Raw genomic sequence first — 51,483 nt, 5'->3', positions numbered from 1 at the left:
ATTTTAATCACTTAATCTCTACTTCAGCAAATTAATATGTTGCTTAATTAATGAAAGTCACATGTTTTAATCACCTAGGTCAGTTTCCACCCAAAAGTATCATCCCTAATTATCTTCTGCAGAGAATCTGCAGAGAATTTAGACATGATAGAATCTCCAGCTAACTAAGGCGTTTGTCTCCCTTTCCATTGTTCCACAGGTAGTTCACTGTTTTATTTATTTGTTTGTTTATTAAATTTAAATTAAACCCACCTCTCTTAAGCAGCTTATAACTGAGAAAAAGCAATGACAAAACATTAAACAATAAAAATAAATAAATATTAATTTAAAAACTGAGTTAAAATTTTAAAAATTGGCAAGGAAGGGAGTAAGGTACACAGTGGCTGGATGAGTAGAGTCTTATCTCAGTCCATTAACACCTCAGTATGAGATGCCTCCATCAGGGCCTCAGGCCAATTGGTTTTCAGGCCAAAAGAGTGGCTGTGGATTTTTACCCCCAGGCGCACCAAGTTGTAAAGGACAGGAGCCATTTCTTATTCTATTATTTAATATGAAGATTTTTTTCAATCATCAACAATCATTAAACTTGACTGTAATTATTATTTAAAAATATTGATAATAATAATACTCTTAAACAATACATGCCCACACCAGTGGGAAAATGGATATATGATGATGGTGATATGTATGAATATCTGAGTTAAAATGCCTGAGTTAACATGAATTATGTTTGTTGACTGTGGAGGAGATGTACGAAAGTTTATTTGTGACCGACTGATTATAGCATGTAAAGAAAGATGTTGTACTTGTTTTAAATTAAAATTTAAAAAAAAAATTTTAATTAAAAAAAACAATCATTAAACTTGACCAAATTATGGAGCCCTTTGTTTATAAAGATTGTCTCAAAGTCCGTCTTTCATATCACATCCATACAATGAAGGTCTAATAGTTCAAACACATACTAAAATCTTACTTGTAGGCGAAGGGGGATAAATGTAATGTGATTCTTAATAAAACATATGACTCCAAATCTTAATAGAAGGTTCACTTTGAGGATCAAAATCAATTATCAGGGAGCCAAAGGCAAATGAGATAGGTAATACCAAAAAAGGTCAATTGTTTGTCAAAAATTTCATTGGGCCAGTCATTAGTCTTAGAATGCAAACCAACTTGTATTTTACTTAATTCTTGGGACCAAATCCAATAAGGTATGTTTTTTTTATTTGTTTGTTAATTTGTTTCTACTCATCCTCAAGATGGTGTAATGGAATAATGCCATATTCTGGAAATACCAGGTTCGCCTGGTGCACCAGTTGCGACCCTACCTGAATCGGGAGGCCCTCACAACAGTCACTCGCGCCCTCGTGACCTCTAGGCTGGAATACTGCAATATGCTCTACATGGGGCTGCCCTTGAAGAGCATCCGGCGACTTCAGCTAGTCCAGAATGCGGCCGCGCGAGTGATTGTGGGTGCACCTCGGTTCACCCACATAACACCTATCCTCCGCGAGCTGCGCTGGCTACCTGTTGATCTCCGTGTGCGCTTCAAGGTGCTTCTTACCACCTATAAAGCCCTTCATGGTAGTGGATCTGGGTACTTGAGAGACCACCTCCTGCCAATTACCTCCTCGAGACCGATTAGATCTCATAGATTAGGCCTCCTCCGAGTGCCATCTGCCAGCCAGTGCCGGCTGGCCACTACGCGGAGGAGAGCCTTTTCAGTAGCAGCTCCGACCCTCTGGAACGATCTCCCCGTGGAGATTCGTACCCTCACCACCCTTCAGACCTTCCGCGCAGCCCTCAAGAGCTGGCTATCCCGCCAGGCCTGGGGGTAAAGATTTGATCCGCCCCCACCCGAATGTTGAATGAATGTTGTTTATTTTTTAATTATGTGTTATGTTATATGTTACTATTTGTATCCCCTCCCTATAAGTTGTTAGCCGCCCTGAGTCCCCTCAGGGAAAAGGGCGGCCTATAAATAAACTTATTCCAAACTTATTCCAAATACAACCATTAAATTTTGTGAGCAATACCTGGTGTAATGCTGAAGCAATGGCAATTATTTACCTCATAAAGATGGGAATTAGACTACGTGTCAAAATAGTGGCAATCCGTGTGACGGATAAACAATTTCACAAAAGGCTTTGTGGGAAGAGAATTATTTACTTTTGCTTTACAGTGACAAAAGCAAGACAAAACATTAGAAAGCACATGTTATTTTCTTTTCTGCCTTCTCTCTCAAGTGGGCACGATTCGGTTTTTATCTTTATTCTCTACATATCTGTAGGTTTTTCTTGTCCCCTAGAGATACAATGGTTGCCTTGTTTCCCATTCAATGACCTGACACAGAGATTAGCACGCCTGAGTGGCTGTTCTGATGTATTCCATTGTGTTTATTCCCTCTAAGCGGTGAAGCCAGACAAGAGATAGCCAGCAGGATTGGCCTTGAAAAGCAGTGGGGAACAGTCGCTCTTTTGCTCCATCATACATAGTGCATAGACATACATACATATGCATGTGCCAAAATAGAAGATCTGAAGGTAATTGGACATTTTTAAATGGTAGCAGCTTTTCTAGAAAGGGAGTTATTGAATATATCCACCATGCAGAAAAAGAGAATAAATGTAGCCCTATCTGTATGCAACATAACACTAATAATGTCCTACTATAGTAACGTGATAAATGTGTTCGAATAGTTCTTAGAAGTGAGAGATCAAATGATATCTAGAGATACTTTAGTATTCTCTACTCTCTAGCAAGATTATTTGAAGCAAGACTGTATTTATATTTCCATTCTTGCTTTTAAAATTAGCACTTGCTTACATACTCTAATTTTCCATTACATTTTTTACATCCTTTGTAAACCTGTAGTTAGTGATTGCCTTTTTTTACTGCCTTTCCAAATTCTTTCCGAGTTCTGTGAATTAAAGAGTAGAATAAAATGCTGGGGTTCTCTAGAAAGCTATAAAATATATAGTAAGGAAAGCCTTATTGTAATAGTTGCTGATAAAGGATTTACAGATGACAGAGTCTTGTATCCTGGTGTCCTATCTTTATCATTCATTTGTTTGCAAATTAATATGGGCACCCTGCTTAACCACATAACTTCGTGTAAAAACAAAAAGAAAATCAGTAAAATATACTAGCAAAAAATCTCCTTGTTACTATTGAGTAGTCCTACTCAATAGTAGTAGCTATGAGAGGGATCTTGGAGTCCTAGTGGACAAATCACTTAAATATGAGCTAGCAGAGTGCTGCAGTTCAGTGGTGAGTTCCGGATCCCATTCCAACCGGTACAGTTGGAATGGGCCCAGCGGCATCTACATGGATGTGTGCAGTGTGCATACACACATGCGCAGCACACACATTGTCTTAGCGCCTCTGCGAAGTTCCAGATGCTCCGCGGAGCATCGTGCAGGTGCTGTACGTGCCATGCACATACGCGGAAGTGCGGAAGCCTTAAAAGACAGGTAAGGAGCTTGGGCGGGTGGGTGGGCTCTCCGGAGCACCGTACCGGAACTGTATCCAGTGCTACGGGCTGGCTCTGGTACTCCGGCACTGGTGCGTACCGCCTGCAACCCACCACTGCTGTAGTTGCTAAAAATGCCAATGCAGTTCTAGGCCGAATGGGACAACGTGCCACAACAACTGTCCACAGACAACACTCCATGCCTAATTTGCCATGGAGAAACTCATTGCAGGACAATTCAACAAGTACAAAAATCAAATTAATTTCAACAGAACCATGTAAATAATAATAAAACAAAGACAATCCAGAAATGCAAGAGTTACAATAAATATGACAAAATATGACAATAAAAGTAGCTGAATGAAATGATAAATACAATGATGAATTGTCCCATGGTGAGTTGTCCAGTGGCAATTGGCTGTGGTGAGTTGGCGAGTTGGCCGTGGTACATTATCCTAGAACTGTCCTAGGCTGCATTAAAAGGGGGATAGAATAAAGATTATGTGATGTGTTAGTACCACTTTATAATTATATACCACATTATAAAGTGGTATTTGCACTTGCATCAAGGTTTGGTTGCCAATAGTTTACACTCTAGAGACAGTGCATAGAGTAGTAACAAAGATGATTAGGGCACTATAGGATAAAACATATGAAGAATATCTGCAAGAATTGGGTATGTCTAGTTTAATGAAAAAAAGGTATAGGGTCATGATAGCAGTGTTCCAATATTTTAGGAGATGCCCCAAAGGGATCAACCTATTATCCAAAGCACCTGAAGGAAAAACAAGAAGCAATGCACAGAAACTAATCACAGAGAAAATGAACCTAGAAATAAGTAAAAAATTCCTGACAGAACAACTAATCAATGGAATGGCTTGCATTCAGAAGTTTTGGGTTCTCTATCACTGGAAGTTTTTAAGAAGGGGCTGTACAATCATTTGTCTGATATGGTACAGGGTTTCCTGCTTGAGGAGGGGTTGGACTAGAATTCCCATGTCCATTCCAACTCTATTATTCTGTTATCAATGTCAAAAATGCAAAGAACCCAAAACTTACTTTTTAAATAGTGCTTCCAGCCCTCATATAATTATATATAATGGCCTATATAATAGCCAAATATCTATGATGAAAAGAAGCAAGCAACAAAATGTCATTTTTCCTGATAGACCTAAAACAGAGGTTTCCAACCCCCAGTCCATGGCCCAGCACTGGTTCGCAGCATGCTAAAAGCTAGGCCACACAAACAAGCAAAGCCTCATCTGCGGGATGCAGGCAGCACATGAAACCATGCCCTCTCCAGTCTGGGGAAAAAATGCTCTCCACCAAACCGGTCCCTGGTGCCCAAAAGGTTGTGGATCACTGACCTAGAATAAAATCTTTGGATAAAAGAGTGGACTACAAAGATGCATACTGAATCACATGTAAGGATGTGAGACATCCCAATATTTAAACCGCATTCCTGAAGTAACAGAAAAAAGTGGCTTATGACTGTTTTTTACACTTACACAACTGTGGCAGCATCCCCATAGTCATACGATCACCATTCGGATGCTTAGCAACTGGTTCATATTTATGACAATTGCAATCTCCCAGCTCATGTGATCATCTTTTGTGACTTTCTGACAAGTAAAGTCAATGAGGAATCCAGATTCCCTTAATAACCATCTTACTAAGTTAACAAGTGCAGTGGTTCCCTATTTTGTTGTGGGAAGAAAGATCATAAAATGAGGCAAAACTCATTTAACGACTGGCTTGCTTAGCAATGGAAATTTTAGGCTCAATTGTAAGTAGAGGACTACCTACATGGTACATGTCTGACAAATTACTAGTTTTCTTGGCAAAGAGCTTTACAATGTGAATCTTTAATAAATGGGAAAGAACATACTTATTTCACAGAGAGGATAAATAAAAAGGAAAATATGTGTTTTACATCAATATAGCTATCAAATTTTCATGAGCGTGTTGGATAATCACTGCTTTTGGGGAAACCAGTTAGATTTCTGCTTCCTTTTGATCACAATACACTATTTTAAAAAGAATGTATTATTTTATTTGGCTAAATAAGGTTCTGTCATTGTAGCAGAAAAAGTTGGCAATTAACAGAACCAGGACATTAATCAGTATAGTAAGATTTTAAATTTTGTTTAGTTTTTTTTATGGAGGGGAAGATTATTTCCAGATAAACCATGCTATAATTGATAAGTTAATGGACTTTTAAACAGGTGAATATTTAATTTCAAGAACAGTCCATTCAAACGGTGATCATCAGAGAGCAGATATGATTAGAAAATGGAGTATAACTAAATAGCTGTTTATGTTCCTTACTGTAGCCATCAAGTGAACATAAGAACATATAACCTTTCTAAGCTAAGATTGGCAAATTAGTGAACCTCAGATTATATATCAGGCAGTAGGAATGTTTCTCTCATCCCTGTTTCAAATCTCCTCTTCACAGCTGTTTGATCAACAGCTGTATGACAAGCAGAAAACACGAGGGCCCTAGGATGGGGAAAGGGAATTTGAGCCTAACACAATCTAAGGATTCATCATAAGTGAGGCTCTTTCATAGGCAATTTAAGAATGTATAAGGCTCAGTGTGTTCTTCCAATTCATTATTAATCATGCCCAATTAGGAAAGGCAGCCATGAAAGAAATGTATTGTAGTTCTTCAATCATTTAGTAGCCTGCACATCTTTAGTCTACTTTCCCTAAAAACACCTGTTTCATTAAAAAACAATTTTTTTTACAGTTATAAAGATCTGCTAGAACAGACTGTACTCAATAAAACATGCTAGATGCTGTTAAGCTCAAGCATATTAGCTAATCTTCGGCAATGTTAAAAAGCTTTCTTTACCAGGTTCCTCCCATCTTCAGCTGCCAATTCTAGCAGACAGCTGTTAGGAAGAGAAGAAGCAGGAACATTTTGTAAGTTTCAGTGAGAGAACCAAAGCTTTTGGCTTATCTCTTTCAGTTGCTTCCAACCCAAAGCTATTCTTTAACAACAAGTTGTGGGAACGACAGCAGGTGTTTGCTTGTTTCTTACTTCCCTCAATCTCTTATTTTTTCCTCTCACATCCTTTGAACCATTGTTTCTCACCATGAAACACCAACATTAAAAAAAAAAAAACCAAACAAAAAACAAATTCTATCAACTTTACCCACATTTGGATTCTTTCACTATTCAAACAAGAACCATGAATGAAATGACACTGATAGATTTTACCCTTAGATATAATAGCAAAGCCGTTTTGGAAAAAAGGCAACTACAAGTTTAGGATGAAAGTTCAACAAATATGAATTTTTTTAAAAAGGCCTCTAAGTAGTTTACTGTCTTTTCTTTTAACCCTCTTTGTGAAACTTGGGTTTTCATCACTCACTGGGGATGCTCAGATGAGTTACTGAATTGAAATTTGCCAGTTCAAAGACTTAACAGATCTTATTTCAAGCACTGGTTAAATATGCCACCGTGCAAGTTCATATACTTCATAATAAACTTTATTCATATATTTTATTATAATAAACATTAAAACATGTTTATTTCAATATTATTTTTCTTTGTTGAAAGAAATAGGAAACCTCAGCATTAATAAGGAATAACTGGTTGTTTCATGTTCTTGAAAAGATTACAATAACACTGTTTTAACACTAAAGAGTCTCAGAAACCGGAACTTTCTAGGTTTATATATCATGGGTAAGACAAAATGTGGTTTGCTTGGTTTTGGTTTAGTATGTGTAAATCCAGCTATTGTGGTTTTAAAATTGTGGTTTATAAAGCAAAGGAAACCAGCCAAGTCTTTATAAAACCACAACTTTTTATGACCAAAATGACCTGCGATGATAGATAAGAAATATTCTGAAATATATGAAGTAACAAATATTCCTATTACTTATGACAAGCGGTCCCATCATTGCTCTTTCAGTGTTAATGTATTCAAGTTAAATTTGGTTCTTGACAGCCATTTCCAGCTATTTCCCCATCACTTTCTATACATTAGTCTTAACAGCTGCAACCGAGGTATTTTCATTTATACCTAATTCTTGATTGTCGTCTGCTTCCTAGGATACTTATAAATATTGTTAGGTAGATCTCAGAAAATTAACAAGTCCTTCACTTAGGTAGTTTTTCCTGAAAGAGTCAGCAATAAAATCTGTAAGTATCAAAAATTGCACATCTTTATTTTCAACATTTGTTTAATGTTCTCTACTAACCTAAATGTTCTCTACTTCTAGTTTTATCAGAACTCTGCAGTATGTATGTATGCATGTATCAGAGGTGGGTTGCTCCCAGTTTGGTCCATATCGGGCGAACCGGTAGTAACAGCAGCGGGAGGCTCTGCCCACTCACCCAGATGCTTCTGCACATGCGCAGAAGCATCATGCGCGCAGGGGAGCACATGCGGGAGTGTGCCCAAACTGGTAGTAAAAAAATTGCCAACCCACCACTGGTATGTATGTATGTATTTGGAGAATGTATGTAGACATCCACTCACTCTCAATGATTCTGGGCAGCTTACAAAAAATAAAAACTCAATATACAAACATTAAAAGCAAAAAAAAACCCGCAACCACTCTCTCCTGGCAACAGCAATCAATTGAAGAAGTCATTTGATGAGCTCCATCCCACTCAGGATTTCCCAGACCCATTGGCAAAACCAGGTCTTTAGGGCTTTGTGAAAAGTGAGGCCCAGTTTATTTTCCACAGGAATGATGTTCCAAAGGGAGTGACCCACCATTTGTCCCAAGCCAGGGTTTTAAAGGTGACAACCAACATCTTGAATTGTACCGAGAAGCAAATTGGCAGCCAATGCAGTTCCTGCAGGAGAGGTAACACATATGTACTTCTGGGTCTGAACAAAACCATATGGGCCAATGCATTTTGAACCAATTGGAGCTTCTAGATGCTTTTCAAGAGTAGCTCATGTTGCAATAATCAATATAGAGGTGACTAGAGTGTCTGTGATTACGAGCAAGGATTGTTGGTCCAGGAAATGATATATGATACACAACTTGCAGTTGCAGAAAGGCCCACCTGGCCATGACTGCCACCTGTCCCTCAGGTAGTAGTGTGTCCTGACCTAGGCTTCCTCAGCAGCACAAAGCCGAGTCCTTGTTCCAATAAACCCCTTTAATTTAATTTACAGTGAATTCCTCTCCAATAAAGTCCCGGCCAACAGTCTTTCAAGATAGTTCACAATTACCGATCTTTATCAGGCTTGGAGAGTGGCCAGGCCGATATCTTTCAGACACAATACTTGGCAAGAATGCAGGAATGAATTAATTTTCTCCCAAAAACAACCCTCCTTTTTAGCTCCTCTTTTATTCCCCTTGGGAAGGGCCATTCACTGTCCACCTGTAGCCTTACTCCCAAGTTGACCTTTGTTCCTTAGCTGTTCCCTTCATCTGGCAACTCTGCACATGCACACACTGGGAACAGGCTCCAGCTGCTGATAACTGCCAGATAGCCCTGGCCCCATCTCTGCCTCCGACTCAGAACACTTGTCAAAGATTTCCCCAGACTCCAGGACTGGCCCATGTTCCTCCCCAATCTCCTCACTCTCTGAATCTGCTGCCAGCTCCGCTGGCTGCTGATGGGCCAAATCATGAGTCCAGAACTTCCAGATTACACGGTAGGGCCTGTCTGGAGCAGTGTATGAGATTTGGATAACTTTTACTGCTTTGTAAAAGCATTCCTTTGACCGTTCTTTTAACAAATTAAATACTTTGAACCAGCTTTATTTTTATTCTTTCCAAAACAATGGAATAGTGGGGAAAAAATAGGTTAAAGGAAGAGAGAACATTGTCACCAGAATGATTATCTGAAAACTGAGCAGAAAATCAGTGGCAGAAAATTTTTAAAACAGACCAAATTAGGATGAGAACGACAGAGAAATAATTAGTCCTTATGGGAGGAGTCAAAGGGTAGCAGGTCAAAGTGTTGTCAACTTCTCCATTCTGAGCCTCCTCCCTTTCCTATGTCATGTGATCCAGAATATAGGTTAACATGAACTGATGAAAAAGATTTCCTATACCTTGCTGAACTTTTCAAAATGACCAAGATGTATTGTAGAACAAAAGGATTGCTGCTCCCTCTGGTGGCCAATATCTTTAACTTTAATTCCTTTGTGCTTGCCTGCTGGAAGCTGTCCATTTAATCAATGCTATCAGGAACTTGATCGGATATTAAGAAATGTTTCATTTATGTATAATTAAAGTGTTGTTAGTCTGAATCGGAATGACTAATTTGAACATTGAGACACAATTGTTAAAAATGGCAACATATTCATGTCTCTGTCCAAACAAAAAAGGGCCACAGTTCCAAGTACAGAATGCTTCAGTAGCTTCTTGGCCCGATACGAATTTAGCCAAGTTCTTTCCCTTTAAAAGATTTGAGCAAATACCTTTGTAAGTAGTCTAAAGCAGTGGTCCCCAACCTTTTTATCGCCGCGGACCAGTCAGACGAGCCTCCCTCGGCCTTCCGGACCGGCGGGTGGGAAGGCGGCCATCCTGGGCGCGCGTTCCGCAGGGCGGGGGGGGGGCCTTCCTTCACGCCAAGGCCGACAGCCCGCAAGGCCGCCCCGCCTCCTCCTCCTCGGCTGCCGGGGGAAGGGAGGGGGAACCGATCCCGCGATCCGCTCGCTCGGGCAGCCCTTTTTCCTCGCTGCAGTTCGGCGGGGGGAAAAGATGGCGCCGTGTCCTACTTCGGGCGGGCAGGCGGCTGGCGCGGCGGAGGCCGGCTGCTTCCGAGGGGGTGGGCCTCCGCGCCGCGCTCCATGAAGGAAAGAGGGGGAGAAGGCGGGCTGCGGCCGAAGGGCCCCCGAGAGCCCCGCCGGCCTGACGCAAAAAGCGCTTCGGCGGAGCGGCGGGGGGGGAGGGGCGGGAGGCAGGTGACACTCCAGGAGGGGGGGCAGAGCTGCGCCGCGAGTCTTACGTAAAGCCCCCCGTCCCCGCCTCGGCGGAGGAAAACATCTCCCACCTGGGTGGGGCTGCGCGCGAAGCGCCTCTCGGAACGGCGAAGCTCCCCAAGTTCCCCCGAAATGGCCGCGCTGCGCCCCTCCCCCCCGCAACCTTAGTTTCTCCTTGGGAGGAAAATGCAGCGCCGCCGCCCCCTCCTGCCCCCCCCTCGTCATTCCACGGGGCAGGCGGGCCGGGCGAGTCTGCGGACAAAGTTTCGCCTCCCAGGCAGCCTCCGCCAGCAGCATCCCAAGTTCGGGCCGAGGCCGCTGCCGCCGCCCCCTCCCTCCCCGGGCGAGCAGAGCAAGAGGGCGGGGGGGAGATCGGGCCTCCCCTCGCCCCCCCAGCCCCGCACATCTGGGGCAGCGGGGGGGGCAGAGAAAGGGCGCGTTCATGAGGACTACAAAGTTGCAAATATGGCCCCCGGCCGATGCAGCGATCATGGCCCCCGGCCGCTGCGCGGCCCGGTGCCAGGTACTCCACGGCCCGGCACCGGTCCGCGGACCGGGGGTTGGGGACCACTGGTCTAAAGCCTTCTGCAGATCCTGGAAATGTGAAGGTCTAAAAAAGATTTGGGGGGATGTGAAGAAATTCCGTGAAAAATCCAGATGATATAAGGGCCATCCAGGTAATAGGCTGGGAAAACTGAAGCCTGGCAAAGGGACTTGAGAGCAAACAAGAATGTTCCCTTTTGCAGGTGGGCTCCTATCAGAGGGGAAGGCAGACTCATTTTGTGTTTCAAGTGTTTTCTCTTCACCATGGTGGCTAAAATCCTGGCAAGAGCAAAAAGGCCCACCCACAGCAACTGACTGGAAATGTTGCATTAATTTAGAGAACTACAGTCAGCAGTGAAGATATACTTTATTGTGTGAACTGGAATCTGGGCTGTGTAAATTTGTTTTCATGTGTATGCTAATAGGCGATACTGGACTTAGTAGCAGCTGACTGAGATCACCCTCTTCAAGGAAGCATTTTCATTCCTTTTCTCTCTCTCTTCTTTTTCACCTTTTACGTTCTGAGTTCCTAATTCTGAGTGCAACAATGGGGCTCATTCTGGGAAAATCATCTAGCTTTTAGCACACAGTTTCCATGAAGGGCAGACTAAGTGCCGTTACCTCTGGCATGTTACATCAGGGCAATTTTTCAGAAATAAAAAGCCTAGCACCAACATAACAAGTTAGCTTTACAGAGTTGTTCTTGGAAGAGTATGGCAGGTTTATGGGAAGGCTTATGAATCTCATGGAAATTTGATAATTAGATATCCTCCCTCAACAGATGGAAGGTTCGGGCCTGAATTTCAGGTTTATATCAGGGCATATGAACACCACTTATAAGCAAATATTGATCCATTTTCATATCTGAATGCAAAATCCATGAAAACGATATAGTTTTGTACAGGTAGTCCTCAGCTTACAATCACAATTGAGTTCAACATTTCCATTGCTAAGCAAGGTAGTTGTTAAGTGAGTTTTGCCTCATTTTACGACCTTTTTTGCCACACTTAAGTAAATCACTCATAAATAGTACATGTCAGTTGTCAAGCATCTGCATCTCAACTGTGTCACCATAGAAATGAAAACCAATCATAGGTCACTTTTCTTCCAGTGCATTTGTAACTTTGAATGGTTGTTAAATGAATGTTTGTAAGTCAAGGATTACTGTAGAAGTTTGCATGATTGAGACCATGTTCAAATGACATCATCACACGTATATGCTTCTTGATCTTTGGTACTGTGGTGGTATTACTAATTGAATGAGGGATCCTTTTTAGGGAAAATAGACATTCAATTTGGAGTCAGTTGGGGGGGGCATCTGAGATCAATATCTATTTGGGCCTATATAGAGTGATTCTAGTTACTTGTGCCTGACAAGTATCTACTGTACATAAATTTATGTAACAGTGTTGAATAATGAATTCTGCTTATTTTATTTTGTATGCTTCCTACTGAAGACTCTTTCTGGAATTAATATTAGCAGAATATTGGTTGTATTAATTAGGAAACCTTAGTGCACTATATAATGATATAATGTCATGAGAAATTCTACCTGGGAATTAAATTACATCTCAATGAATTTCACTAGAATTCAAATATTTTCTTTATTTGAAATACAAAACATTTACAACATGCAAGTAGTTAGCTATCCTCTCTAAATCGTTTATTATCCTCATATAGTGAGAATAAACCAATGTACCAATAGGCTAACTTTTTTATAACATGTCTATGTTAGAGATAATTGTATCAGTAATGTTAGGTAGATTATTTAGTTCATCTCCTTAAATAATGTCTTTCATGTTATTCAACTCTTATCCTAAGCCATTTTTAGCAAATGAACTTAGAGGAACAGAAGACTCAAGGACCATACATTGAAACTTCAATGCAGTTAACAATTCTAATGTAGACTGAAGATTTTAAATTTGCAAAACCATCAATTGTCCTGTCATGCAACATACCATAGGTGATGCAAAGAATTAAAAGGAAGTTGTTTTGAAAATCTAAGTTACAATTCTTAATAAAGTTCATATTGGATCAAAATTAAAGAAAAAGCCCGCTTGGTATTAAAAAAAAATGTACATTTTGAGGTACATGCTAGGTACAGTTTATTTAATTTACACAGCCATATCAGCACCAAAACCTGTGATACAATACTTACAGGAATGAAACTACCATAAACAACCATGAGAAAATATCCTGCTTCATTTGAATATCCTGCCAAGAAACTAAATTTGAACTGTCCAAACTGAATCGGGATTAGAACAATATGTTACTGTTGAGAAACTGGCATAGGCTATTGCAACTGAAAACACTAAGAACCATTACTTAAATACCCATTTCCTTTTGTACATATCTCCTCTTATGTTGCAGAGGTCTTTTCATTTTATGTCTGGAGGGTTTATTTTAAACACAGAACTGTGTTGGGACAATTCCAAAACTCTTAGTACTGTGTTTCCCCAAAAATAAGACATGCCCTGCTAATAAACCCAATCGGGCTTTTCAGAGCATGTGCCATAATAAGCCCTCCCCTGAAAATAATCCCACCCCAACTATTTAAGCGCATGCGCAACCGGTCCCCACCATTACCACTGTACCACCTACCGGTACAGCTTGCGGGCCAAAAAGAGGGCCCACAGTGGCAGGCGAAGCAAAGTGCAAACAGTGGCAGGCGAAGCAAAGTGCTTCCACCTCCTGCCCTTCCCTCCTGTGGAAAAAGAGCCCGCTGCAAAAAGAACGGCAGGCCAGCAATGTGATCACCCCCTTCTGCCTGTTCCTTCTTGCGCAAAAAAACACTGCCCACCCCACCCCAATGGTAAAGGCAGCCTGCCTGGTTCCTTTCCCCACTGCCCCTTTAGCGAGGGGTGGCAGGTGGGGGGGGGGGAAGCGAGGCGCGCCTCTTACCTTTCCAGGTCTGTTGCGTTCCTTGCCCTTTTGTCCAATGAAACCCCTTGTAAAAAAAACCTCATGAGTTCAACTCGCGAGGGTTTTTTTACAAGGGGCTTCACTGGATGAAAGGGCGAGGAATGCAATGGACCTGGAAAGGTAAGAGGCGTGCCTCATGGCCCAACACCACCCACTTCGCCCCAATGGTAAAGGTAGCCTGCCTGGTTCCCTTCCCCACCTTCCCTTTAGTGAGGGGTAGCAGGGGGGGGGGGGGAAGAAGCGAGACGCACGTCCTAGCACTACCAGACATTGACAGCTCTGCTGCATTCCTCACCCTTTCGTCCATTGAAGCCCTTGTAAAAAAAATCTCGCGAGTTGAACTCATTAGGTTTTTTTTACAAGGGGATTCACTGGATGAAAGGGTGAGGAATGCAATGGACCTGAAAGGTAAGAAGCGCGCTTGCTTCTCCCCCACCCACCTGCCATCCTTCGCTAAAGGGACGGCGGGGAAGGGAACCAGGTAGACTGCCTTTACCACTGGGGTGAGGTGGGCTGTGTTGGACCGCAAGGCGCGCCTCTTACCTTTCCAGGTCCATCGCGTTCCTCGCTATTGTGCCCAAGGAAGCCCCTGGTTAAAAAAATCCTTCTCGCGACTTCAAGTAGTTTGATTGAACTCGCGAGAAGGGTTTTTTTTAACCAGAGGCTTCCCTGCACACAATGGCGAGGAACGCGACAGAGCTAGAAAGGTAAAAGGCCCGCCTCGCTAATAAGCCCTCCCCCTATAATAAGCCCAAGGCCATCTTTCATGGGGCAAAAGAAAATAAGACCCTGTCTTATTTTCAGGGAAACACGGTAGCTTGGCTGATTAAAAAAAAAGCCCAGACTCAAAAAATTATTTTAGAAACCACAAATGAAAAGTTATTGGGAAAAAACTTAATTTTTCTATCATTAAGCTTCATCATAATACAAATACTTTAATTTGTAAAAAAGTTAGTCATAAAAATCTACAGAAAACCTTTATCTCCAAGTGCTTGTGAACTTACTGTATCGAGATACAAAACTAGCATAAATGCATTCCAGGAAACCAGTTATTTAGCATCTCCATTGCTGCAGTTTATTCTTCTACTCCTACAAACCTTGTTATGAGAAATCCTTCTAACGCCTTTAGAATTTATTGTGCAGGAAGCCTCTATCAAAGGCATTATTTGAACTTCCTGAAGTGCCATTCTAAAGGGCAAAACTCTCATTAGAAAAAAAATAGAGGTTGGGACTTTTTGCAAAAACAAATAAAGACTAATTAATTTGTCTGAGAAGATGTCTGGAAAGCAAACATTTACAGAAATCTAGATTTACAAATTAATTACAGTGAAAGTTCAGTATAGCTTAATTTCCAGTCATCTAACATTTCTAGTCTTTTTAAACAATTAACTTTGCTCCTATTTTTCAGTTGCTGAAAATTAATGAATCCATTCTTATTCTCAAGCTTTAAACCAAATTTGTAGTTTGCAGATTACTCTAGACTTTCATTTATAGAACATTGTAGAGTTTACTTCTAGAATAAAATTTATTACAGTAAAAAACATAAATGCAAAATAATTTCCTAATTTTTCTTCCAAATTTATACAGCTCTGATGATTGATAGGCTGATCAAGAGGAAGCAGAATGTTTTCATCTCATCATGCTATTCTGTGTATAGTCAGGAATAAGACAAAGTCATTGCCAAATCTTTTCATGTCAATCTATATTTATTACTTGCTATACACAGTATTAACTCAATAACCCAGTAAAAGATATTTAACTAAACAGTTACATAGCCTTACAAGAACACTTTCTTAGTTCTATGTTTTTGAGATTTCAGTGCCTAAAGGCAGCAGTCGTCATAAACACATCTCAGTAATTTCATACTGTACAAATAATTTTAGTCTTAGTCTCTATACAGCCGTATAGGCAAAATTAATGTACAGTGTTCTAATTCATGAGTGGGTCAAATAGTGTAATTAAAGTTATAAGGGTTGAAACTTATTTCAACATAGCTCCACACTTCCTAAGACCATTAAATATATATAAATTAAACTAGGAAATTTTAAGATGTTGCTTAACATACATTCAACTTGGCACAGTGCAGACTAAATTTAAGACGTGAACGACAAGATCATATAATGAGACCTACATTTTAAGTTATATGTCAATTTTCCAAGAAAGAATTCTAATTTCCTGGGACTCAATTAGCCAAATCGAAAAATGAGGAGAGCTGTACAGATGGTACAAATTTATACAATTTTCTAATTTTCAAGGAATGACTCTCATTGCGCAATATCCAATTCTGATCATGTTGTGTGTACTTCTCACCATCTAGAAATAACCACAAAGAACATGCATAAATGAAACGTGCTTACAATTCTTAGTCTCCAAAGTGTAACTTATACAAATTTTCATAACTACATACGTTTATTCAAAAATATACAATCTCCATGATGTCAGTAATGATTATAGGATTCTAATCCTAGTGTACAATTCTGGTATGTTTTTAAATCATTCCTTCTTGTATTTGAAGAAGTTTTCAAATTTCTTACATATAAAGTAAACTACCAGTTTAAAGTAATCAACCAACCTTGATTATCATAATTCATGCTTTCTCTTGCCGAGCTCCACCTCCACGTACTGCAACTGGCTGACTATTTTGGGTAAAAGCAGTTCCACCACGAATTGCATTTGGATGGGTTGGAGAAGCAGCTGGATGTTGACCAGGACGAATAGGCTTAGCTATATTGGGGGGGGGGGGGAGTGTAAAAGATAAAGCAAGGCCATGTGACAAATTAAAATGTGATTAATATACTAGATTAAATGGAAGCAAGAAATATTTAAGTTCCAGAAAAGTAGTTCAATATACTTCAGGTGAAGATGGCTATTTACAATTAGTTCAACATTTGTAATTAGCTAATTTTTGCTTTGCTTTTGGATTTTGGATTTCTTCGTCCAATGAACTAAAGGAGATTTTCAGTGCCTTCAGGACTGGGCATTAAGGTTACACTGCTGTGGGTTAGTTATTACATATATCTGAGTAGGAATTGCTAGACCAGAAAAACATACCTTGATGTTTCACAAAACAATGAGGTTTTTTTAAAATTACAATTATACTTATATTTATATTTAATGTGTAGTGACAATAATCTAAGATGCATTGTAATATGTATTTTTTTAAAATGCAGAATATTAAACACAGATTTTTACATGAGTGCTTCAATAGGCAAAGTATACAACTGAAAACAAGTTTGCCACACTAAATGACAGCTGTCTTGTGGAAAAGATCCCACAAGATTTCTTAGTACATTATGAAATATAACATAATTTTATCAATTAATCCATTTCCTTTGGAAGAATTGGTATCTTGGAAAGCTGAACTATATGTATTTCTACACATAGGTGCACAGATGACTAAAGGAATCCTGAACTAGGTTTCTGCAACCTGAAATGCTCCTTTCAAAAGGCATAGGAGTGAAGTGCTCCAGAGCCCTGCTATTTGCTAAGGACAGGACAATCTTTTTACACTAGCTCTTCTTTCCACTGGCAGACTTCATCTCCATGTGCTACATGCCACACTATTTTCAAGGGTGTGAGCTTCTTTTCTGAAGTGGGATTTATTATTACTTTATTTCAGTCATACAAAACTATTTTCGGAGGAAGAGGAGAGAAGGGAAGAATTCTGTTCTTTACAATCCACAATTAAATGTTTGCATATAGCAAGATGTGAAAATGTGAATTCCAAGAAGCCCAGCTGCTAAAACCTATTTTTTTCAGGCAATCATAGATTTTCCATACTGTTGGATTCAATTTTCCCTGAAAGTACCATTCCCTCTAGTGCGCAAAAGGCCACCAGCTTTTCTAATGTGGTTTCATTCCAGCAACATTACTTACTGGGTTCTAGTAACTGAATTAGTGCTTTTCTCTCCTCTTCCATTTCTCTTTCCTTTTATGCCATACTTTTAATTGCAAGTATAGGTCATTAATTCCTTTGTACTGTAAAAATACTTGCTGTATTTTAATTATTGCTATACACAGATTTTGAGGCATAAGAATTTCAAAATTTCCCCAACAACCCAAATAAGGGAATAACAGTCTAATAGTATGCACATTTGTTATATTCTATTATTTTAAAATCTGTGTTTGTAAACGCATCATGTTTATGCTTTATTTGTTCTACTTACCAATCTGTGCTGAATGTGCCTTTCTGATCATGTTCTTTGATCTCACTGCTTCTTTAATTCTGTCTACTTCTTGCTGGTATCGCTTACGATCTCGGGAAGCATTTCTTTTGCTTCTTTTAATGCTGATTCCAAAGCTTTAACTCTTTCAGCTGTAGCTCTAAGCCGTTTCTCCAGTTTTGGAAGTTCACAGCGAAGATCTGCATTATCACGTACCAACTGGACATAAATAATGTGTGTGAATTTGTTCAACAAATTTTACAGATTATTGTCAATTTCTAATAAATATGAAATAAAGCACTTCTATCACACAAAATAAGTGTTCAATCATAAACAATATTATTGATTTCTCCATTTAATTCCTATAAAATATTTTGAAGAACTAATTCATTTTAATCTAAACACCCCTCCTCCACCTCCAACTCTTTTATAACTAAAAATAAATGATATTTCTGAATGATATCATATAAGTGAATGAAATGTTTTAGGTACAATTTAGAAGAGGCTCATTAGAGCATATGAATTTGTGACAGTAGCACGTGTCTTATTTCCAGCTGCATCATCCTGAAAAAAGATGTAGCTGCTTAAGTCCTAAGTTGAGAGTCCCACAAATCCCAAACCACCTCATCCAAATTGATTCTGAAGGTTATACACCTATACTATCTATGAACACAAACTGACAGCTTAGAAAATGAATATATTGTCAAAGTCTTAGACTAAGTACACATCATAATAGAAACAAAAAGCTTTCTGACGCCTGAATGTTATGCTTTACCAACTATACTTAGTAATCAGTAATAGCTCTAACTCTTAACACAGGTACAACATTGGCTGTGATGGCAGCAAATCCATGTAGCTCAGGGTTAGCATATCACATTATTTATTTTCTGCAAACTTGGCTTTTGTTTATTTATATTCCCCCCTTCTTATTTTTATAAATAACTCGAAGCAAATATTTCTCTGTCTCCCTATTTTCCCCATAACCACCACCCTGTGTGGCAAGTTGGGCTGAGAGTGTATGACTGGCCCAAAGTAATCCATGCCTAAAATGGGATTAGATCTCACACTCTCCTGTCCTAAAGGTGCTTTTTCGAGAGACAAGAGGACTTTCTTTTCTTTTCTTGAAGACATATCACTTCCCATTCAAAAAGCGAAAAGTCTTCGAAAACAAAAACAAGCAAGTCCAGCTGCCTCTTAAAAAAACACCTTTGGAATAACTGTGACGTGGATGACTGAGAATTTCCAGTCACCCTCCTGCTTTCTAGCTTCGTATCACAATCACTAGATCAAACTGACTCATTGGTGCAGGAGTTTTCAAGAAATACATTTCTTGGTTAGTAGGCATTATATATCCAATTTTCCTGCCTAACTTTGCAGGTTCTTGGATGAACTCTTAAATAGATATTAATATGCAACTGACTGATGCCCTGTTGTTGGTAGATCATTTGAATGATAAAGTGGTGGTTCTATTTGTTTGCTGACAGCTGTGTGGCTTATTGGGAGGGTGTGTTTCTCTTTCTCCAATAATTATATTCCAGTTGCTTTTTGCTTGTTAGTTGTTGTTCATAAGGCGGTAACTCCAGTTTATCTATATGTTGATTGATTGCCATGTGGTGGTGGTGAGGACTTTATGTGGAGCTCATCCTCTAATGCTAAGTATTTACTTATGACAATTTGATAGATCTATAGATCTCTTTTTCTTTGTTACTTAGCTTTGGGGTTACTTAGGGAACTATGTAAGGATTTTGTTATTAGAGAGCAAAGCTATAAAACTTTATAAAACTATTATTAACGTAGCTTTTTTAAGTAATGCAAACAAAAATATAAGATTATTACAGTTTTACCTGTTTATGGACTTTTGTGAGCTGTTCAAGATTGTTCTCTAGAAAAGAAATCTTCTGTTTCTGAGCAGCACTCCCACCAGTATCATCTGAATCAATCTCTGCACTCTTTGATAAGAAGAAATACAATTGGGGTTCAGATTCTTGCAGAATGAAATCCAAAATATTAAATATATTTAAAATAAAAACTGAGTGTGACATTACCTTCTTAACTCTGCTAGCCAAATCCTGAACAAAGAGTTTCTGAGATTATGCAGAGTCTGAAGTTCTTTGGCCTAACAAGCTAAGAGTATTAGAGTTAAGACTTCTCTTGGTAAAGTAGTGAAGAATTTCAAAGATTTTTTTCAGAATATACAGCTTACCACAGTCTCCTCTAACCTTTTAGGTCTTGCCTTGCTTGCTCTCTCTATCTTGTATAATACTGAATCATAAATTAAAATTCATTAAACTTTTAGTACTTGTCTCAAGTCTCTGGATATTTTAAATAATATGAAAAAACCTGGACTAATACATTAAACATATAAAAATATTCCACAATTTAAACACTGAATTACATAAGAAAAATATTGATTAAAAACAATGTCAATCTTATGCAAATTTTTGCACATTACTTTAGAAGCTATGACCCAAATAAATGAAATTATTTGACATTTTATTGATATTATTAATTATATGCACTTGCAATAAATATTGCAAGAAGCATGTATGTATATTGCCTGAAATGTAATGGAACAAATGCAAAGTAATCCATCTTTGAAACAATTATGTTATTCAAAGAATGGCACAACAAGCCACTTGCCAAAGCTAATTGCACCCATCTTCCATCTCAGAACAACTAAAAAAACCTAAACCTGGCAAACTAGCAATTATTAAGGTCAAGCTATATCTCTCCTGTTTTTCTTGTAAGAGAAAGATGATGAATATATATTTAATTAATATTTACTAAAATCTTATATTTTACTAAAATATAAGATGGTAAAAGAATACAATATCTCAAAGCAGACTTCATAGGCCTGGAAACACATTTTTTGAAAAGTATACCAAAATGAATAGCATTAACTGATTTTTATTATATATCTAAATATAAATTGTCTTTACTTACGTAAGTTCATGCAATTTCTTGCTTTTTTCCTGGTCCACAGTTTTCAACTATCATGTTCAATTCTGAGCCGTTCCTGCTCTAGTATTATCTTCTGATTTTGACTGAACACAGAAATAAAAATTAACTGAAGTGAGCAATAGTGATTATTTACTTTGTGACTACTAAATTTATTATGAATTTTGATATCTCAAAACCAAGATGATGATCAACCATATAGGCCCTAGCACTTATTTGGAACCAACTGATAACTGGTTTAATTCTCAACATGTCTGAGCTACAAGATGAACTTAGTTGATTTTAAATAAAAATTGTTTATATTTAGTACGAATGTGTAAATTAATGCCCATTCTAACTTATCAAGCTCTTGTACCCCAAGCCCCTTGTTATCTGCAGCAAGATCTGTACCTCAAATCCAGTATTTCCAAACAAGGCTGTTGGTCTTGTTTCACATCTTAGCCAAAAGACATAAACTAGCACAATCAAGTACAACCACTCTTGTAATCAATCAATTGAAAGACCTACAAGGTTAACTGGGGAAAATGCAGGTTGGCAGGGCAGAAAAGAGTGGGATAATTAAGCTTGAGAAAGCCACTCCTGCAGACTTTCCTTCAAAATGTCTAATGCCCTTTCCAATGGGGCAGATAACACAGACCATACTGATGTTCTCACTTCACAATATGACTTCAGCCAATTCATGTGCTGCATGCCTTCTCTCATCGCAAGAAAAAGAAAAAAGAAAAAGCAAATGAAGGAAGGAGGAAGGAAGGAAGGAAAGAAAGAAAGAAAGAAATCTTTAGTTGTTGTTTCACACTTCTCTCACTGGGAAATTGACAGCTGCTGCCACTTCATCAGTCATGCTTCCTCCAATAGGGAAATTCAATTCACTTTGCACAGTGAGAACAAAAGTGATGGTTTCTACTTCATCTTGCATTTAGCATTTGTTCTCCATGCTGATGAATACAGAGTATGTATTATTATCTCCTGCAGATGAACTATGTTTCATAACTGGTTCCATTCTTTCAATCAAATCGAGTGAAAAATGGAGTAGATCCAGTTTTAGAACCAGAATCAATTCTGTTACCTAGATTTAAAGTACATATTTTTATTTTAATTCTACTGTGCTTTTTAATTAATTTTTTTTGGGGGGGGATTGTAAAAATGAAGAAAATTATATAAAATGGTATTTCTGGCCACTGTGGTCACCAAAGTTTTATCCACCTGCTAAAAAAGGCTAACATATTAGTATGTAAAACCAAAGAAAATAGTGCACCTAAAAATCTAGTTCATAAGCAAAAATAAATTATTCCCACCAATCCCACTCATTACGACAAAGCAGTATGCAAAACTTACTCTTGCAAATCAGTATTAATTTTTCTTTTGCCTCAATTTCATCTCTCAAGCTGCTAATCTGCTTCTGATGAGTTTCACGGTGACTTGGATTTGCTGCTCAACTGCTTGCTAAAGAACAAATGTTCTGGTTATTTTACAGTATAAGAACAAACAAGGTACTTAGTTAATTCATTTTAAAGAATTATTAAACTGTAGGTTGACTTGCCTTAGCCTCCTTTGCAGTCTGAACTTTGTTCAGATGTTCCTTCTCCATTTCATGAACTTTTCCTAGTAAAGAAAGGGGGGTAGAGGAATTCATTTTTAAAACACATAATCAGATAGTATAAAAAGTCCTCTAATACTTGTACCTACATAAATACAAGTATACTGAATTATCAAACTAGCAGGCAACCCAGTAAGTATTCTATTTCTGCAGATATCTCTGAGAAATTCACTAGTCAACCTGTCTTTCACACGCATAATTGATTTATTGGATTTACAGGTAGTTCCTGAATTATGATAGTAATTAAACCAGAATTTTCACTCACTAAGTAAAGCAATAATAAAGCATGACACCATGTGACTTAGTGACAGGAATCCCGGCAGTCCCCATTACCATTGTTGTAAGATTGCCAGTTTTTGTTAGGCATGGGCCAATCCCCAATCCAAGCCATTCCTGGCTTCCTTTTTTCCTGGCCTTGGTAGAGTTACTACTGCCTGCTCTGCCTTTTCAATTTTCTGCAAGTCTTCAAGGCATCATGGCGATTGGCAGGTGCTTTTTTGAGGACAACATGAGTAGATTTGGGAAGAAGTCATAGCCTGTCAGCAGTTGCCTTGCCCAAGATCAGGCACACATGAGCAGTAGAGGAAGACAGTGAAGAGTGCATGCAGCAGGCCTGTGGAGCATAGGCGATAGGGGCAGCTATCACCATGTTGTGATGCTAGAAACAGGACTCCTTGGCAGCAGCACCACTGAGACTAAAGTAAAGGCTGAAGGATGATGGCAGCCAGCTGAGACTGGTAAAGGTCCCAGGCCTCTACATCTGTCCTGGTACACTGAGTAGTATTGCTGTGTACTGCAGACGAAAGGGCAGAGGAACCCTCCTCAGTTTGGGTGCACTGCCAAGCACCCAAATCTTAATCATGTGAATGTGGGGATGCTGCAATGGCTGCAACTTCAGGGACTTGATGGAAGTACCATTTGTTCAGCCCCCTTATAACTTTGTCACTGAACAAATGGTTGCAAGCAAGGACTACCTATATATTATAATGAGGACCCAGATTGTTGGGAACAATATACTGACTATGTAAAATGCTTAGAGAGGGCTGTAAAGCATTATGTTGCTATTTCCTTTACAAGTTGAAAGCATAACTCCACCCAACTGTTCTAATGAAATCATCCTAAGGGATGACGTATGCTAACAGAGTGATTAATTCATAGTTATCTATAGAGCTTATATAGCCAACTGAGGCGTTGAACTTGTCTTTCTAGTCTTAATCCATCACTTTAATATCAATTAAAGGGTATCAATATATATACCCTCTTACATATGTGATTAAAATATGCTTAGTAGCAATACACTACCATTGCCTTATTGCAGAAATGTATCAGTAACATAACTTAGAACTTCAACTTCTCAGCTTAGGAATCATGTTCTAACCATTCACATAAAAACAGCAATGTAAAGCAATACATACTTTGGGCGTGGAGTTCAACTAGCTCCTCATTAAGAGAATCCACAGACTCTTCAAGCTGTCTTTTCTTCTGTTCCACATTCTGAAGATATTCTGTAAGTGATTTGATCTTGGCTTCATGCTTCAAGATAAAAGTAGGATTGATATTTCAATGAATTAGAGAACATGTATCAGTGATTTAAAAAACTGATGGTTTAAGTAATATATCAAAACACACATATATTATACAATTTCCAGAAAACATAAAGACTAAATTGAAGAATACTTTCTGAATCATCTGTATTATGCAAAATCAAATGTGTCCTTTTTCAAATAATTCATTTTATCAATCTTTAATATCTTCATTTTTCTTGCTCTATTATTGAATTATAGCAAGAAATTTTATTCAATAAACACTAATGATACATCAAGATGTAAAATAGGAATATGAGAATTACACATGAGAAAGTTCAAGAATATGGAAGTCTATTAAATTCCTTACATTTTTTTAAACTGCTCCATTATAAAAACAATTTGCATTATCCAAATGGGGATAAGTGAATTTCCTTTCTACATTAAAGGTGCTTACTAAGGGTTTCATTAGTATTTTAAGGTCAACCTGGGAAAGAAAAAAACATAGCTGCCCTAATTTTAAAAATCCATTCATCTGGATTCCTTGCATATTTTCTGACAGTATTGGGAGTTGCCAGCATCAGACATAGGTATTTCCTTTGAATATGGTAATTACAATTTTGTTTAGTTTAGATGGGAAAACCTGAACCTACAGAAGCCAGTAAGAAGATACATTCATTACAAGAAGATATATTACATTACATTCATTAAGAAGATACATTTCATTACATGCATTCATTGTAGCTTAGACATACTGAGAGATGTAACCTAAACTATAAAATATAAGAATTACTGATACTTTTATACTAATTGTGTAAAAAAAAAAAAAAAAAAACTCCAAAATTCAAACTCACCAAAACTGCTCTCTAGCTCAATTTCATTTATAATGTTCAAGCAATAAAATCTAATATTCATAGCTTAGAAAAGCTGCTCCATTTCCAAGCATAACAACATACCTAATTATTTTCGTACCGGAATGGCGTAATGAGCACACAAGGTATCAGTGATGTAGAGAGATTTTCAAGCATTCAGAAAAAGTATTTTAAAACATTTTCAAGCCCATAAGACTCAGCACATCCCTGGCAACAGAATACTAACTTCTCTACAGGAAGAGGATGGAAATGAATGATATGCTCACTAATAGCCGTTTTAAAATTGGGGTACCCTAATCTCCTTGTCCTTTGCCTTGTATTATACTAAACAAGATCCTCAATTCCCAGGTAGGGTGGCTAGTGAAGAACATCATACTGAACAAGGTTGTTACAAAATATTTAACAAACAGAACAAATCAAATTTACCTGTGAAATACGAAGCTGACAGGCTGCTAGTTCCTTTTCATTTTCTTCCATTTTCTTATTGCTTTCTGTTTGTGTACTTTCTAACTGCTTACAACGTTTTACCATAGTTTTTACTTCAGATTTCATTTTACTGATGTAGAGTCTTGCAACCGTGAATTCTCATCTATCATACCAGTTCCTTCTGGCTGCTAAGAAATAATTAATGTTTAGCTCCAAAAGTTTGAAAGTTCATAAATAATCCAGTAACTTATTCTGAGTTCATATATTATTTAGCATTAGACAATTTTCTTCCTATTAAAGTGTCAACTTCATTGTTAATTATGAATTCTTTTTAAAATGAGATTGTAACAAAAGCGACATACAAACTATATCTAACTCAATGTGTCAGATTTGGGGCATCAAAAGTATTTGTTTTAAAATAGTTTTTATTGCCACTTCTGACAATATCTATAGTTGATTTCTTATAAACCATGGTTATTGATACTTGCTGTATTGCCATCAAATAACAGACTCTCATGGGAATTGGCAAGTATACTTTTAAAGCTGTCTTAAAAGAAAAGCATGTTTATGCATATTTCTCATGCATAAATACTATAATGAGTATTATTAATGATAAATTAATAATGAAAAGAGGAAAACATACAGTGATAGGGATGTGCCAGTCAGGGGCAGGATGGATTCGAATCTTAATGTCATTAGATGACTTACCTTTACATCGTTGTTTCCACTGCAATTCCTATTTCTGCAAGGTCTTTTAACAGAGATGCCATCATTTCAGTTGCACGTTTTTTCTGATGATTGGTCATTTCTTTAAGTTTTTGAAGTTCTCCATCTATACTAGCTAATGTTATCTGGAATAGAAAAAAAATATTGTACCTAGATAACATTATCAGCAGGCAAAAATCAATTCAAGAGTTCTGTCTTCATTCCAAGAACTTCAATTTTCATTCAAGTAGTCATAGTTTGTTTCCTAAGGGAACATTCTTTCTAAGCTCTGTGAACTTAGAAATGATAGACTCTAGAATTATTATCACTATATTCCAAAAGATTGGCATGATCATGAAAGCTTCTGCCTCGCTATCAGTCATTATTAAAGCCATAAGGCACAATTATTCAGTCAAGCTGTTGAAATACAAACAACTACCAACTCCCATAAACCGCAAAGTATTGGTTGCTTTCTTTTTATTTCTTTCCTTTCTCTGTCGCTGAAGCCTTTGGACAATGCTGCAAGAAAATATAATCTCAGAACTACTACTAGAAGCAGAAAAGAAAAATTCCCCCATTAACTCTTGCCTCTGCACCTATTTATCTTTGGCATTAAACCTAATTATTATCAGTTGAAAAAGTTCTATAGCCTAGAAGTTGCAATTGACCTCAAATATTTTATATTTCAATATGTATGATGACAACCATTTTAAAATAAAAAATTGAGAATAAATTACATTTTTAAATGGGTATGCAGAATCTTAAACTCCCCAAAACAAGTTTTCTGTTTGAAGTTTCTTAAGATGTCAGTGAAAATCAGACAAGATGCAACAAGCCCAGACATAAGGGCATATAATTAAATGAAGCCCTCTGGAAGTTTGTGTATCATAGATACAATTCATATGGGGATCTTTAAATAAGATGTCCAAACTATGAATATTACACAAGTTGGTCAAGTCTACAAATTAACTTTATGAATGTACATTATCGGAACCAACTTTTTGTATACAAAGGTGTATGTAATATAATAGGCCCAAAGCAATGTGGAGAGGCATACTGTAAGTGATTGACCGATCCTACATATTTTTAATAACTAAAACACATTGGTTTGTTTTCTGTGAATAGAGTACTGTATTGTATTTTGAAGTGAGCAATGTGCACCCGAATGTATGGGACCTAATTTTTGCCTTTTATTCAATTTCTCATTAATATTAATATGTCACCAACATCAACTGGGATGTACCTTCTATGAAACATATTAAATACAAATGAGAAAGAATTGAGGTATTATAACATTATCTGTCTCAAACTTTCAATTGTTCTCAAAGAAACAGAATCACGTAACAGTAAGCTGGACAGCTTATTTATTTCATTCCTATGCAGTCCATCTCATTCTCATTATCGGCAACTCTTAATAAATAACAAGATAAAATTAATATTAATATTATATTAATTAATATTATTATATAATAATAATAATAAAATAATAATAATAATAAAATAATGGAATTGAAATGCCCAATGGCCAATTAATTAAATGCAAGAAAATGAAGCCTAAAAATACTTAGGCATTCTTCAATTGGATAACATCAAGCATGGAGAAGTAAAAACTATTGTCAGCGAGAGTACACCAACAGAGTTAGGAAAATTTTGAAATCTAAATTGAATGGTGGAAATACAATCAAGGCCATAAATACCTGGGCAATACCATTATAAGATACACAGCTGTATAGTTAACTGGACACAAGCTGATTTGGACCTTTTGGACCGAAAAACCAGGAACTAATGACAATGCACTACAGTTTACATCCACGTGGTGATACTGATAGACTATACCTGCCCTGAAAATCAGGTGGCAGAGGATTATTACAGTGAAGCAAACAGTTGAAGAAGAAAAACATGCACTGGCTGATTATTTAAAAGAAAGTCAAGAACATCTATTAATCGAAGTAAAGAACAAAAATCTACTGAAGGCCCAACAGACGAAACAAGAATACAGAAAAGATGTGATAAAATCAAGAATGGAGATTGGCAGAACAAAGCACTGCATGGCCAATTTCTGGAAAAAATAAAAGATAAAGTGGACAGTGAACAAACTTGGTTATTAACAACAGTACATTAAAGAAAGAACAGAGTCACTAATCCTGGCTGCGCAAGAACAAGCTATCCGCACAAATGCCATTAAGGCCAAAATCGAAAAAAATCCTCTGATGATGCCAAATGCAGACTTTGCAAAGAAGCTGATGAAACTGTTGATCACATACTCAGCTGTTGTAAAAAAATCACGCAGACTGATTATAAATTGCGGCACAATTCAGTAGCACAAATGATCCATTGGAATTTGTGCAAAAATTATAATATTAAAACAGCAACAAACTGGTGGGAACATCAGCCTGAAAAAGTCACCGAAAATCAGATGGTCAAGATCTTGTGGGATTTTCGCATACAAACAGACAAAATACTATCGCATAATACACCAGACATCACATTGGTTGAGAAAAATAGGTCACAATCATAGACATCGCAATACCAGGTGATAGCAGGGTCGATGAGAAGGAACATGAAAAAATCGCAAATACCAGGACTTAAAATTGAAATTCAATGACTATGGCACAAACCAGCAGTGGTAATTCCAGTGGTAATTGGCACACTGGGTGCTATTCCAAAAGCCCTGGAATTACATTTAAAACAGTTAAAATTGTCAAAATCACCATCAGTCAATGCAAAAAGCCTCACTGCTTGGAACTGCACGCATATTATGAAAATACTTACGACGTCCTAGGCCCCTGGGTGGGGCCCAACTAGTAACCAATGCCAAATCCGGCGAAACAACTGGCCGCTGTGATACAATTGTATAATAATAATATAATAACAATATAATAACAATACATACAATAAATTTAATAAATAAATAATGTTAAACAGTATTTGGAAAAAGACCCACATAAAAATGTTTTTAGTTATAGTTTACAGTTTGCACCTGACAACCAAAGTTGGGTTTATTGAAGAAACCCCTTCTATTTTCTTACCGATTTCTGATTCAATTCATCACTTAGTATTTCATACTCCTTTGCCTTGTCTTCAACCTCTTGTGACTTTTGATCATAGTTGACAGCAAGTTCCTCAAGGGCCTGGAGAACCTCTTTTACCCTCTTCTTTAGAAGCATCATTTTCAGCCTGAAGGCGATTCAGTTCGGCTTGCATATTATCTTGGTCCCGTCTGGTGGATGCTAAAGCTATATAATAATATAAAGACCACTAGTAATATTCTTTAATAGCTGTTTCTCAAGCAACAATGAACATATTACAGAAGCTTAGGTAATTGATTGTTAGGGTAAAATATACATACACAATTTATTTTAAGGCTCTATAATGACTGCTCACTGTTTTAAACTTGCTGGGCTCTAATATATTTACAAACTTCCATTCAGTGATTTGTAACATAGATCCATAGAAATCAGTATTCTAATCAAAAATACAAAATCTCCTTTTGTGGAACATGACACCATCAGTTATATTCGCATACTTTAGTAACAAAAACCACTTTTTTACAATAAAATATATTTTATTTTGCACTATTATGCTTTTTTTCGCCTGTTCACAGTATGTAAACAGTAGTAATAATCACCTCTTCCTGATCCAACATCTGTGTTTTTAGTTTTTTCCACTAATTGGCTTTGTTGATTAATTTCTTCATCCTGAATAAAAAAGGAGAAAGATAATTATTCAACTATAACACTCATTAAATAGCATTGTTTATTAATCCTATTTAATATCAAGAAAACAATCAGTATCCAAAAAGCACAGTCAGATATTCTACATGTCAGGTAGCTTTTATTAACACAGAATAGAACCTCAAGTTTCCTAATGCCAAAGATCCCTCTTTACTCAATCTAAAGGACTTTTCAATGCAATTTATGAGATAGGATAGAAGCAGTTCTATCACATTTGTTTGTCTTAATAGAAATAGTAATTATAAACTAGATCTGACCCAAACTTTTTAGTTCTCAGACAAAATATGGAATAATTTCATACAAACCTACAGCCCTCTACCAATATCTTTAACTTTATTGTGGGCACAATCATAATTTCCCCCCTAAATATTACCATCTAACGGGAGGTAAGAAGCATATCTTTACATGGTAATCTCTGCCTTCTGGAACAGAAGTTTAGTAGATCTTTACCCTCTTAAAACTTTTGTAAAGCCTTGAAGACCAGGCTTATCTTCCAGGAGGTAGGATAAGATTGGATAATTGCACATTAGAAGATAGACTTGGACCAGGTCTTTCTTATTTTAATGTTTTAATCTGTTTAGTTTTAAAGTTTTAGTATCATTTTATACACACAAATACACACACACAAGCTCCTTGACTAACTCCCTGTTCAATGTTGAAGTTCACTATGTGTCATATACCACTTAATTTCATCCAGCAGGAAACCTTTAACTCCAACATTCATGCAAAAGGTCATAATTCAAAGTCTATTCACTTTCCTGTATATTTTCTCTAAACCCATAAATACACTATATATAGCTTGTAATCATACCTTGTCATCTAACTGTTTTACACTTTAGCCATTCTTCTTCACACTTTCTCCTTCAGCATCAGTGAAATTGCCAATCACTCCAATGGTAGGAGTTGGGGTATCATTAATAATTGTAATCTTTATCCACAGCAAATACTTCCAAATTAGCCTTTTCCTTGTCAAACTGTTCCTCAAGAGGTACAGTCTCTCCTTTAAAATAGAAATTCCCAGTATATAATTACTTTCACGAAGAAAATGTTAAAGGTGACTTCAGTTTAGACAAGCATTTATTTAATGAACATTTTGTTGAAATTTCATTATTCATATTTATACAAAAAAATACTGCTTCTTCTGGACTGAATACAGAATGTTCATATTCAGATGAAATTAAAACAATTTAGTATTGCTGATCAACAAATATATAGATATTTAGCTGCAACACTGTAGGAATTTTACTTACCAGATTTTTCGGCGTATAAGACACACATTTCTCCCAAAAAAAGGCTAAAAATCTGGCTGCATCTTATACACCGAATACAGCATTTTTTGCCCCCCCAACCCCTACCCCCTTCCCCAAAATGGCCGTGGATACCCCTAGGGAGGCTTTCAGAGAGCTCCTGGGGGTGAGGAGAGGAAATGAGCAAATTTTTTGCCTTCCCCCCAGCCCCAGCACCACTCTATAGCTTCCATAAGGCTATGTATGCAATTTTTTTGACAAAAAGCGGGCCGTTTTTTGCCCCCTCCCACAGCACTCTGCAAGCCCCACCAAGGCTATTCATGCCTTTTGGGGGGGGGGGGGAAAACAGGCCATTTTTGGGAGGCTTGCAGAGTGCAACACCCCACCCCCATTGGAAAGCTTTTTAACTGATTGATGAGAATTACATTGATCAATGCTGTGCCAGCAGAAACAAAGTGTTAGTGCTGCAGATTGTCAGCAATTTCCTTCTCCAGCCTATGGATAAATATACCTGGAAACATCTACCTACCTACCTACTCTCCTACCTATCTACTGTATTTCTCCCCCCCCTCTATCTACCCATGTACCTACCTACTCTCTCTCCCTACCTATCTACTATATTTCTCTCTCTCTCTCTATTTCTCTCTATATCCCTCTACCTTCCTACTTACCTACACACACTCTCTCCCTATCTACCTACTGTATTTCTCTCTATTTTTCTCTCTCTATCCCTTTATCTACCTACCTAGCTACCTACCTATCTACCTACCTACCTACTACCTACTCTCTCTCTCCCTACCTACTACTGTATTTCTCTCTCTTTCTCTCCCTCTATCCCCATATCTACCTACCTATTTTTTTAATTTGCCTCTTCAAAACCTTGGTGCAGCTTATACTCCAAATATGGTAATTTCAATGCTTTCAAGGCCTTCTGATAAGACCAAGACAACTGTAAAAGGTTGAAAATGCCTTGTAAATCATATTACATTATATGAGTTGTATTTAAGCAAAAGCCATGACAATGCCCTTTCAATTTAATAAAAAGTGATCTCAGAATAGAAGGCTGTAACTCACCATTGCGCCATCTACTGAGCTCATTTTCAAGCCATTGGATAGTGTTACGTAGTGTTTTGTTTTTCTCCTTTTCTTTTTCATATTTTTTCTTCCACTGTTCTGCAGTTAATTCTACGTTAACACACTGTATTCTTGATAGTCTTGGCTCTATAAAGGCAGATTCAAGGTTAACTAAATAGGGATTGTTTAAACTGTTAGAAGATTTAAATGTTAATCTTCAACCCTAATCCCTTTTCTGAATAATTAAAACAATATGTACATAATTTTGTCACCTTTATGCAGCTTCACAGCATGGCACATTGTATCTAGTTCATCTTTTTTATGATTGTGAAAAGCTCGAGACAGCCATATAGCAGAAAAAACACTAGTTGCAAATAGAAGTGTGGCAAAATAAGCCAGGTGGGGAAAAATCAGTTTACATATAACTTTGTATCCCAAATATACATCAATTTGTATTTTTATCTCCAAAATACATCCATCAGAAATATATACCTAAATATCTAGTTCTCAATTTCTGATTATAATAATTGACAACGAACTACAGAATCAAATACTAACAAGCTTTAAGAAAAACATTTTAGTGAAACAAATATTAGGCAAAAACACCTGTACATGTATACTTTATGTACACGACAACTCAAAACTTGCATCATTCAGTTTTTGTGGCAAAAGTCTGTTTCAATGTAATCATTCTGCTTTTACAATCTCACTCACCTCTGACCAAATAACAGTGTAGATTTTGTTTCAGATTCAGTAAGATGATGGGGAACAGCAAATAACAATTGTGGTTCTACAATTGCCTCCTAAGGAATCTTGTAAAATTCTGGTCATTTTACTATCTCGATATGGAACATATGTCTGTAAATAAGAAAGATTTTTTTAAATTCTATTCTATCATAGATAGGTGAGAGTATTTTGTATTTTCCCAAATCAAGAATCATTTAACTTTTTTTCAACAGGAAGTTCTTATATGTAATTTTGCATAGTGCTATAATTTTGCATAATGTAATTGAGCTTATTAAAATTATTAAAATATTCAATACATACTAAAGCAATGAATGGAAACATGAAGATAACATTTCCTAGCTTCATGTATTAAGCATTTGCAAATCACTGATATACTTACACTATTTTCAGCTAAAGCAGAAATGACATTTCCAAGAGCTGATAGAGATTTGTTGATATTTTTAGCCTCATCCATACTGCACCTTCTCTCCAGTTTTACTAACCTAAAATAATGTAAAACATTGTAAAGCTAATCAATCTGCATTTTATAAATTTTGCATTGTAGTTAGAAAAATGTAATACAGTATTTGCCACTATAACGTTTCTTTCCATATAACCTCATCCCAAATCTGTTCCTGATATTTTTTCAAATTATAGAGAATCTGCCGAGTCTATAGGTAAGTCATTTGCCCTTTTAAAAGGAAAGTCCTAGCAAGTGTTTAGAAGAGGAATACTGCAAGTGCATGTAGCCCATATTAAAATGCAGTGTTAAAATTATAAAATGAATCAACAAAGAATCTAGAAATGTATTATAAAATTATAAAACAATGCAAATGGAACAGCTATTTATAGGTAGACTTGGACTTATGACATCTCTTTTAACGACAGTCAGAAATTATGACGGTCTCAGAAAGAGTACTTTACAGCCCATAAAGCATTTCCAGTCATCTGAAAATGTTGCAGTTCCCTTGTCACATACTGAGATCTAGTATTTGCCAATCTGTTCACACTTTATCAATTACCCTGCAATGATGTGATCGCCATTTGCAATCTTCTCCGCCAGCTTCCCCAAAAAGTTGCAAGCTGTTGCCATTGCCAAGAATTCCTTCTCATCTCTGGAGGTTGGTTGCCTCCTGAGGGGAGCCGAACTTCTTTGAGGGTTGAGAAATGTGTATCTGAAACCCTGATGATTTTGCCTTTTCTCCTGCACCCATGAAAATTCTCTTCTCCACACAGAGAGAAGCTGAACTCCTTTGACAGGCAGTCCTTTAGGCAGTCCCCAGAAATGGGAGAGTCAGCATGGTTAAAGTAAGAAGAGTGGGGTGATTGAGGAAGGCGGAGATGGTTCAGCACAAAAGTGCCCCTTCACTCAGGCTGAAAGTTCTGCTTGAATTTTGGCAGGAGGATATTCAGCTTCTGAGTGGAACCTCCCAGGGTCTCCCTGGCCCTCCTAAAGCACTCCTTGTTCCTTACCTGGAACTTCATCCATTTAACAGCCCACACAATTGCTTACCAATTGGAGTAGCAGGATTGCGGTTGTTGAGTAAAGTATGACATCACACTTAACAACTACTTATTTAGCAACTGAGATTCTGATCTCAATTTGGTCATAAGTCAAGAACTTCCTGTATTTCTCCCAGGTTTCCCAGTAAATATTATAAATAATCCCATCATATAGCAGTTGTGTATCTAGATCGAGCAGCAATACAGAATCTGATATTATAACATTTAAGATCTGCTTATGTAGTACCCAATCAACATGAATTAGGCTTAATATAATCCATATAATCAGAAATAAAAACAATCATTATAAACATAGCCATACTCTTGACAACATTTTTCAGTTGTAGTGGTAGTCCTTCAAAGAGCCAATAACATAATATAATGGTTCTGCTGGTGTTGCATATTCTTATCACTACATAACTCTAAACAATCGTGTCTTGTAAGAAAATAGATGGCCTTTTGTGAATTGCCTCTTATCCTCAATTACCAAAACTCCCTTGCTCCAGAGATGGGAGATAAAATACTGAATACCTTAGATGCACTTTTCTCTAATATATTCAAGGCAAAGGAGCACGCCAATGTTGAAAGAATATGATAAATTATTTTCATGTTTTTTTAAAACAGTAAACTATTACCTTTCACTACCTGCCAAGTCTACAAGATAAAGTTTTCCACTCAATTTCTGCTCTGTTTGAGTGTTTTCTTGCTTTACATTAATGAGAAAGATGCTATGACTTCGAGAGCTATGTTCATTCATATCTGTAAAAGAACAGTTTTAAGCTTTAAAATGTCCATTCTGTAAATAGCCTATACCTAATAACTGAATTATAAGTGTCTCATAAATCAAAACAGAATAAATCATAAATTTAACAAAACAGTATATCCCTTCATCAAAAAGAACTGTATCAAATCTACAAAACTGAATGTTTTTTTTTAAAGCCATATTTATTTATCATTGCAATAAGGAAGTATGTAAAAAAAAATCCAGATGCTCTTAAGTCAAGCTTGATTCATTGTGGCTATCTAGACAACACCACAGAAATGGCTTGTCCCCCTCTGACACCCCCCCCCCAAATAAAGAAGGATTAAACTGTAAGATTCTTAAACAGTCTTCCCCATCCTGGTGTCCTTCAATATGTTGGATTATACATGATAATATAAACATGTATATGTAAAAGAATCATACCCCTAAGGTCTCCCTATGAGCAGCTAACTGTTCCTAGTAGGAAATGGAATATCACTACTACTTAATTACTGAAAATGTTGCAGAGAATGACTTTTCCTTGAAGGAAAAGATTTCCATATGCATGAGAAAAAGAGCCAAGTGGTCCTTTTTCTGTCACCAGTAACCAGGAGACAATGGATTGTGATATATCGCTAATATATTTTCATTCTCCATTTCATTCAGGAAAACCGATTATCCCTGACATAGAAGAGAAGCATGGGAAAGGGTAAATTTAGGTCCATTTAAAACAGTATTTACAGTATAAATACTATATGTATTTATAGTTTTAAGTAGTTATCTGAATTATTAAAATCAGATATGTCTTTTAATTCAGAGAATTTTTAAAACAAATGTGCAATTGAAATCATATGTTTTTCTTTTAGGCTTGATGGATACAGTTTGAGAAAAAACATGGGAATTTGTTTCTATATATGGTAAAAGCAAGGAGACTTTTGTAGGCATAGAAGGGTCCATTTTTCGACAACTGAAGCATGGGTGATTAAGTTAATGGATCTTTATGAGATGACGAAGTTAACTGAACAAATAAACTAAATCTTAAATCTTAAATCTTAACTATTCTGATTAAAGCAAATAACTTGTCTAGCTTTGTTTCTATGTGGAAACTAATCAGGGACTTTTACTTTAATCTGAAAGAAATGAAAATTTAATTTTGGGATTTCATGACATTTTTATTTTATTTTTTATTTTTTTCATTATTCCTTGCCCATTCCTTATTATCATTTTTTCCTTTCCAGTTCCTTTTTTATATTGTATCTTTTGTAGAAAATTTAAAAGTATATATATATATGATTTCGATAGTTACTCACTGAAAAATGCTATTCTTTAATTACAGTAACTGAATTTTTAAAAAATTAAAAACTAAAAAATCACTTACTTGTAACTGCTACATGCCTGTTTGATTTTCCTTCATCATAGTATCCATACTTCATCTGGACTACATACAAACCGTTCAGTGCAGCCCTGTGAAATATATTTTAACACAATCAATAATTTAAAAAATTACATTTAAAGAATGCAAGATACATACTCAAATCTTATACACACCTTCACGTAAGGTACTCGGTTTTTGTCCTCATGAACAGAAAGATTGGTCTTTGAGACTAAAAAAATATAATAGTTGATATTTATTCATTAAATAGAGATGCCTAAGACTAAGCATATTCTGTTTTTAACTGTATAGAGGATACTTTTGATTCAAAAACAGACAATGAAAAGTCATTTCTTGTTACTACTAGGACATACTTACTTATAACTGGGGATATAAGCTATTCTCATTATTAACTGTTGGTACAATCATAATTCTCCACAAATACTTCTGGATATATCAATACTACCTTAATGTTGTTTTGTAGCAATTATTCCATAATGTAATTATTCCTTTATTAGACAAAAGAAGTAGACCTCCATTTAATTAATTACAAACTTGACATTTGTAAAATTTGCTGTTAAAATTTAGGTCCATTATTGTTTTAAATTCCTTAGCCTTCTTTCCTAGAAAAAATACTATTCACATAAATTTTACATTTCATACTTTTTCTAATTGCATTACTAAAATGAAGTGACAACTATTCAAACTGCAACTTTACAATTTATACAATGGCATTACAGTATTCACAGCATAGGGTGAGCCTATTCTCTTCAAAATTCTGATCTGTTTTAGCTTTCATTACAAGCCTTTTCTGTGCAGCCAGAGATAGATCTCACTTAACCACAGCAACTGGGACTAACAACTGCATTACTAAACAATTTAGTTGTAAAGTGAAACATCACATGACCACATTGAACTTGCATCAGTTCTGCTGTAATCATTAACCTAATAACACATGGTTATTATATGAAACATCGCATGACAATGATTTAAAATTACTGCCAACTTCTCCATTGACTTTGATTGTCAGAAGTCAGCTGTAAAGCTTACAAATGATGATTGCCTGACTGTGCGATGCTGAGGCCATCTAAGCTTGAGGACCATTCATAAAAGTACTTTCCAGCACTGTTGTTAAGTTCAAACAATTGCTAAACATGAAAGTCATTAACTAAGAACCACTTGTACAAAACAATATTACCTTCTAAATTGTAATATTAAAATACTAGGCATTTTGCCACTAATCATGAATTCTTCTACTTATTTATAAGGCCAAAATAAATCCCCCTTATTTGATACTTCTTTAATTTGCCCATCCTCATGCTATTATTATACACACATTAATGTCTTACTCCTTTAGAATCTCCAAACAATTCTCAGATGCGCTATTAGACAATACATTTAAGACCAAGTTCTTTTACATTGGTTTGCAAGAAAAATAGATCTTTTCATCTTTGAAACAATATACTCACCATCCAAAAGGTCCCTTATTTTATCCAAATAAATTTCAAATATGATACCTAAAGAATGTGGCATAAGAAAGCTGTAACTTTTCACTTATGCAAAATGAATATATTAAAATAAAATACCTATGATTCATTTATAAACACTGAATACAATATTCTGAACCATTTTAGTAGCCATAGCGTTATAAATATTAAAAATTCAAAATGGCAATTAAAAAAACCTGGATCTGCGACAATAAGAACTTAGAAAATCAAAAATGATGCTGCATCTTAGTAAAAATGTCACTAAAGTTAGACATCACTGGGTTATTCAAATTTGTGAACTCAAGTACAAGTGCAAAACAACAATTGTCTCCCTAAAATTATATTAGTGTGATAAATATATGTATAAAATCACTAAAACCCTTCAACATAAAATATGTAATATTTGCTGCAAAGAAGTACTATTCTCAAATCTCTATGGCATTTCAAACTATAGAAATTTGAAAGTGTGAAGATTAATCTTACCCAAGTATCACATATACTCTGTTTTAATCCAAGCAATCATCAATTTTTGAATGAACTGATCTTTCATTCTTAGACCCAAGAATACTTTCTGATTGGCTTTTAATAATGTGCTTGCTTTAGTAAAGTTTAGTAAAGTGTGGGTGTAAGTAAAGTTTGTTTTGTATCTAACTTCTAACTAAAGGACTTTACAGTTTGCACAATGGGAAATTCTATTGCCCCTATAATAGGAAATTCCTGTACTCTATATATCTCCAAATTATTTCAGAAGGCTCTCAATCCTTCAAAAGCAACTCTGGATTTTCTTTATTCTTGCTATCTATCTAAAGGGCCAATGAGAAGACTATTCAATGCATCTAACAGAATCTGTTCTGAGCCAATCTAAACATTCTTAAAGTTTAAAACCATAAAGTTCTTAGGAACTTGACTGAGGCACAGTCTCATCTGGCAGTTTGAGGAGTTTGAGCCTGCTGCTCTCAATGTAGTGGACAGTGATATTAGACTTGTAAAGGACTGCCCATATATTACATCATGTCCTTCTAACTGGCCACAGCTACAGTAAATTCATTCTTGGATAAAGGGTGATCCCATCTGTGATTAGGAGATGGAGCATTCCCTTCTCAAGAAAGCCATTGCTGGACAATTTCCATTAGGTCTCCAATCTGCCATTTTGGGGGGAAGGCTGTTGTGAACATGATTAGATTCAGCTTTGGCAGGCAATGGAGGAAGTGGATTATCTGGAACTTTCTCAGTTGGATTCCAGGTCACTTTACAGCTCTTACAAATTGCCTCTAAAAGAATTGGGATTGTAATAGCACATCCATCCTGATTATTCTTAGTCTCTCAACAGTTTCAATACCAGCAATCATGATGGATTTCTGGACCAGTTTAGGGGGTTTAGAAGTGTTGATGGTCCTTTCTTCATGGGGCTGGTTTCCAGTTGGGTGTTTGTAGGCAGAGATATCTAATCATAATCTAGATTATGACATAATACATTGAAGATCTAATTATTCCCTAAGGCCCTAGGCCAGGGCACTCTGTGAATGAATTGGGAAGATATATGAGTGGCCTAACAGTGATGTTTTTTTTTTAATTTTTTATTTTCATAGCTTTTATTCTGTTGTTTTTACAATAGGCGTCATTCAGTTTATATGCAATTGTGGTATTGCAATATATTGTACCATGTGATATAAATAAAATGAATGAATAAATTACCTTAATATGAAAATTCCAAATTTCATCCATGGAATAAATATAATTAATATATCTTGCACTATTCTTGGAATAATCCCCTTCCATCTGGATCATGCAACTTCCCCTTAACAATAAAAATAATTTAATATTGCCAAGATTGCATACTTAGTCTGAAAAGAGTGAATAAGATTTTTGGAAAATATATTCACGGTCATCTTATAATTCATAATTCAGATATTCCCTAATGCGCTGGTCTCTCATAGTTTGACAACTGCAATGTATTCTACATGGGATTGCCCTTGAAACCAACTGGAAACATCAACTAATCCAGAATGCAGAATTCAGGAACATAAGCAGTGATAAGCATGTTTTGATGTCCATGTAACATCTCTGCTTCACTAGCTGAATGGTTGCTAATTTGTTCCCCTGTGATTCAAGTTGCTGACTGCTAGCTGTAAAGTCCAACGTAACATAGGGCCTGTTTACTTGATAAACTAGATGTCTTTTATAGTGCCTGCCTGGCTGATCCCACCTGATCTCTGAATGCCTTCTATTAAACATTGACACATTTTGTGACCAGGAAAACCACCATTCTCTCTAGCAGCATTTGCACTCTAGAATGATGTTCAAATGGCCTCAGTCTACCCATGGTTCTTTGAAACTCTCCTTGGATTGTTGGGGTTGGTTTTTCTTTACTTCTATTGCTTTGTAATTTTGTCAACTTACCTCCTTTCTATTGTCATTTTCTTGCTTTTAATTTTTTTTAACAATATGTAAACCACACAGAGTAATCAATGATCAGCATGCATATAAATTAATAAGTTTTTAATTGCTATTATTATAAGAAAAATGTACAGACACGATCCAGCTAAATCTAATCAATAACCCACTAATTTCAACTCTGAGAAATAACTACCTGTTTTTCCCACTGAAATTGATGGAATGTAATACAATTTACCAATTATCATTATATTGTATAGAGATAATCTTTGCTTAACAATAGTAATTGGGACAGTAAAATCTGTTTTTAAGTGATGGGGTCATAAAATATGATGTCACATAATGGCATCACTTGGTAGTGATCCCTGTTGCCATTGTTAAGTGAGGATCTGCTTGGGACAAGAATCTGTTAGCTTCCAAAGACCAAGTCAATGGGGAAGCTAAGAGGAAGTCTCAGGAAGTTTACACATAGACCCGGAGGGCAGGTAAGTGGCTGTCACAATGTGAGCATGACCAGGTGTGCTAGGTTCTTCAGTTGTGGGAATGTATGCAGGTGGCTGCTTCAGCCTGGTACAACCGGGTACAGCTGGTACAGCTGCAGAGTGGGTGCTCTTAAGGATAGGAAAACATGCAGACAGTTGATGCAATCCAACACAAGCACAATCAGACACTTGGTGATCCAAACATGTGGTTGCTGCAGGACTGGCACAAGTGTGGCCAGTAGGTAAGGTCTATGGAGTGCAACAGAGTACATGGGAAGTGGAGGGAATGACTTACAGGAACAATTTTCTGGCTTCCACATTGACTTTGCTTGGCAATAAAGACCAGATGGCACTGCAACAGGGTAGGTATGAGCTAGTTGCCCATGTTGATCATGTGACTGTTGGGAGAGCTAAGATGGCCTGAACTTCAAGGACTGGCGTTAAGTATCTCTAATTATTGCCACTGTAACTTTGAACAACTGCAACAAGGACCACCTATATCTTCTTTCACTGTGTTCCCAACTATCAGCAACTAAGCTGCTACTTTTGCTCCGCTATCATTTAATTTAGAAGTAAACATTTAAGTTCTTACTTGCAGTTCTAGACATATTTTATTGTATCTTTTTACATATAATCCTCTTTTATTATCACATTTTACAATCTTACTTTTTTGTTGTATTTTATGGAGTGCTATTATGTTATAACCTGTGGTTACAACAATACTCTTACTACTTACTTAAAATGTAATATATACTATTGATAACTTGATAAACAGAAACATTATTTTCTAGGAATAATTACATTAATGTTTACAATTGTCTATGAATTTTATACTACATAATTTATTAAGAAATATCTTGCTGAGCTATAATTATTTTCATTTATTTCTACAATTATTGCTAGTTTGCCTTCATTTGGGTCATTCACTAAATGCAGTTGTGATGTGTACAGAGAAATATGCACCAAGTAACATATGTAACAATATCTTACCTCCATAGTGTGAGTTTTCCCAGATGATGTTTGTCCATAAGCAAATATTGTACCATTGTATCCTTCAAGCACATCTACAGTAGAAAGAATATACATTAATAATAGATTCCATAGTAGCTTCATGCAAAGCACTATACTTTGAAATCAATGCTCTTCTTTGAAAGATTCATTAAGTTTTGCTCCAGAGAGTCAAAACACTTGCATGCAAAACTGTCTAATAAAGTAAGACAATTGTGGAAAAAAGGAAGAACAGATATTTGATCTGGGCAAATATTTAACTTCTTGGCAGATCAGGAGTTTTCAGATAAGGAGTGCATATTACAGTACCTCCCTAACAGAGTTTCTATTATTTATTAAGCATTAAGAAAGGTGTATACTGAACCTCATCCTTAAGCATTCAATTAGATATCAGAGACTGTTTTCCTAAATATGGCATGGCTGAATTATAGTGGCTCCATATGATATTCCATAAAAAGAACCTTCTAGACAAAATCTTTGCAATAGTGCCCTTGCATACTTGTTGCTACTGCTGCTTTCTCAAATATGGTTTTAATTTGTACTTCTTATTCACTAGCAAACACAATCTTTAGTGAAACACGGAAACAACCACTATGCATTCTCAGTTCTCTTTCACCCTTACTTATCTCTCATTTCCATGTCATTTGCTCATATTCCCATCTTTGTGTCTTTATGATTATTCTCTCAGCAGCAAGAAGCAGCAACAAGTACAATACTTCCCACACAGTGAGTTTACAACAGTTAATAGACAATATTCAAGAAGCTAATTGAAAATAAAAAAAAAGGTGCACATGGTTTTCTATCTAATAGCCAATTGCAATACATGAGAAAAATCAGTTTGAATCAATTATTTAATTACTATTATAAATTTGGGTTTATTTTGTAAATTTTGGAGTGGTTAGCATAGTTCTGAAAGATATATGAAAACAAAATATCTGTCCGTTCAGACATTAGACTGAATTTAACTCTGCATCAGATTAAAAGAAACAAATTAGTTTTTGAACCCAAACTATGCTGTTTGTCTTGATACTAAATCAATATTTTAAAAGACCAACAGGCTACAATAGGCTACAAAATTACACCTGTGACTCACATATTTATTATTATTCGAATAACGTTGTCTCCTCTTACCTTTAACAATCTTTTTAGCACAATCATTATATACTTGTTCTTGTGATGTCTGTGACTGGAATACATGGTCAAATGCATAAGGCTTAGACTGGAAAATAAACATAAAAGTAAAGTTAAAAATTTAGAACAATCCTTTGGTATTCCAATTAATCTTGCGTCATGGGTTGTATTGTATACCTCTAATGTTTAACAAAAATATTTTTTTTAATTAAACCTCTACATTTCTTTGAAAAGACTAATTTTCTTTCAAGTTGCATATTTGTTTTATTATTAGACTTCTATGTCACCCACCTGGTCAATTTAATGATACTGAAACTAATTTAAAAAATGCCAGTAAGAGGAGAAGTAATTTTAAAGGTTAATTTTATCCAATGCTTCAGAGTATATTAGTTTTAATAAATATATATGCATGACTGTCCAGCAGATTTTTCAGACAACATTGAAAGCAGTGATTTAACCATTAAATCTGGTCTAACATGTCTTTGAAAATGTTAGAAAAAATACAGGGATCCAATATAACCTGAAACTAAATTAATTTTAACTTTGAATAATTTGATTATTTCATCCCATTTTGATGACAGTCAGTTATAGAGAGTATAAAAATAGTAATCCAAAAATATATTACTGATAAAACAAGAGCTTTTTAAGAATTGTAATACACTGTGCTAATGTTAAATTAAGAACAAATCAGAATCAATGTTTTTAATGTCTAAAGACTGCCCATATACTCAACACTCATAAAGAGTTAAGCAAAGAGATATGAAATGATATTTCATAATTCTATGAAGTACTAACTAAGATTGATTTTAATAGGCTACTTCAAGAAATATGGTAATACTTTCAGAAACTGTATCATTTCCAACTAGGTAAGAAAAAGTAACTTTAACAGCCACACAGTTTTTGGTTCAAAATACATTTTTTTCTTCTAAGAATATACTAATACTTTTATTAACTTTGTTAAATGTGTTTTATGTAAGTCACTACAAAGCTGATTTCACAAAAACCACCATATTCTTAAAATATACTGAAATATGTTTCATACTAGTACACAATAGCAAAACAAGTAGCATTAAGAGAATAAAAAATGCAGTTTACTGATTATAAATTTGTTATCACCTGGTGTTTTAAAGCTTTCTAAATTCTAGAGAAAATTGTTGTTCTAATCATTACAAATTTATAAACAAGAATTTCCATTTTGTTTTAATTAAAACATTTTACAAGTTAATAAATTAGATTTAGAGAAGTATGAGGAGTATTAAAGAAAAATCTAGCATTATATTTATTGTTGATTTCTTTTACCATTTAAACCCATAGGACAGAAGGCCTATCTAGTCTAGGCATTGTGAGAAGGTGAAAAAAATGCTGCCACTTTAAGATATCCTTATACAGTCCTCTTTATTCATTAGAGATGTGCTATGTTCATATAAGTTATTGTTCTTAAAATTTCCAATGGATGCATAACTGTTATTTGTTAACTTACAATAACTTTATTAAAATTAGGTAGTAAACTTTGCTTATGATATTAATTTCCTAATCTAATGACATCAGTTGACAATCAAAGGTTTCTTGATTATTAATCCTGACTGCTGTAATTTCTTTCAGCATCAGATCAACCCCCTTTCACACTAGTTATAAGGAACAATGGGAAAGTAGAACTGTCCACATGTAACTGTTTTGAGAAAATATTGGGTTTCAGCCTTTAATCTGAACAAACACGACTTCATTTTTTTAGGAACTACATGGCTTATTGTGACAGGTTGAATTCCCACAATAGTGACAAACTTTTCAGTTGATTTACCCAGCATGCAGCATGTATCCATGTTTTATAGAGATCTCATGAAAAACTCCATTCATCACATCAGATTTTGGAATCGCTGAAAAGCAGCCACAAAAAACAAAACAAAAACACCGTGGCATCTGCCAGAAAACTTAAGGGTGCGGCATCAAAAATAATTGTTCATTATAAGGTCAAATAAAAACTGTGGATGTTCATAAATTATGAAATAAAAAGGTCCCTGTACCCCATTTTAAACAATTCTGAAGGTAACTTCATGCCAAAGATTCTGCTTGCTTATCAGAAACCTTTATCTCTGTGTGTGTACCTGATATCCACACATTGTACATAAAGCACAAATAATGTGTCCATCCTAAGTATGAAAGCTGCTTGGTGACTTTAGGACAGTCACTGGCGTTTGGCCCACTCACATCACAGGGATGTTGTTGTGCCTTGAGTTATTTATAAAAATAAAAAAGGGATTAAAAAATCTAAATAAAAATGTGCTGTGCAAAATAATTAGCAGTCCTGAATACTTTAAAAACTAAGCAGCAACAAGCTTATATTATGGCCCTACACCACATACCTTGAGAAATTGGAAAAATTCATTGTTGAAACCATCACAAATGTTACATAGCTAGATTAGTTTTTAGAACAAACATGACAAGTATTAGCAAAATGTATATATGGTAGAAATATTCTGCTTCTGTAACTTGGCAGTAATTTCAGTATGTGAAATTTGCTTTTAAAGTTGTTATATTTTATATTAAACACAGAAATATATTAGAGAAATACAGATAGGCCCTCCTTAGTAAACTGCTTGCTTGCAACAGGTAGTCAATCTATATTTCAATAGCCCTCAAAGCATCCTTACTCCATACATAAAGTTAATATTTTGTTAGGTCTCAGTTAGGACTTATTTTCACTTCTTTCTTAACTCCTCCCAATACAATTGTAGTCTTTCACAATGAAACCAGAGTAGACTGAACTAATAAAGAAAAGACAAAAAGATGTGATAAGCCAACTCAAATATCTAAAACAAACAAAAGAAAACCTTGCTGGGGAATTAATATATATGCTATATTTCCAAAACAATTTTTATTAAAAGATTTTAAATATTTAAGAACTATGGTAAAAAAAATGTGAAAAAGAAAAAAAGGAGTTAGAAAAATTGAAAACATTTTAGATATCTATTACAATCTTCATCTGGGCAGTTATACATACTATTCTAATCGATTTTTTCTAAGATTGTATCATAATTCCCTTCTATGACTTTTTTTAGTAGGCATGCTGTAATATTGAGCCTTAGAAGAAAAAAACTTCATAATATGTATAATTCTATGACACTTGCAAAGTTTTATGTATCACAAAAATGTCTCTATATATTGTTTTATAAAATGCATATGGCCAAGTTGCTTTTTGTGCCAAATATAGCCATTTAGACAAAGATGGCATACCTCAAATTATTCAATTCTTATAGCTCCAAAGTTGGATCTGGTAATGCAATGTACAGAAGGCTACTTCTGAAGACCGCCAAAGAATTAATTCAAAGTGTCATTTTGATATTGATAGACTATTACCATAATTATAAAAACCCAGGAAAATATGGAAGAAAACAGAATCTTTTTTCAAACCACTTGAGAAAAATAGGTATTCTTATTATTCTCCTTATTTCCCCAAGGTCTTTAAAGCTGTTTATGATTTGCAGCATATCTTCATTTCTTAAAGAATATGTACTTCCTCCGCCACCATTCCAAGTACAATTCAAAATGGTATCAGTTTTCAAAATCTTTTAAAGCTTAGGACAAAGATACCAAAACAATCTTATTACTTCTTCAAGTGAGACAAATCGTTCTGGAACTATTAAACAAATTCTGCAACATGTCTTTAAATATGTGGCTATTTCAGCCCCAGCTACTGCTTAGTAGTAATGAGGAATAATTATTACAATGGAGGTAAATTTGCAACAAATAAAACCATTTAGGTTAGGGAACATTGCCATAAAGAAATGATGCGTCATACCTGGCAACTGAGTAAATCTGAATTGAATAAAATAAACTCAAAAGGAAAATCTTTTCAGTAGCTTCACCAGAAATGCATCTCTGAATGCTCTTCCTGGGAGACCTCTTGGATCTAATACTCCTTTTTTCATATTTCCTTAGATTTCTAAGGAATTTTTCAAATGCTGGGCAGATTTTTTTATGCCATGCAGATCACTCACACAAGTTGTATTTGGATAGCAAGAACAATCTACCATATTTTTTGATATATAAGATGCACTTTCCCCACCCCAAGTGGTTGGAAATGTCTATGCATCTTATGGAGCGAATGTTGCCAAAGCCCTGCCCCTCCCACCCCCATCCTCTCTCTTCCAGCAATTTGCCTCCTTGCAGCAAGCAGACTGGTCAGCTTCAGCACAGCCTGATTTAGCAAGAGCAACTGATTGGCAGTGGGACCTTTCTCCCGGAATACTATCAGCTGTTCCAGGCTGCGAGGATTGCCACCGCCACCTATTGCAATCTCCTCACACCCCATTTTCAGTCTCCACGCGCCCCATTTTTGGCCTGTTCCAGGTGGCGGGGATAGGCGGTGGCAACCCCCGCAGCCTAGAACGAGTCAAAAACAGGATGCAAGGCAGCTGAAAATGGGGCATGTGGAGGCGGCGGTGATCTCTGCAGCCAGGAACAGCCGATAGGTGGTATTCTGGGAAGCCAATCCAACAGCCAATCATGCTAAATCAGGCTGTGCTGAAGCTGACCAAGCTGTTTGCTGCAAAGAGGCAAATTGCTGGGAGGCAGAGGCAGACCTTTTTTTGTTTTCCTTCCCAAAAGCTAGATGTGTCTTATAGTCTGGAGCATCTTATAGTCTGAAAAATATGGCAGCTAACTTACAGTTGTCAGCTCTTCATAAAAAGTGACATTTTCACAAAACTTCACTATAGTAAATTAATTAGAATAGCTATTTAGACAAAATTTTAAAAAGGATTTGCAGATGATGTTACAATTCATCTGAAAAGAACATAATACATTATTAAATAAGGCTCATACAATTTCTGAGTGAAAAAGTGGTTTTGAAATTCTTATCAAGAAATAATTGTTAGTAGTACTTATTACAAAGCGGTTATAAAGTGATCAGTCAAACCAAACACGTTTTTTTCCAAACCTTTCTTCTGTTCAGATCTGAATTAACTTCAACTACAGTTCAATAATAACATTAAGCTCATCTTCCATATGTAAACATTCATGTTTTTGTTTGAAGAAAATCTACAAAATGAGGTTAGATATTCCAGAATGCCAAGTCCAGAAGCATTAAGAGTCTAGCATAAAAGCATTCCAAAGGCTCAGCAATAACATTTCTGTCCCACATATGCATAGTTTAGAACTAAATTATGAATGCTTTTCTGCAAACACCTATAACATTAGTAATGGAATCCAAGTTGTGCTTTAATTTTACTTATACAGTATCGTTTGATAGCCTGTTTAATTAATGCAAGTTCAAGTTTGATATCCAATGATCTATAAGAATTTGCTGAGATAGAAATCTATCCTTACTACGAATGTGTCAATTGCTATCAATTAACTTGCTGGAAAACAGTGAATTAGATAATCACACTACTGCTCCTAACATGCACTTACTACAGACTTTACAGCCCCACAAGGGAGCTCTTCAATATTCTGTGAACACAAGAGCCTCACCAGTGGGTTTTGTTTTGATGCTTTTGAATACTTCACTTGTTCTGCACAATAAGGCTTAGAACAACATGGAGCTGACTGCTTTTCTGTAAGTTCAGTACCTTTTCAGATACTTGCATGACTCCCAGAGTTGACAGCTGTTCGAATTCTTCCCTTGATTATGTGAGAAGTGCTCACAGCTTGGGCCCAATCTCCTAAACAAATACTTCCCATGGGATGCCAGGCCTCGTTCAGCCCTTCCCTTCTGGCTTCCCACAACTACACTCGGGCAGTCCCACCTCCAGGTCTCTCACAACTTCGTTCATTACGGGCGCAGCCCCCGCTTTTGGTCCCAGCATCAGCTTCCCATTACCCAATACCTTTCCCCTGCTGCCAACCCTATCAATGGAACCCAGGTCCTTCCAATCAATGGCCAAGCCTTTGGGGGCGACCCAAAGACCTCGCAGCCACTCCTCGTTCATTTCTCCTTCTTCCCACCCGGCCTCTCCCCTGACGCCCGCCTTCCTCTCACCGCGATGACGACGGTATCTTCGCCCTGGAACTTGGCGATATACTTGTCGCCTCGAATCACTTCCGAATCGTTGAGGGGTCTGAAGCGACACATCACTTTGATGTTGCACTCCGCCGGGTCCGCCATCTTAGGCCAAAGCCGCCGCCGCCGCAGCCACCGTTTTCCCCTCTGGGATGCTGCCTGTCAAGCTCCCCTGCCGCTCAGATCCTGAGACCCCTGCCGAATAATCTTGGTCAAGGGGAATCACTACGTCCTTCTCCGCACTGGTAATGAAGAAGGGCTTTTCCGCCCCTACTCTACCGCTACCTCCTGCAATCACTTCCTTTCTAACATGGCAGCCATGAAGGCATCCGCGACCGGCGAAACCGAGACCTCCCCTTATTTAAAACGAGGGCGGAGTTGACAGCTGGCTTGGGAAGAGTGACATCACCTTCCACAGGGATGCCAACGGCGTCTTCTTTCCCACTCTCTGCGCAGGCGCGGAAACGGCTCGAGTTCTTTTAGCGTGAAAGCCAATGGAGCCGTCAACTCAAGCGGGCGGGGCTGCACCGCATCGCGCATGATCGACAAACGGAAAAGCTGAGATTTCGAGCAGGGAGGATATTGATGCGCAGGCGCCCACTTCCAACGAGGGAAGTGCGGGACGCAGATGCTGGCGAAGGGGGAGGTTGACTGGTTCCTTTCAGAAAAGCTAATCGTCGTAGCAGCACCGACTTCATCCTAGGATGAGAGACCGTCAGGGAATCTCAGGGATAAATAGAAAATTGAATAAACTTTGCTCAGTGAAGGGAATAACAATATATTTTTTATTTATGTATGTTTACAGTTGTCTCCAGGAATTTTCACCTGATATGTAAATTATGTGGTCAACTACGGGATCGTGGTACTCAAACGTTTTACACCCGCAGCTTTGTTTGCAGGAGTGTTAATCTATTACAGCCGCATTTCATTTTACTATGTTGTGTGAACCCAGGCAGTCGTTGAAGGTGGTTCTGTGTTCTCTAAATGAAGTCAGAAAATTAGATCAACTAGTCTGGTTAAATTGGTTATTCATTGATGATATAGGCTGCTCCAGATATGACTCATTCTGAGCAATGTACTCCTCCCAACATCTTTTTTTTTGGATTGAGACAATAGGATTAAAATTACAGAACTCAGTAATATTGCCTTCATACAACACCAGAAACAATAAGATCTCTTGTCTATTTCAAGTTTTTGTAGCTGCCCAATTCAAATTAATCTGAACAATATAACATAAATGCACAAGAAATAACAAGAAATCAAAACTGGCAATTAATAAACATCTACAAAACTAAAATGCAACCAAATAGACAGCAAAACTACCTCAGGGGAACTCCCACTCAACCAGCCTGGGAGTAAAACTAGGTCTTAGGAGCGTCCCTAGAAGCAGAGTTGAAACTTGCCATGTTATCCGGGATATTGAGCCAGTGAAAAGGCAACGATGGGGGGGGGGGGGGGGGGGGGGGGGAGGGGATAAGCTTCCTAGGTTCTGTAAGATGACAAGATTTAGAAGGAACCTAGTCCTAGAGCATACCTACCTGTGGGAATGTGTGGGACAGGCAGACTATAGGAGAAGGTAGTGGTTCAAGCATCCCAGTTTCTTGCCATGTAAGGATTTAAAGGTAATGATCAGCACCTTGAATTGCATCCAGAAAACTATTTGGAGCTATTGCAGTTTGCAGGGTAACAGTATTACACAGGCATAATGAGATGAACCTATAACTACCCTGACTGCTGCACTTTGTACTAAGTGAACGATCTTCAAGAGAAGCGCTCATAGAGTATGTTACATAGTTCAGTAAGGAGATGACCAAAGTATGAGTGATCATGAACAAGACCTTTTACTGGAATAGCGAACAATTTCACAGCATTCCAGCCCCAAGGTCCAATCAATGTTTTATGGTACTTTCCCCAAAAAGGAAGGAAGGGGCTTCAGGAGAAATTTGATTCCATGTGTAGCCATATCAAGTAAACATCTGATTAATCTTTTGTTTATTTTGTTTATTATTTATTATACAAGAATGGAGAATTTAAGCAAAATACCAAAATACTCATAATTAAGCAAACCATAAAAATAATAAAGAACAGAAGGAAGGAATAAGTAAATAATATATATATATTAAACATCGTTAATTTATCAAAATTTATAATACTGCAATTCTACTCAGATAAATGTATTATTATAAAATGCCATAAAAGCTATGTCAAAGAATAATGTGTTGTCTTTTTCTTTGATTAGTAGAAAGTATATCCTTTTCCAGAATAAATGTTACACATTACCAAAGACCAGTCCTTAATATCTAAAATAATATCACATTTCCAATTTATCAATAGTATTTTATTACACACGGAGGGAAGAGGGAGAGATAGACGAAGGAAGGGGTATAAATATAATTCCTCATAAATAGTCAGACTCCCAAACTTTAGTATATAATTCAACATTACATTAATGTTTGTAGCATATAAAGATTTCCTGATAAATTTAGTAATATACATTAAAAT

The 51,483-nt window shown here is 36.6% G+C and overlaps 1 protein-coding gene across 1 annotated transcript; it reads right to left on the bottom strand.

Moving 5' to 3' along the window:
• Nucleotides 1-15,316: 15,316 nt before the first annotated feature.
• KIF5B (kinesin family member 5B) lies at nucleotides 15,317-49,433 on the bottom strand. Its single transcript, XM_032235005.1, is given in 42 exon segments — nucleotides 15,317-16,152; nucleotides 16,412-16,563; nucleotides 18,006-18,110; nucleotides 18,113-18,221; nucleotides 19,847-19,951; nucleotides 20,048-20,088; nucleotides 20,091-20,118; nucleotides 20,206-20,219; nucleotides 20,222-20,264; nucleotides 20,942-20,994; nucleotides 20,997-21,046; nucleotides 22,296-22,311; nucleotides 22,314-22,379; nucleotides 22,382-22,403; nucleotides 22,501-22,562; nucleotides 23,973-24,090; nucleotides 25,379-25,539; nucleotides 25,542-25,566; nucleotides 26,087-26,106; nucleotides 26,109-26,229; nucleotides 29,113-29,232; nucleotides 29,234-29,341; nucleotides 29,712-29,744; nucleotides 29,746-29,781; nucleotides 30,629-30,743; nucleotides 30,745-30,817; nucleotides 32,139-32,263; nucleotides 32,265-32,285; nucleotides 32,853-32,891; nucleotides 32,893-32,996; nucleotides 33,265-33,367; nucleotides 35,003-35,126; nucleotides 36,488-36,534; nucleotides 36,536-36,573; nucleotides 36,658-36,713; nucleotides 37,951-37,990; nucleotides 39,655-39,710; nucleotides 39,713-39,742; nucleotides 39,745-39,766; nucleotides 41,835-41,908; nucleotides 42,984-43,071; nucleotides 48,961-49,433. Coding segments are annotated over 41 exon segments (2,874 nt in total). The 5' UTR covers nucleotides 49,087-49,433; the 3' UTR covers nucleotides 15,317-16,152; nucleotides 16,412-16,426.
• Nucleotides 49,434-51,483: the final 2,050 nt, after the last annotated feature.

Source organism: Thamnophis elegans, chromosome Z (genome assembly GCF_009769535.1).
Source record: "Thamnophis elegans isolate rThaEle1 chromosome Z, rThaEle1.pri, whole genome shotgun sequence".
NCBI lineage: Eukaryota > Metazoa > Chordata > Lepidosauria > Squamata > Colubridae > Thamnophis > Thamnophis elegans.
This window is presented reverse-complemented; position numbering and strand designations above follow the sequence as displayed.